The following is a 71,189-nucleotide window of genomic DNA, read 5'->3' on the forward strand; positions in this document are numbered from 1 at the left end:
GTCATCGTAGTTCTGGTACAGTGATGAAGATGCTCGGAGTTAATCCCTATAGAAATGAGGGGAAAGAAGTATGAGAAGATAAGAGAGTGGAGTGAAATAGAGTTTTATGTTAACATATAATACTTGAGTTAGTTGGTTAATGCTTTACTAAAATAGACTTGTTCTGTTGGTACTCATATTGAGAAATTTGAGGTTAATTTCATCATTTTAAGGCATCTGATTCATAAAAATATTTTAAAATTTCCTTTCAAGTATAAAGTATGGGACAAATCCATATGTAAAAGGATTTAAATAAGTGAAAATTTAAATTTGATTGATTTATATTTATTCTTATGAACTAAATGTAATCGACTTAAATAAAAATACAAAAAATTTCTACGAAGCTGGGGGCATTTTTTTGTAATTAAATTAATTTATTCAGAATAACTAACTAAATTTTGTAATTTTAATGAATTTTTATTGAGAATCCTAATTAATTTCAATTAAATACATTAGTTGTCACCTCAAGAGTGTCGGATGATGGTAGATAGAGGTCACATGAATGGAATAAGTAGATGAATTTTACCATTGCAGATTGTAGGGGAGATGAATAAAGAAATGGGCTAGCCGGCAACGGAGTAGGGTTGGAAGATGCATAATTTACCATCTCTGATGGTCATGGAGATGGAGGCGAATACGTGTAAGTGAGCAGTTGAGTAGGCGGTTTCACGCGAGATAGTGTTTCATATCCTCTATAAACTTCATATATAGTTAAAATGTAATAATATCCATTTTGATCATTAAAATTGAAATAGCCATGTAAAATAAATGAATTTAGTGTTCAAAAGTATGTTGTTTCTAATTACAATGACCCAATCCAATGGATCCAATATCCAAAGTGGTTATAATATAGAAGGATGTAATGGTCCCTTCATTTTGTAGCATAAGAGGAAATACAAATTAAATATATCTAATAATCCTATGCATATTATTTTAATCAAGTTATATTAGAATAATTTTGAATTAAGAAACACTATCTTTATCCATCAATAATGAGCATATGTGTATAATATATGATTAAGTGTATTATCTTAATACGTTAAATGCATAAAAAATAAATTATATAAATGGATGTAACTACATAGCTTAAAAATTCAAAGAGAAACAACAAAAATTGACCAATCTGCATGTGGATGAATGTCATTCTCCTCAGCGTTTAAATTCATGGAATATTTATTAATTTTAGCTCTAAATGATTATCATTTTCAATCAAAGATTTAACAAATTTTGTACAGATTGATTTTACAGAAGTTTTATCATTTATAACAATTTTACGGAGATAATTTGATGGAAATTGATCGATATATATGAAGTCAGGAAGTTAATCACATGGTCCCTATCTCATTCAACATTCATTGATAAAATATGTTAATTATTATGCACATGTAATTCTTATGATGAAGTTCGGGTACACGAGATATGGCTAAATTATGATGAGATCATAATACATATATCACTATAATTGAAACATGTGTTCCATTCAAATTATAGCCAAGAAGTCCATCAAAATAATGACACTATCTAGTTCCATTCATATGATGAGTAATGACTAATCGCGTAGTCATTCATGTGTAAACACTTGGGACATATAGTGGGTGCTCTTTTGACAAATACTTCAATCAATTGATTTGTATGAATTGTTGAACGGTGATATACCTGAATTCAATGAAGTGGACTCATGTTATAGTTATGTAAGTGGTCCTAAGACCTGAGTTACCAAAGATATCATGAGGATGGACGATTGTGCTTTGATTATGACCACTCAGTTCCTATTCATTGAATTCCTAATCATCTTAGTTCAGGTATAGCAAGAAGTTCATGAAAAATATATAGTGGTCAAAATGGCATCGGCCTCCTCTGGTGTAAGAGGATACAACTCTAGGAAGATGATGTGATGAAGTCCCTAGCCAAGCTAGAGGAATATTAGAGAAGAGTTTTTTTATGACTTCCTTTCACTTCTGTTTAGTGTAGCTTGAGTCATCATAGGAGCATCAAGGAAATAGAAGACCATACATATATGATAAACAAATGGAATAAGGTTCCATGAGATTGTATATACTCATTTGTATCTTCAATAGCTAGAGATGTATCTTAGCACCCCATGGACTGGAAAGTCAACTTGTCAGTTCGGTTAAATTAATCGCTGAATAATAAGGCTGGCCAATAAAGGTAATTTGGACATTTTACTCATTAAGTAGGATAATACATGGCCCTCGAGGGTTGAACACACATGGTCTTTTGGATGTTATAAGATATACCAAAAACTTAAGGTTTATCTAGAGAGATCTAGTTAAATAAAAATAGGATAAAACACCTAAAAAAATTTCACCCAAGAACAAAATCTTATCTTGTTAGTTCCCCTCCACTCTCCGTGAGACAGAGCGACAAAATGATGATCGTAGATCAATAATAGAGCTCATCAAGATAAATGATAAGATTTGCTGTGCTGAAGATCGCGTGGAAACATCTAGAGGCTGGACATATGAACATCTCAGCATGTCTCACTTGATGAACCATGAAATCATGAATCCAACCCATATGAAGGGAATTCAAGCATTATGTTTTCGGGTCTATAGTGATTCAATAAATGTGTTATGCTGTGCAAGTCATTAAATTTTCATTTCAATCATGAGCCTAGAACCCTATATGAATATGTTATCATTTCGAATAAAAAATCATGTTTTTAAAAGTTTTAAAATTAGGCTTAGGTTTTTAACATGTGCCCCAAGGATATTCCCTTTGAAGTTAATTTAACTGTAAAATTTGGGACTTAAAATATTGAATTTACCATTGATAAGCCAAAAATAGGGGTAAAATTTATGCAATTTTAAACCCTTGTCGTCGTCAATTTTAGCTTATACAATAAAATTTATAAAATCTCACTTAAGATGCACAATGATGAGTAGAGGTATCGTCCAAGGGAGGATAGGAAGGAGTTCAATTCGATGATTTTTTTTTAGTTAGGACCAACTTGATCTTCAATGAAGATTAAATTAACCTAATTAGAAAGGTAATTTAGAGAGGGAGGTAGGAGAGATGAGAAGAGTAGAAGAAATTAGGGAACTCTAAGTTGAATTAATTGATCCAAATGAGATGATCAAGGAATTCACTTTAGAGGGATCAAGAAGAGAGTTTTGATTTGGTTGGTTTGTTTTTATAGATTTGATAATTCAGACTAACTACATTATTAGATAATAAATAAATAAAAAGAAAATTTTAATATCCTAGAATTTAAATTTTTTTAGAGTTCTCTTTGTGAATGCAGTTGAATACCTAGTTAAATCTCTCAATTTCTCCTCTCAATCCTAATCAGGGCTTGTACATGCCGCTCAAGCCAAGCGAGTTAGAATTTCAGACCAGAATCAAGAAGAACAATCAAGAAATTGAACTAATTTCATTCAGAATGCACCAAAATTCAAATACAATGAAGTTAAATGTACCAAACAGGTTGATCCAGGCTGGGGCTCCTCTCTGTCTTGCAGCTGGGATAGAGAACCATCAAGACTGACCCTCTCCTCTCGAAATTCAGGTTTTATGCCTAGGTAAAATGGAAAAATTACCATTTTACCCCTAATTAGTAATTAATTTATATCTATCAATGTAGGATCTCAATGATACAATACAGATAGAAAGAGGGGATCAATTCGAGACAATCCATAAAAAATCACCTCAATCGGACTTCTAGATCAAAAGTTATGAATAAATGAATTTAAACCAATATTAACCATTGGATTTAAACCCATTTAATTTTAAATTACTTTTTAATTTTCGTGCTGATGTGTCGCCTTCTTATTGGGCCGCGACTTTTCAACTTCTCCAAGCGGGCTTCTTCCCGTTGCGCCACGTACCCTCTTGGCGAAAATAAAACCAAAAAACAATTCAAAAGTCGGGAATTGCATCAGTTTTGATACGCACATATGTGTGTGTCTGTAGTTGTCTTCATCGAATGAAAATAGGCCACGTCACCGCCCGTGCGTGCGCTTAGCATGCGTCGCATGGGCGGCAATCTTACCGCATAGTGGCCTCCATCATTGCCCGCCGTCGGATTCTCATCCGATGGCTGTGATGAGGCCACGTCGTCGCCCCCAGATGTCGTCCTGACATTTACATATAAGTCCTTTGGGAAACAAAAATTTTCCACCCGATGCCACCCAAAAATAATTATGTATATACCCCTTGCGTATTCTTTCTCCTCCGATTTTTTCCTAAAACATTAAAAAAATATATAAATGAATTGCAGTAAAACCCTAAAACATTTTAAATCACATCTTTAAGCCTGCAACCCTGACCGAGAGCTGTTTTGAGGGTATCATTGCAACGAAACTATACAAAAAGGCCCTTCAAAGTTCAAAAATAATGTTAATACCCTTTTTTTTCTTATGAATATATCTTTTTTTCTTAGAAAAAATGCATTTCTTCTTCAAATAAATCTCAGAAAAATCCTAAAAAATCCTTAAAACTCCTAGAAAATTCTAGAATATTTTCTGATTCATCCGCGTACTGATAAATCTCGAAATTAAATATTAAACTTGCCATTTTCATTCAAAAATAATTGTTTCAAGCTTAAATAAATCCCTTAAAATTCATAGAATTAACATAAAATTAGGGAAAAATCAGAAATCACTTGAAAAACGTATTTTCATGTAAATCGATGATAACAAACCCATTTTAAAGTCTTTAACTGCATAAAATTGTGCTAATAGCATGAAATAAAGACCAAATTTAGGGTGTTATCAACTATATTAGCTTAAAAGTCAATTCAACTATAAAAATTGGAATTTAAAAATTTGAATTTTCTATTTAACCTTGATATTTCATTCAAAATTTTATGGATAATATAATTTTGTATAAAAAATATAATATTCTTAAAGATCATGCTTAAATTGATCATTGTGATTAAATTTAAACATTGAGAGGAAGATGATATGTTGTTTAATGGATAGATGAGTATAATTCATGACAAATAGAGACTCATAAATGCAATATATAATTAAATATAATTCAAAATAAAAAATACCCACTGGTAGAACTCACAGCTAATAGAAACTATTGATATTAGGTTGGATATTATATGAGAACCTAAGGCCAGAGTGGAGAGTTGGATGAATTTGATTTCTGAAAATTCAAATATAGATAGTAAATATTTATAACATATTTTAATTTTTATATAATTCCTGAAGATTTCTTTGAGCCCTTCTAATATAAAGGTTTTGGTTTTTATTATACAAAAAACTCAAATCAAGATTAGGGTACCCCAAAATTTATGTATTTTTATTTATCTAGTCAAATAAAAATTATTTAAAATAATGTATAAGATATATTTGTATGAGAAGTCATACATGACTAGAAACTTGAAACTTAAATGTTTCAATCCAATCTTATTTGGGAAGAAAAAATTACTCAAATTAATTTAACATCCTTTTAATAGAAAGACATGAATTCAAGGAAAGTACAATAACTCAAAATTTTCTTATGGCTCGGTTTATTGTTGAATTTTACTATGAGACATTCACACACCATCAACTAAAAATCCTTTTCATTAATGGAAAATTATGCCACCTAAAAATGATTCCAATTATATAAATATAAATGATTAAGGAAGATTTTATAAATACATTTGTAGCATCAAGTCAAAAGATCATACAAGTATAAAAAATATGGAGAAGTTAAACTAATCATCTGACTCTATAATAATAATAATATTTGGAGCCTGAATGTATATCACACAGGGCATGAAGTATAGTGCAGAGTGAGTATCAGATTTGTGGATTATTCCTGTGTCATTACATTGTGACTTTATGATCCATTCATAACAAAAAACTTGCGCATAATGAATTTGTTTATAACATAAATAGAATTTAAAACTAAATACAAATAATATTTAATAAAAATAAATATACTTTAAAATTTTACCATTTTTAAAATTTAATTTTATTAGAATAAATTTACTGAAATGAAATAAATACATTTGACATAAAAATCTGAAATTATAGCCCTCAAATTTCAGTATCCATATTTCAAAATTTTTAAAATAAAAGATAGTGATTAACTTCTTTGTAGTTTTCATCAAACTTTTTAAAATTTACAAGATTTAATGGATTTGAATAATGAAGAGAAAAACATGATGCAATACCCTCATTCACATAGGAGCTGCCAGAAGTATGCGCCTTATGAAAAAAGTATCAGATATAATGATGAATGAAATTCAATCCTACAGGGTCAAAGGGATCAAATTCTTTGTAGGTTTCACCAAACTTCATAAAATTCACGATATAGAATGGATTTGAACACTTAATAGAATAACGTGATGCAATACCCTAATTCACATAACAACTGCCAGAAGCATGCACCTCATGAAACAATATATCAAAGAAAATGATTAGTGAAATTGAATCTTAAGGGGCCAAAGGAATCAAAATATTCTACTTAAATACTAAGTAATTTGTGCTTATTTTGATAATCAAAATATTCTACCAAATGAGATTCCTAATGCTACAAACCAGGAGATCCTATACTTAAGGTTGACTGTCTGCCAATAGTTTATTTTCCATAAATATTCCCTTGTTTTTTCACTCATGAATACACTTATCTAATTCCAGCCTAAAATATCTAAATATTTAGAATTGTATGCTTCTTAAATCCCTTAAAAGTGATAAAATACTTAGTGCAATGGATACCAGAATTGGAGGAAAACTTGTGACTTCTAGGGTTAAAATACCTATTAGTCGGCTAATAGTTTTGTGTTATGCAGAATACCTTTGAAGAAGAGGGATTTAAACTGCATACAATTATTTTCAGCTTGATTGGAGCCTTGAAAGATTGGGTGGTTGTCAAAAAAATTAGCAGGATTATTATATCACTGAGCATGGTAGTCATAAAAATAAGTTTCCTGATGTGGAATTGCATCATATTGATCTGAATCACTTGTCATGATAAAAATACAAATTATATTAATTATAATCAGATCTATCCTCCAGATAAATTCATTTATGTGGCTATAATTGTCTTCTTACAAGGAAGTAGTTCCAATTTTTTGCCAGAGCAACACAAATATAAATCAGGACTCAAAAGTTTTTGGCTTGATGTGAAATGGGTTCATACACTTTCTGGGCAGAAAGATTCTTGGCTGGCTCTATAAGTATAAACATAAAGTTCATCATGATGTGTAGATAGTTGATGGACTTCTTGAACCATCATGACTAGAGCTTCCGATAGTTTAATTCAATTTGTAGCCCATTTATGTGAAATGGTGTAAGTCATACCTCTGGAAGAAGAAGAGGACGTCGTGAGCAATGGAATCATTCTTTCCGGCGGCAGAAACGATTCGGGGTCGCTTGGCAATGCAGAAAGAGGTGATCTTTCTAAAAAAAAATCAACATTTCTGCTGAATTGGCGGTAAACTTTTGTTTGCTTTTTGAAATCTCGAAGATCTTGAGGAAGTTGGAAGAGGTCGCCCAGAGGCTGGAGAGCAGGGCGAAGGAGGTGACGAAAGAGGTGCGTGATCTGGAAGATCTTGCGGGGGCTGCTGAGCGTGATCTAATGGGCGCCGTAGGAGCTCTCGGCCGGCTCAACGAGTCTCAATCTGTTGAAAATGCGAGTTTTCAACCCTTCTTTTATATTTTGACTATCGTTTCTGTTTATCATTCGCCTATTTTGATTCTGTTGAGGTCGTTTCCTAACTATACATCGAATTTTTTTTCAATCATTTTTTCTTGACGCAAGGTTTGCGCAATCTATTAGGAAATCTCCAATTCTAGCTTGTAGTGAACCCATCAGACGACTCAGTATTTATCTAATAAAGAAATTTGAAAATGGACCAGTTCTTTGCATGAATTGAAACCCATTTTGATGGATGGTCATGATGCTTCCTAAAGACCGAAGTACTTTCTCATCAAGCGTTTTTATTAGTTTATTTCATGAGTTAGCATCTCAAAACAGAGTCGTCTGCTTTCTCCTCATTCAGTTCATTGAAGAGGAAAAAAACATTCAAGATGAAAGATTTAGTAATATTCACATGGTGAGTACAGTATATTGATAAAAAATGCGTTTTACGTTGATTCTGCCTCCATAGAATACGAAGACTACAAAATCAACAGAACGTTATTTAAATTCAACATCATGCTACTTTTCATGGTCTTAGTTTTGTTCATCATGAATTGAGGGCTCTTTTTCTCTCAAACTTTGTTGCTCTCTTACTGTTCTTGTTATAAAGTTTATTATCTCTCCTATGATTTAGCGTTCCATGTACCTCATTGATTCAAGCGTATCATTTTTCCCTGCAGATAATCAGGGAAGAAATAAATTTCCGTACTTGGGACTCTTCTAAAACTTCAGCTTCTGGAAATATTCCTGCCCAGAACTTTGAAATTGACATATTACCACGGTACAAAGATGCCCTTACTAGTGGCTTGGCTTCCTTCCATGATCATCATAGGAACGCAGAAAAAAAATACACTGGAAAGTCGATTTTCAATGTAATTTTCCTTTTCTCCTTCTCTTTCCATAATGTGCCAGAGAATTTCATTTGCATGTTTTTACATTTACTGTTGTTTCTACTTCAAGATAAAAAATTATTTTTATTTTGGTTTAATGTAACTAATCTCTCTTGTATTTTTAAAAATAATTTCAACCGATATTTTTGAAGTGAAATTATCCCCGTGATCCCTGCTTTAGGAAAATTTGATTTAATGTAACTAATCTCTCTTGTAGCCCTGGGCAGTCCGTGGCCCGCTCCCACACATCATAGGTTCTGAAGAATTCATTCATGACAGCACTTGTGGTTTAGTCGTAGGTGCTTATCTAATTTAATTATGACCTTTTTTACGTACTCTTCTGGAATGGCCGATTCTCATTGCTATCTTTAAAGTTTTTATTTTATTTTTCAGAAGATTCAGCCTTCAAATTGTCGCTTGATCCCAGTGACATGGCAGAGTCCAAGGAATTTTCACCACCAGATGCAGACCCAACTGATATTTTCAGCACAACTCTCTTCGGAATGGAAAAGATGGATCTGTCAAACCATGTATGATTAAGTCTTTCTATGATTGGAACATTATCGTTCCATAATCTTTTAAAGATATCTTTAACAGTAACTTATCATTAACAGGTCTCCTCGTCTGGCCTAAAACTGTTTTTCTTTGTCTGTGTACAGGACAAAACTGAGCCGCTGGTTTCGGCCGCATCAGATTTCAAAGTGATGCTGGAAGCTGCTCTCCGTAGTCCATACAAATTCTGTGAGTTACATCCTGTGACCATCACCCAGAAAAAGGACTACCCTTCATGCTGGTACCTTTGATTGATATAATCCTGGTAGTATCCCCGACAACTGTCGGGGGTTTTTATACAAAGCTTGATTTAGGTTTGTATTGGGAAGGGGGAAAAGGAGAGGTCAAACAGACGAGCCTCCTGAAGACTTAGTGAATGGTTGATGATCGGGGGAAGGTGGATCGTCGAAGAATAGAAGAGCACTGATGGAGAGGGGATAGGATCATATTGGTGGGAACTAGCAGAATATCTGGTGAAGCAATCACTGGAACCAGGGAACCGCTGGACAGTCGAGGGGATGACAATCAACAAAATGGTGATCTTACCTTGATTCTTGACTGCCCTCCTAATGGGAGGGCTACAGGTACTTAAAGAGGAAGGGGCAACCTAACCTAAGACACTGAATCACTAAAATGTTCCAAAGGGGCTAAAGCGCCTGAGATGTCCATGAGGGTATAGGATCATATAAGTTCCCTTTGGAGTTGTTTTCCTTTAAACATGTGTAGCCCTCCCCTAAGAAGGCCAGTCAAGAAAGTTGTGGGGACATCCTATCAGAGGGGGTACAGGTGCCGATCTGGGCCTGTCACTATTGTTGTCTTTTTCTTCTATCATTCTCTCTTTCCTTTTCTGATAGGGCCGAATATCTACTAAGGTCTCGATTAAGTACTCTCAACATTATTTTGATATGTGTATTATTGGAGATGCGTCACAGATGATGAAGAAGGCTCTTCTCATGCCACAGAAACTGACAACAGTGCCTGGGCAGCCCATCCAGTTAAGTCGAATTGTATATTTGGAGAAACTTGATTTTTCTTCATGATTTTCCGTAGAGGTGATAATATGAGTTCTGATTATCATGATTAAGCTGCAAATTGTTTTGCAGGACTTGTCTACTTTGATCTCTGGTGGTCAATTTGACTCAGAAGATACTACGGTGATGAAAGAGGCTGATGCAGATGGGCCAACTTTCTCCAATGATGACCAACTGGGAATTGAGAGGAGGGAAGATCTTTGAAAGAGAATGGATTTGCAAAAGCTTGGCTAGTGCCTTCATCAGTGAAGGCAGTATCCCTCTCACATCCCGTTTATTTGTTTTTTTTCTTGAGGTATATCGTCAAGGAAATTTTACACTGTTTGTTTAACTCGATGAAATAAAGCAAACTCTTCTGAATTGTGGCTTTGTTTTCCCTAGGACGTTTTTTCCAGGGGAAAAAACTTGTGAAAAAATAACTCAGTGGAAGCCAATGTCGATGAGGGGGTTTTATTGGTCCTCATTCTAAGAACAACATGGCACGTGGAGCTATGTAAGAAATAACTTGATCTGCGGATTATGCTTGGATCAACATCTGTGCTCACAGAGTGAATAAAGTTTCTTACATTGACGCAGAAATATTTAGAGATAGTATTTTCCTCCGTTGACATAACATGCTTTGGTTTGGCTGGAGTTCTGGTTGACGAGGCATTGAATCTCTAAAAAAATTTGATACTAGCCTGACCTCTGCTCGATTGTGAGTAAGGTTCATCTTGTTCTTCTTGTTGAGAGAAGGTTGGACCAAGCATCATGATGCATTGAATTTTGTAGACAATCCTTTGGTAAACAATAATTATTTGGTAAACAACATTAGCAAACACAATCCTTGTGGATCAATTGTAACAATGATTGAAGAAAGAGGGGAAAAGTCTTGAACGGAGGTGGATTGAAAGAAAGGGAATAAAACAAGAACTAGGAACCCAGAAGAAGACCGAATCGGTTCTTGCTCCTCTGGCCAGGAGGATCTCCCGCCAGCCTTCTCGCCAAAGCTTTCTGAATTTTCCAAAAACTGCCTCCCAATCTCAACGTGGGTCCTTATTTATTGTTCTTGACTCCCACTCTTTTATTCTGACCTCCACACATGTCTTTATTGGACTGCACCTGTGGTCCATCTTCTCTTATTCGTTCTCCTATATGTCTTTGTAAAGCCCTTATCATCATCTTTCTTCAAAATTTCAACAATAAATTTGTAGAAACACAAAACAGATCACAAGAAAGTTTTGAGTCTTTTGCTTGCTCATATATTAATTTTCTTTGCCATTGGTAGGATTAGAGAACAAATAAAGATTAAAAAATTAGTAAGAGAAAAATAATATCTTTCTAGATATTTTAAAATATAAATTTAAGATATTGCCTAATAAAGCCTCAAGGTGGATACTCTTGTCCTCCAATGATTCTACAAACCCAACCCTTATCGATCCAGTAGTACATGAAATGTACCGAGAGTCTTATTTGTGTCCTTTAGGATATATATGAGGTTTTTGATACTCAAAATAAGGGTGTTCATTATCTCATTGAAACATAGCTAATCAATAATACTTATAATACTGTTACTTGCTGAAATGTAGCTGGCTAGTGATGAGTAAGGATTAGAAATGTAATACTCATCAAATGGTGACTCAGGATGTAAGATGTGATACTTATAAAATACAAGATAGCAAGATGAGGGAAATGATAAATAATTTTTCAGAGGTATTAAGGACAATCAAAGATATAAAAGGTAGAAGATAGTCATGTACAGAGGGAATGGGAAAGAAGACAAGGAGGGTAGAGTAAAGGAATGAGGATAAAATGAGAAAGGTGATACAGAGATATGGATAATTATGTACTTATAAATGGATCAGAATATTCATGCAATTTTAGTGATATGGTAGGATGATGAAGCGAGGTGATATGGAGGGGTTTAGAGCTGATGAATATGCTGTGAAGTTATTTTATTAAAGTGAGAGATGGATCTGACCTAAATAGTGATGATAAGGATGAAAAAATGAAAGACAAGGAGACTAAATCTAGGTACTTATATCACACCACGACCATGGAAGTTTTTAGATGCAGGTGAGCTCACATTCTCTGTTACTTTTCGATACCCAAGACACCAAGAACAGTCATAATGGATCTCTCGACTTATTATCTTTTGAATTCTATAAACATGTAGGAACCAAGTTCAAAGCTTAAATTTATATATCAATGGGCATTCAACTTATATATCAATGGGCATGAACTTATCGAGAATGGAAAGGCCAAGCAGCCCTAAAATTTCAGCTCGACCATCCTATTGAATCATCAGATATAAATGTTCAAATTTCAAGGAATCTTGGACATCATTTCGGTGTAAAAATTCTCTCTCCTCATTAGTAGTGCTGACACATCAGTTTAGTGTTTTGGGTCCTTCATTTTTCCAAATATTCCTTGGCGATGATTGATTCATATTTTCAAATTATTTTGCTCAAAGACTCAGAAAGTGCCACATGTCCTTGAGCAAAAAAAAAAATTAAAGCTTGTTCAAAAGGTTATGTGATGACGCATTACTACACAGCATGTCAACTCATTTTATCCGTTCAGCAAAAGTGATGGCATGTATTCATGTGAATATTTTTCACTTAAAGAGAATTCATTATAGTTAGATCACCACTTGTATCTTGCTGACATGTGTCCTTCCATCTCAGTCTTCAAAATCACGTTTATAGAAACTTAAAAAAATCTTGTTTTATATTTGTCCACTTCTATTGTGCATTAAGAAATTAATGACGTCGTAGTTAATGATATGGCATTACAATTTATGAAGCTACAATGTCAGAATCTTCAAATGGTCGTGAATCGATTAAATCAAACAAACCCTTTAATCATTCCCATAAAATATAATAAAATTAATTAAAACATAAAAGATATGATAATTCAGAAAATTTAATATCGCTTTGAATTTATTGTCAGGAAATTCTAAATATATATTCTAACTTGAAAAATTATTTTCTTGGCGATTATGAAGTTGAAAAATTCTATACTACCAAAAAATCTATGCTAACCAGAATGTCATTATGAAAACATATTAAATCATTTTAAGCTTGAATAACACACACATATATAAATATTTTTATGCAAAATATAAAAAAATTCATGATATTAATTTAATATTTAGCTTGTTATTATATTCATTGTTGTGTCATGGGCAACGTACCCCTATGAGCTTAGAATCTGGGTTTGCTTGCATGAGTTGATCACTAGATATAATTATTTTAAAATTATCATTAATCAGGATTCATGAGTAACCTGGTCGTCAGAAAATAAATACACTTTGTTTCTTCCTCGTGGTGGATTTTTTGAACAAATCTTACTCCCAATATTATATGATTGTCGGAAATGACAAAGCACTTGGTTCATGTAGAAATATCTTTGTCAATTGTCTATCATTTCGTATGATCTTTCATCCAAGATATTTTTTGGATCTCACCATTTAAAAAATGTAAAAGAGCATGTCAAATCAGCATTATTTTTTCACTATTTGATTTAGTTGGAATCTAGAAATGGGCATATAAAAAGTTGGGAAACATGTGTCTGTATATGAATTCATTAGTCTGTTTGATCATAATTAGTGTTATGTGATCCAATCATGATACAGTATAGTCTAATAATGATTGAGATCCAGCCCTTCATGATTCAATAGGATCATCTTTCATCATCGAAGCCAAGTAATTCATTGATCAAGGAAGTTGATCTGAGAAATCACTCAATTGATCAGATGAGCTGGATCATGATCATACCAATGAGCCAATTTGATCCCCAAAGAAATGATATTGAGGATAGTCAATCTGATGGGACCTTAAACCCTAAACAGAAGTATGAAAATACTTTTTGGCTCTATATAAATCCTACTTACATATGAAATGCCCTGCGTTTGAGAACAAATACCCAATGCCAGCTTTTGAGAATAAAGTTTGGTAGATAGGCCATCCATTAAAAGTTATCAGCCCCCACTATAATTTACAGTGTGCCCGAAGTGGGTAATTTATATTTTAGCCCAACAAACACAGGCTGAACCAGCTATAGATTATTGGGCTGCATCCATCTCTTTTTATATCTATGCACCCTTCTATCTATCCAGTTTTATATCTTTTTTTCTTGCCCTCTGAATAAGATAAGGGTAAAATAATTCAAACATGTACATACAGGGTTTGACATTTTGAACTGCAGTAGGCCATACCTGACCAAACCAAGACTGCAAATTCACAAATTTAGGGTGAACTCCAAAGGAAAAGGGCTAGGTATGGGCTTATTTTGTTCTCATTCAGCTATGCCTAACACCTTAGGACTTTTGGGGGTATATCCTTTATTTACTGGCTTTTACATTCTCACACATCGATGCCTAAATTTATTCTTTTAAGTGTATTTTTTGGTGGTCAAAACAAAATTTCTATAGCTTGATTGAGAGAATATATATAGGAGGATCAAAATACATTACGGAGAAAAGTTTGTTCTCAAGGTTATTTCAGGTTTCATGAAATTAAAAATTTGGGAAGGTTTACTTTGTCACAGTTTCTAATCAAATCTATGAGATTGAGAACTGTTCAGGATTTTCTGTTATTATCTTGTGAGATAGCCCTTGATTTTCATCAATCACTCTTACTCTACAAGCCATTCTTTTTGGTGCATACCTTCCATAATTAACAAAGGAAACAAATTTTTAGATGTACTTTTGTTTTCTGTTCACACACCTTTGCTTATACCAGCCCCTAGTGAAACTAAAATCAATCAGTGCTGAGGCTAATATACTTTCTGGATATCAATTATTATTTTCATAATACTGCATATTTATCAGGCGACCGAGACATATTCTTGATGTCCTTCAAGGAACTGTGAAGGCAGTGTGAAGCAAACAAGCACATAACGGATCCAAATTTGAAGACATTTGGATTGAAAGGTTTCTAGCCTTTTATTGTTTGATTATGAAAGCTGAACTTAATCATGATAGTATAGGGATATTTGGGAGTCTTAATATATTTGAATAGTAAAATTTTGTGAAATCTACTTACATCTAGAATCCATCTATTTTTGAGCCACTCGTATTTGGAAAGTTGCACAAATTTTGAGCTAAAATTTTCAGCCTTTGTTGCTTAGTAGTGAAGAATTTAATGAAATCACCGTAGCTCAGTGCAATCAGTGTGATAATCATGTTCAACGCGATTTTCTCTACCTGAAATTAGATAAAAATAATGACTTATCCCAAGGCCTTTGATATGCTAAAGTCCATGTCATTTTTAAATTTTGACTTTGATAATCAACCTGATTGAACCTGCCCAAGACCCATGCAGACTGATTTGACAGAACTTTTGGGAAGGTTTAGGTCTTTGATAAAAATCGGGGCAGCAATGGGACCGTCCGGTCCTCTGTACAGATGGACATCTCAGTCTCACTAGTGGTACAAGAATCACTGGAAGAGGCAAGCCACCAATCACAGGACATCGGGCAGACGGATACGCTGTGCCCCGGTGATGTGTAGAGAGCTGGCCTGCACAAAAACAACAACACCACATTTGCTACTGTTGAAGCATTCCCAAAGAGCAAAGACCACCGTCCCCACAACCCTCTTCTTAGCGCCCACGTCTCTCAAGTGGCACAGCTTCTCCATCCTGCACATGATGATTACATCAACCGTCACCACTCAACAATCATAAAAGACTAGTGAAAACACCATTCACAAGACATATAGGTAAAGAGTGTTGGACACAACATCTCTGGTATTGTCTTCTAGTTCACGTCCAAATATGCTTCCGCGAGTGTTTATTCTCTGCAAAGAGCCGTACCTTCTGACGACAAAGTCCTCGGCCAGGAGCTTCCCCTTGTTCTCCCCCTTAGTGCAGTCTGTGACCAGCCCACTCTCATAGAGAGCCACCATGATATCAGCACCGTCGCCGTCGACCTTGCTCCCCAGCTGCCCCGTTAATGCTACGCGCAACGTCTCTGGTGATGGCCTCTGAAAGTTTGCCTGTGAACCAACAACGAGTGAAGAGAGAGAGAAGAAAGAGTTAAGGGGAATGAGATAGAGATTGAAAGAGAGAGAAATAAAAGAGTAGAAAGAGAGATATAGACATAGATAAATAGAGATAAGAAGTGAGAGATAGAGATATATAGACAGAGGTAAAGAGAGATCAAGAGTGAGAGAGATAGAGATATATAGAGATAGGTAAAGAAAGATAAAGAGTGGGAGAGATAGAGATATATAGAGAGAGGTAAAGAAAGATCGAGAGTGAGAGAGATAGAGATATATAGGGAGAGGTAAAGAAAGATCGAGAGTGAGAGAGATAGAGATATATAGGGAGAGGTAAAGAAAGAGCAAGAGTGAGAGAGATAGAGATAGATAGAGAGGTAAAGAGAGATAAAGAGTGGGAGATATGGGGATAGATAGAGGTAAAGAGAGATAAAGAGTGAGAGATATAGAGATAGATCGAGAGAGGTAACGAGAGATAAAGAGTGACAGAGATAGAGACACACACACACAGACATAGAGAGAGACACAAAGACAGAGAGAGAGAGAGGTAAAGAGAGATAAAGAGTGAGATATATAGAGATAGATAGAGAGAGGTAAAGAGAGATAAAGAGTGAGAGAGATAGAGAGAGAGAGAGAGAAAGTTAAGGAGAGAGATAGAGAGAGACACAGAGAGAGATAGAGAGACACACACACAAAGACATAGAGAGACACAAAGACACATAGAGAGAGGTAACGAGAGATAAAGAGAGATAAAGAGTAAGAGATATAGAGAGAGAGAGAGTTAAGAAGAGAGATAGAGAGAGACACAGAGACAGATAGAGAGAGAGACACACGCACAAAGACAGAGAGAGACACAATGACACAGAGAGAGAGGTAAAGAGAGATAAAGAGTGAGAGAGATAGAGAGAGAGAGAGTTAAGGAGAGAGATAGAGAGAGACGCACACACAAAGACAGAGAGAGAGAGACACACACACACAAAGACAGAGAGAGAGACACACACACACAAAGACAGAGAGAGAGACAGACACACAAAGACAGAGAGAGAGACACACACACACAAAGACAGAGAGAGAGAGAGAGAGAGAGAGAGAGAGAGAGAGAGAGAGAGAGAGAGAGAGAGAGAGAGAGAGAGAGAGAGTTTACGCGGAGAGAGGGGGAGGGGAAGCGGGGGGCAGCGAGGAGGGCGGCGAGAAGGGCAGGCCGGTCGGCGGCGGAGGCGTGGGCGCGGCCGAGGACGACGGCGTGGGGCGTGTAGAGGCGGTCGAGTTGGAGGGACTCGGCGTAGGCCTTGTGCCGCACGGACCAGGCGGTGCAGGCGAAGGGGTCCTTCCACCCGAGATAGTCCCAGTAGTCCACGTGAAACGACAGCGGGACGACGGGGGGCAGCCCCTCCTGCCCCCCCCGCACCAGATCCGACAGCTCAAGCGCCGCCGCCGGCGAGGCGCCGCAGCCCTGCGACGAGAAGAGCTCCACCACCACCGGGCCCAGACCCGCGTCCGCTGGCTCGGCCGACGAGGCCCGGCCCAGGCCGAAGCAGGCCAGGAACCGGGGCGCCATGGGCGCAGAAGAGAGGAGAGAGAGCTTGAGAAAGAGAGAGATGGGGACGAAGAGGGAGATAGGGAGAGAGATAGAGAGAGATAGAAAGAGGAAGAAGATGACGAAAGGAGAAGGATTTGTCGCGGGTGGAGGAGAGAGGACGGAGGCGGAGGTCACGGTTCTCCGGTGGGTTCGCCTTCTTCCTTTAGGCTTCGCGTCTACGTCCATCGATCTTGCTTCCTTTAGACTTCGCCTTCTCCTCGCTCTATCTCTCTCTATCTTTCGTTCTCTCTCTCTCTCTCCCTCTCTCCCTCTCTCCCTCTCTCCCTCTCTCTCTTTCCTTTTCTATCTTGTTCACTCTCTCGCTCCATCTTTCTCTCTCTCTCTCTCTCCCTCTCTCTTTCTCTCTCTTTCCTTTTCTATCTTGTTCACTCTCTCGCTCCATCTTTCTCTCTCTCTCTCTCTCTCCCTCTCTCTTTCTCTCTCTTTCCTTTTCTATCTTGTTCACTCTCTCGCTCCATCTTTCTCTCTCTCTCTCTCTATTATCCTCTCTTCTTCGCTCTCTCTCTCTCTCTAGCTTTCTTTCTCCCTCTCCCTAATCTCTTTCTTTTTCTCTCCTGTCTACTTTCTCGCTCTTTCTTTCTCTTTCTTTCTTTCTTTCTCTCTCTCTCTCTCTTTCCCTCTTGTTCTCTCTCTCTCTCTCTCTCTCTCTCTCTCTCTCTCTCTCTCTCTCTCTCTCTCTCTCTCTCTCTCTCTCTCTCTCTCTCTCTCTCTCTCTCTCTCTCTTTCTCTCTTGTTCTCTCTCTCTTTTTCTCTTGTTCTCTTTCTCTCTTGTTCTCTCTCTCTCTCTCGTTTTAATTGATCAAAAAAATAAATATGTAAAATAAATGAAGTGAGTGTAAGAGCTAGAGTGAGACATAGAGAGCCTAAAAGAGATAGAAAGAGAGGGAGAACTGTGGAGGGAGCTCTACTTGAAAAAGGGTGATGCAGGAATGACTAGGACTAACAAGGGTAGTGAAGACTAAAGGTCACCTATGGAAAGATAAACAGACCACAAATCAACATGATTGATTTCAAATACTTAAAGAAAGAGTAAATAATGATGGAGCAGCCCCTTTCCTCTATTGAGGGAGGAAGGACTTTCTTACAACCATCACGGTGAAACAAAGCTCCGAATCTAAAATCCCAAATGGCTGACTACAAGAAAATGCGAACAAATTTCACTAACCTGTTCTTTTAACTGTGACGGCGGCAGAAAAACACATGAGAGAGCGCTAAATAAAAATTCTAAGGATCACCAAAGAGGGAAGAGTGAACCTTTAGCACTGGCGTAGCGTGATAGGCCAATGCGGGAAGTTGAGGAGACTTTCGATGGGGGGAGCGGATGACGTGCGAGTCGACAAGGCCGAACGTTGATCCAATTGCACAGCACGTTGGATGGGGTTCAAGGGGGAAGTCATCCCCTTGCGGAGTTCGGGGCACCGCCCCTAAACCTAAATGGGAAATGTGGAGAGCGTTTGGCGGGAGCCACGCGGTGGACACACGGCTGGGCAATAACGCACGGTGACCATGCAGGCGGGCTGCAGTGCGTAGTGGCTGCGTAGGCGAGCAACCACATGCAATGGCCACGTGGGTGAGCGTTGCGCACGAGGGCTGCCCGTGTGGGCAACGACGCATGGTGGCTACTCAGGCAGTCAACGGCACACAGAGGCCATGCGAGAGGCTAGGCGGCGGCGTGGGCGATGCTTGGATGCATGGATGACACGTGAGGCATGGGACGTGCTCAACAATGAGACAACACATGAGATGGGCTGCCCCTTCTTAGTGGTGGTGGCGGCAGAAAGGAAGCAGTGGTCAATTCTTGAGAAGAAAGATTCAATTCCAAAAATCACCAATGATTCATTGCAGCAATGGCCTATTGTTAGGCCCCTAACTAGGCGACATTCCTTGTCCAGAGGCCTACGTGCTTATTGGGAGGGCATGTTCGTGTGTAGACTCACGACATTTAAGGACTGAGTCATCTATGGGTAGAGATGCCCAAACCTGATATTTCAGGCCATCGCCCCCCCACGTGGTGATACACTACGGATGGTGCGCCTGCCCGTTCGCACCTAAGGCGCAACGGATCAGGTGAGGTCTGCGCGTGCTGAGCGCACGGACCGACAAGCATGAGCGGGCGCGCGCCAAGTGCTGCGTGCCAGAGCCAAGCGCCACACTCGGGCGCCAATGCTACGCGCGAGCGCCAAGCGCAGCACGGGAGTGGAAAGCACTTCGTGCGGGTGTGGGACGTGCAAGCTGCGCAGCGTGCCGCAGGTGCAACACGCGAAGTTGTGCGAGGTGTTGCACAGCGGCCGCACGGGCAGTGCGCACATTCCATTTTTGGGACCCGGGGCTGGGAGACATCTCGCCATGAGACTAAGACATGTGGCGCACTGAGAGCACCAAGGCAGCGTGGGGGCGGGTAGTGCTCGGTGCGCAGCGCCCAACTTGAGACACAGAATGCGGTGGCGCCGCGCAGACCGCGCGCGTCGGTGTCAATGCAGATGTTGGTGTTGTGTGTGATCGCCAAGGCTGGGGTGGCATGTGTGATCGTCACTCCTGCGGGCGCGCAGTGCCCAACCTGGGGGCACATGTGTAGCGGCGGGTCAGGCGCGCGCGCGTGGAGCGACGGCCTTGAGGCGGAGTGGCGACACTACCCTGGTGATAACACCCTAAATTCGGTCTTTATTTCATGATATTAGCACAATTTTATGCATTTAAAGAGCTTAATATGGGGCTGTTATCATATATTTACATAAATTTAATGTTCCCTAGTGATTTCTGATTTTTCCCTAATTTTCTCTTAATTTTATGAGTTTTATGGGATTTATTTGTGCTTCAAATAATTATTTTAAAATTAAAATTGCAGGTTTAAAATTTAGTTTCGAGTTTAATTATTATGGGGATGAAATACTGAATCTTTGAGAATTTTCTGGAATTTTCTAGAATTTATTTAAGATTTAATTGGATTTTTTGAGATTTATTTAAGTGAGAAATGAATTTTTAAAGAGGAAAAGGATATATTTATTCTAAGAAAATGATTTTTAAAGCATTTTTACTTTTCCAGGGCCTTTTTGTAATTACGAGTTGCAATTATATCCTTAAAACAGCTCTCGATAGTGGCATAGACACAATTATGTAAAATTGGCAGGGATTTAACTACAAAATGTCATTGTAATTGTGCCATTTTAGGACAATGTAGGAGGAGAGAGAGGGCGGAACAACATATTCACCATTACTTTTGGGCGACGTTAGGCTGCAATTTCAAACTTTATGAAGGGCTTCTATGCAAATTTAGAAGAGTTTTTTGGGAGTAGACGTGACTCAGCCGTCAGATGAGAATCCGACGCCGTTTGATGATGGGGGGCCATTGGGAGGTAAGTTCACCGCCCGTGCGGCGCATACAACGCAAGCGCACGGGCGGTGATATGGCATTTGTTGATTCGCCCATGCTACACAAGATGCACACTTCAGTAGATAGCAAAACGTACCACGCTCATTTTCTACACCTCTTCTCTTTGTTTTTATTTTTCGCCAGGGGGTACGTGGCGCTCGGAGATCAAACCCAAAAAACAAAATTCAAAATGGGCCTTCCAATCAGCGATCGACACATCATGGTGTGTTAAAGAAAATTTAAATTAAATAAATGAAAATTGATCCAATGGCTATGATTGGTCAATTTGCATTTATTAATCACTTTTGATCCTGAAGTCCGATTGAGATGATTTTTTTATGGATTTTCTCGTCTTGATCCCCTCTTTCTATCTTATGGTTGGATCATTCAGATCAAGCCTACATTGATAGATAATAATTAATTACTAAATGGGGGTAAAATGGTAATTTGTACCATTTAACCTAAGTATAAAAGTCAAATTTCAAGAGGAGGGGGGTCATTCTAGACGGTGCTCTATCACAGTGCAAGACAGAGAGGAGCTCCAGCTTGGATCAACCTATCTGATACCTTTTTCTTCTCTATATTTGAACTTTTAATGTATTTGGGATGATGTTTTAGTTAAATTTCTTTTTTGTTCTTCTTGATCATGGTCTGAACTTCTAAATCTAGGCTTGAGCGAAATGTACAAGCCATTACTGAGATTGAGAGATTTACCTAGCTATTCCAAGTGCACATTAAAAAACTGTAAAGAAACTTCAATTTCTAGGACATTAAATTTCCCTTTTTGTTATCTAATAGTGTAGTTATTTCTGAATTATCAAACCTACAAAACCAACCAAACCAATTCAAAATTTTCCTCTCAACCTCTCTAATTGACCCCTTTGACCCTTCTCTTTGGATCAAAGAAACCAATTTAGAGCTCCCTATTTCATTTATTCATCCCATCTCTTCTACCCGCCTTTTCAAATTTCTCATCTAATTAGGGTGATTTGATCTTCATTGAAGATAAAGTTAACTCTAATTACTATCAAATTATTCAAGTGTATCCTCAATTGAATTAACTTACTAGCTTCCCTTGGACGATACTCTTTACTTATCACTATACATCTTAAGTTAGGGTTTTATAAATTTTATTGTATAAGCTAAAATTAACAACGACAAGGGGTTTAAAAATTGCAAAATTCACCCTTATTTTTGGCTTATCACCTGGCGTAAGGCGCCTCGTCTCGTTCGTTGTATCACCCTTCGTCTTCCAGCATGTAATTGTCCCAACTAAGATGTAATCTTTTATGATATGAATGCAATGACACTATTCCCCGACGGGGCTGCATCCCCACCATCTCCTCTAACCCCTTCTATGCGATCTTAATCAATTACCAAGACTTCCGTCACAAGAGATCAAGGCATCTCAGTGTCTTTCTCTAAGCACTGAGGCCGGCACACACAAGATTCGAGCAAGAGACCTAGCTTGTGATTTGGCCGTGTGACACCTATTTATAGGCCTGAGAGGAGAGAAAAGTAACTAGAAATATCGAATAAAGTTCAGAAATTGAATCTTAATAATAAATGAAATTTAGATCCCAGGTCCGAAATAGATGATGATGACGTGTCATGACACGGGTCATCTCCTCCTACGGTGGTGGTGTCAGGTCAGATGATAGGGCATGGTCACGTGCACCATCATCGGGATGGGTAAAAGTTTTTTTCATTCCCAAACGTGTGAAGAACACAAACATACATGAAGACAAGTGAGAAAAATCCCATCTGAACGGGTTCACAAACTGTTTTTGAACAACCGAAGTGTTTACGAATGGTTGGCACTCCCGAGGTCTATTTTACAGTACAATAACAATACTCTCTTTCTCTCTCCCCGGCCTCCTCTCACGTGTCCCCGTCCCCACTTACCCTGCTCTCTCTCTCTCTCTCTCTCTCTCTCTCTCCCTCTCCCTCTCTGATTCTCTCTCTTTTGCCCGCACATTGGCAATTTATCCGCTCTCCCCTCCCATCCCCTCTATTCTCTCTCCCCAATAAATACAGGCTTACAGATTTTTCAAAAGGCATACAATATGCAAACCTTTTGTAAACAAACACGGGCGAACAATGATTTTGACCTTTTTTTGTCGACAACCAGAGTTCGCTCAAGGATGAATGACGAGTTTTCTATCCCTAGCTTGAAGAGTCAGCCATATCATACGCATTAGAAACCAATAGGAAATAACTTTAACTTAGGCTAGTAATAATGGATCAAGTACTCCTATACTCTTGTTATGGGATTAATGAGGTAAGTTCGAATATAGACAGTCAGGATTGTTGTCAAGCGGTCTAATCCCGATCTAGGACAATGGCTCAAATCTAACGTGTGCTGGTCTCAATGCTTGGAGCACTGAGCAGCCTCGATCTCTTGTAGCGGAAGTCTTTGCAAAAGCTTAAGCTCGCATAGAAGGGCCTAGAGGAAAGGGTAGGGACGCAACCCCATCGAGGAATATGGTTGTTGCATTAATATCATGAAAGTGTAACATCGCAATCATGAACGTTACTTGGGGGAAGACAAGGGTTGATACTGAAGTAACGAGATGAGGCGCCTTGCACCTTGGTAGGGGCATCAATGCAACTTGAGGCTCACAGCCCCGCGCGCATGGGCGCCAACACTACCACTACACGTGTGCCCCTAGGCCGGGCGCCACGCACCTGTGCTCGTGGTTATCACATACGCCACCCCAGCCTCTAGGCAGTCACACATGCCACAGGCATCCGTGCGGACACCTTTTGCTCGGTTCACTCAGAACGCCACCGTGCTCAACTCCTCAAGCTAGGCGTTGCGCGCCCAGCGCTACTCGCGGGGGGTGCCACACACCTGTGCTGTCTTGACGCTCACTGTGCACCAATAGCCTTGGTCTCCTAGCGAGATGTCTTGTGCCCCGCGCCTCGCACACGCAATGCGCGCTGCCCGCATAGCCACTACGTGGCTCCCCGCACAACTCCGCTCGCTGTGTGATGCTTGGCGCCGTAGCGCATGTTTGGTGCGCATACTCGGCGTTTCGCGCTCGCACGCAACGTTTGGCAAAATGCTTGCATGCTTATCTGTACTCGTGTTCGTGCCTGTCAGCACGCACGCCCAACACGCGCGGACCTCACCTGATCCGTCTTGCCCAAGCGAGGACAGGCATGCGCACTGTCTGGAGTGTATCACCGCTACCAGGGCGATGGCTTGAAAGATCAGGTTGGGCGCCACCACCCTTAGTACATCGTAGCAGTAAATATGACTCAGTCATTACAGATCGTGAGTCCAACGCAAACGCGCCCTCCCAATAAGCACGCAGGCCTCTGGGTGGGGAATGCCTCCTAGTTAGGGGCCTAAGAATTGTAGATAGATTGGCACATGTAGACTGTAAGGAGTACAGTTAGATGGCTTAAAATAAAAGCTATATCGTTCCTCTTATAACTACCTACTGATGTAAAATTTTTGAGATAAAAAACAATGATTCAGATTATCGCCTTGTGCATCTTTTTCACCTTCCTTTCTCTTCAATCTCACGAGAGAGAGAGAGAGAGAGAGAGAGAGAGAGAGAGAGAGAGAGAGAGAGAGAGAATGAAAGAGCCATAGAGAGAGAATGAAAGAGAAAAAGAGAGCCATAGGGAGAGAGAGAGAGAGAACTAGAGTGAATGAGAGAGAGAACGAGAGAGAAAAAGAGAGCCATAGGGAGAGAGAGAAAGAACTAGAGTGAAAGAGAGAGAGAGAGAACGAGAAAGAAAAAGAGAGCCATAGGGAGAGAGAGAGAGGGAACTAGAGTGAATGAGAGAGAGAACGAGCGAGAAAAAGAGAGCCATAGGGAGAGAGAGAAAGAACTAGAGTGAAAGAGAGAGAGAGAGAACGAGAAAGAAAAAGAGAGCCATAGGGAGAGAGAGAGAGAACTAGAGTGAATGAGAGAGAGAACGAGAGAGAAAAAGAGAGCCATAGGGAGAGAGAGAAAGAACTAGAGTGAAAGAGAGAGAGAGAGAACGAGAAAGAAAAAGAGAGCCATAGGGAGAGAGAGAGAGGAAACTAGAGTGAATGAGAGAGAGAACAAGCGAGAAAAAGAGAGCCATAGGGAGAGAGAGAAAGAACTAGAGTGATAGAGAGAGAGAGGGAGAAAGAGAGAGAGAGAGGGAGAGAGAGAGAGAACTAGAGAGAATGAGAGAGAGAACGAGAGAGAAAAAGAGAGCCATAGGGAGAGAGAGAAAGAACTAGAGTGAAAGAGAGAGAGAGAGAACGAGAAAGAAAAAGAGAGCCATAGGGAGAGAGAGAGAGGGAACTAGAGTGAATGAGAGAGAGAGAACGAGCGAGAAAAAGAGAGCCATAGGGAGAGAGAGAAAGAACTAGAGTGAAAGAGAGAGAGAGAGAGAACGAGAAAGAAAAAGAGAGCCATAGGGAGAGAGAGAGAGGGAACTAGAGTGAATGAGAGAGAGAGAACAAGCGAGAAAAAGAGAGCCATAGGGAGAGAGAGCGAGAGTGAATGAGAGAGAGAACAAGAGAGAAAAAGAGAGCCATAGGGAGAGAGAGCAAGAGCAAATGAGAGAGAGAGAGAGAGAGAGAGAAAGTGGGAGAACGAGTGAACCAAAGAGAGGGACTTCTCGTTTTTATTTTTTCAGAATGTTTTTTTCTTTGAAAAGTTCAAATTATTTTTTTGAAGAATTTTTTTTGCTCAAATAGAATCGATAGCATATGTAGATTCAACTCGAGCAAAATCCCTGTTCGATGGAAAGATTCAATCTGATTGGATCGAATTATTCTCTGTCTGATCACATCATTCAATCAAAATTTATCTATATGATTCAAACCCCGACCCCTATAGTAAGAAATCTGGAAGAGATAGACAAAGACAAGAGGTAGAGAGATAGATGGAGAAGGATGACACACTTCACTAATTCAGAAGTGAGATAGATATTCCACTAAAATCGTAGTACTGGTGTATAGGGTTGTACATTTGGGACCGAGGACCAATCAGACTCGAAAAAGCCAGGATTGTAGGTCCTCCATTAGAGGGCAGACCAGTTAGTTGGACATGTTTAGGTACAAGGTTCAAACTGTTGTGTTGTGTGCCTTGGTTCATCCATGAAAAACACGTTTCCATGGATGCTGAAGTGTGTAGATCAATTCACAATTGATCTTTAAAACGAAACATTGAATGTACCTTGTGGAGAAATCGTTCCACCCTTGACTTTGCCGCTCTGAGATCAATCTGAAGGCGTTTATGTGTCCGGCCTCTAGAAGTATCCACGCGATCTCTCGGCGCTTGGATCTCCACGTTTTCTTCTTAAATTCTTCTTGAAAATCTAGAAGATCTCCCTGGGATGAGTGGAGAAGAGAATGGAGAAAGGGAGGGGCAATAAACCAGATTGGATTCAAAATTTAACAGAAATTTAGGCAAGATTTAGGTCTTTGCTAAATATCAGGATCCGACTGGGTTGATCAAACCCTAGTTGTGTGCATTTATTTATATTGATTATAATGGCAATAATAATGGAAAGCATCCTTGATTTAATCCTATCCTTTATAACAATCTACAACAGCTAGCCTGAAATGTGATCTGTGCTGTCTAGGTACTTCCTATCTAGATTAAACCGTATTTCGTGTTTATCTTTAAACTTATATTGAATCCTAGCCTTTATCTTCATAGCAAGTATAGGGAGTACGTGTTGGTTTATCGCAAGTCTAGCCTTTAAAATAAATCACATTGGACGAACAGTTGGCTGACGTGGCATGAGTGCCAAGTAAGACCCCACATAATATTTTTTGTTTCAAAACTTGATTAAGTTTAACTGTTGTCTTAATTTAGTTAACCCATAGATTTATTATCTAAACTAGACTCCACTCATTTTTATCAACTCTAGCTATTTTTCCTCCAAACTAATTAACAGTACTTTTTGCAACTACAAAAAATTAAAACAATTTACACAACGTATTATCTTTTTTCATAATCGGGTAATGGGCTCAATAAAGAAACTTGAAAAATGGTCATTGATGTGCTTATGGGGATAACAGGCCGGGGCTAGAAAATAGATTATAAAAACAGATTCCAAGATTTTTGTAGCAAACGCATTCCGCAGATGAATTCCTTACCCAAATTTAAAGAATCAACTTAGAGTTTGATGACTCTAATGGGTTATATAATCCAACTACCGTGGAAAATCAGGCGCAACTGGCACCTGGGTTATGTGAAAATAAACGAAGAGAGTAAGTGCAAAACTGAGAATCCAGAAGAGAAATGAGAGAGAAAGAAGAGATAAGAAAGATGAGGTGGGGAATGAGAGAGAGCTGAGAGAGATGAAAGAGAGAGAGAGAATAATAATTTAAAGACAGAGAGATGAGAGAATGCGATAAGACAAGCTAGAAAGATAGATAGAGAGAGAGAGAGAGAGAAAGAGACAGAGAGATGAGAAATATGAAATTGCGAATAAGATGTGGAGAGAGACGAGGAGCGTGCGTGTTGAATAGAGTCTGGGATATATAAATATAGAGAGAGATGGATAGACAGAGAGATAGAGTGATACAGTGAGACGTAAACAGAGAGGAGAGAGAGTAGAGAGATGATAAGTAGGAGGTTGACCAGAGTCTGGGGGTATAGAGTGAGAAAGAGAAAGAGAGAGAGAGATACGGGAGAGCAAGAGAGATACAATGGGACATAGACAGAGAGGAGAAAGTACAGAGATAAGTAGGGGTTGAATAGGGTCTGGGAGCTAGAGAGAGATATATATATGAATAGACAGAGATATAAAAAGAGATAGATACAATGAAACGTAGACAGGGGAGAGAGAGATATGGAAACGAGAACCATGTAAGAGAAAGAGAGACAGCGAGAAGAGAGAGAGATGGAAACTAGAACCGTGTGAGAGAAAGAGAGACAGCGAGAGGGGAGAGAGATGGAAACGAGAACCATGAGAGAGAGAGAGAGGAGAGGGAGATGGAAACAAGAACCGTGTGAGAGAAAGAGAGATAGCGAGAGGAGAGAGAGATGCAAACGAGAACCATGTGAGAGACAGCGAGAGAAGAGAGAGATGGAAACGAGAACCATGTGAGAGAAAGAGAGACAGCGAGAGGAGAGAGAGATCGAAACGAGAGCCATGTGAGAGAAAGAGAGACAGCTAGAGGAGAGAGAGATAGAGTAGAGAGGGGGAGACGAACACTAGGCACAGAAACCCTCGGCCGCAAGGAGAAGCGAGGAGAGGTAGCCGCTCCACGTCTTCCGGACATTCCTCTTGATACCCACCACAAATGCCACGCGTCGATCAGCCATTGGCTTCCCGTGGGCTCCTCGGCTCTTGGAATCTTGGAATGTACCTTGGCTGCCACCGCTCAGCCTCATCTTATTCTCATCATCATCATCATTATTATTATTCCTCTTCCTATTATTCCTGTAATTCTCCCCTCTTCCCTCTTATTTCTCCTTCATATAGTATGTGTTTGCAAGAGAGAGAGATAAAGAAGATAGAGAGAGAGAGAGAGAGAGAGAGAGAGAGGATGTTGGAAGGGAAGGCAGTGGTGGGGGAGGTGGACATGCTAGATGACATGCAGCGCCACGCCCTCGGCATCGCCGCCCGCGCCCTTGACTGCTTCGACGTCTCTCAGCCCACCCATGTCGCCCGCTTCATCAAGCAGGTATTCATCTCTCTCTCCCTCTCTCGCACCTATACGGCATCATCTTCAGCACCATTCTAGTATCATCTTCAGGACTATTGGCATATCAGTCTCATCATGATAATCAGAACTCTGTGAATAATGGGGAGGAAGGGTGTCACCATTAATTTAATATCATCATCATCGTCATCATCATCGTAGGCATCACTATACATCATGAACAGCACAAGCCAAATGATAAAGGTGATATCATCATCAGTAGTAGCAGCACCATTAGCATCAGTATCATAATCACCATCAATGGCACATCATTATCATAAGAAATAATGCTTATCATCATCAGCAGCTGCAGGAACCATATGATCATAGACCTATCATCTTTGAAAAATCATGATCATCATGAGCATCATGATGACGGCAGAGGGAATGCATGTCATCATGGTCATAATTATAAAATCATCATCTTCATTGTCATCATCATCATGTTGATTTGGCACCTGGGAAGCAGGAGTTTGACGGGGCATACGGAGGGGGGTGGCAGTGCATCGTGGGCATGGACTTCGGCTGCTTCGTTACCCACCAGACTGGCTGCTTCATCTACTTCGGTATCGGCAGCCTTTCCATCCTGCTCTTCAGGGGCAACCCCAGCACCTCATCTCTCTCTCCTCATGACGAATGACGCCACGCACATGACAGATAAGTAAAATTTTCTTTTTCAGAAAAATGGGAGTGTGGAGTTTGTATACGTTTATTCGTTTATTATTGTATGTATTCCGAGTCCGAAATTCGAGTGGCTCGGGATGGATCGATCAAATGGGTACCTGGCTTACCGCTTCTCATATGTGATGTGATCTTTGTACGGAGGGCCGCGGATATCTCCCTCCATCTCGAGGACGAAGGGATTATATGCAGCTGGAGTCCCTTCCGAAGATGAAGCGGCGCAGCCAGTTGGAGACTACCGCCACCCTTGTTCTCCAGCTCACTTGCTTGCTGAATGTAGGATTGAGGTTGTTGGGGTAAACAGTAGTTCAACAAAGTATATATTTAGAGAGATAGATAGATATATAGATAGATAGATATACAGATAGATAGATGATAGATAGATAGATAGATAGATAGATAGATAGATAACTGGAAAGATAGCTGGATAGATAGATAGATAGATAGATAGATAAATAGAAAGATAGATAGATAGATAAATAGATAGATAGATAACTGGATAGATAGATAGATAGATAGATAGATAGATAGATAGATAGATAGATAGATAGATAGATAGATAGATAAATAGATAGATAGATAGACAACTGGATAGATAGATAGATAGATAGATAGATAACTGGATAGATAGCTTGATAGATAGCTGGATAAATAGATAGATAGATGGATGATTGAGATGAGGGGAGAGAGGATACATGCCTGGCATAGATGGAGTACCAAAGCCACTGAGAACCGTAGCCAATGGAAATCCAGTCCCCCGGGAGCTGAGCTGCTGTTTGCTCTCCTCCTAATGGAGCGAACTGCCCTAAATGCTTGTATCTGTACACATGAAATCATGATTCACCGGGCTTACTCGAAGCCAAGGCTTGTGGACTGAGAATTGATAGAATAGGTTGGACGGAATGGCATTTTGGTCAGTCATCCGTCACAGAGTCTGTTGTTTTGTTCCATTTCCATTCAAGAGGTTGGATGGAACGGATGACATTACAGATGGAGGGCAGAAGTAGACTCAGTGTAAGTCATCCGCAATGGAAAGGATCATGGACCGTCATCTGTCTACCGGCTTTGCTCAAAGAAATGGAGCCAAGCTCCTCTCTCACACACACTTTTTCTCCTTCTTCGTCTCCCGTTCTTTCCCCGTCTCCTTCCCTCTCTTCTTCTTCTTCCTCTTCTATTATCCCTTCCAAAGCTATATCTCCTTCTCTTACTTTTCTCCCCTCCTCTTTTTCCTTCTCCTCACTCTATGTTTCAGAACCCTCTCTCTCTCTCTCTCTCTCTCTCTCTCTCTCTCTCTCTCTCTCCCTCTTAAAATCTCTCTTTACCAGTATATCTCTCTGAAAACCCATTCTCCTTCTCAATCTCTCTGAAATTCTCCCTCCCTCCCTCCCTCTCTCTCTCTTTTATACTCTCTCTCCCTCTCTCTCTCTTATACTCTCTCTTTTTTACTCTCTCTCTCTCTCTCCTCAGACGCTCAACATTTCTCCTCCCTCTTTGTCCCTACCTCTTTTGTTCTTACCCCCTCTCTTTCTTCACTCTTCTACTTCTCTCTCTAATTCTTCTTTTCCCTTCATTCTCTCTCGAGGATGCTAGAGAGTAAGTGTTGTAGTTACCTGAAAGGACGGAAGCGATGCCGGCCAGATCCAGTGATGCGGAGAGGACCTTCAGGGTTTTCTTCCACTTTATCCATGATATTAAAGCACCTGGCCAGATAAGCACCTTGCTGACTGGCAACCTGTCAAGAATCTTTCCACTCAATAATCCATGCATTTTTCTGACGTCGTTGAAGTTGAGCATCAAATAGACCTCACCGATATCCAAAATTTGATTTGTCAACCGATGAAAAAATGTTGCTATCATACTCTAGACCACAAATTTTGATCATGAACCGATAATGTCATTTGATTTTTGGATATTCATAAGACGGATGTAGTTTATCTCGAAATGGATAGAGAGATTCATAAAATTAGAAAATACGATAACTGTTTTCTGATAAAAAAATATGGGGTAAAATTACAATTTCAGTGAGATCAAACATAAGTTTGCATTATGCCCTTGTTCACATATTTTGATCATGTTCCAACAATGTGCTTTGTTGAATATATCGACCGCCCAAAGAGACGAACGATTCTTAACCAACGGAAAATAGGCAACTCGAATGTATAAGATAAGTGTTAGAAGAAGACGTATTGTTGCCATTTCCCTTTCCTGGGATTCCTATCCCACTATAATTTTAAAAACGAACCCTCTGGTGAAAATGAGTTTTGTTTTTTCGCCATAACCATCCTCTCTACCAGCTCTACCTCTCTCAGTTTCTGCATTGTCTGTCCTACCCTACGTAGTGATATCAGACCGTCTTGTCTGATTTTTGATATCAGACCGACAAGGAAAAACGGAAAATGTATATTTTTTCAAAAAAATGTGAATCCTTTTATATGAATCAAGGAGTCGAGTAGCAAGGTATTTTACCTGAGCCGTAGCAGGGAGGTTCTTAACCTGGAAGTCAACATGCTCAAGGGCCTTCTTGAACTGATCAATGTTCAGCTCCAAGGTCTCCCCTCCGACCTTCCCGGCAGATTCATCCAGCAAGTCCACTAGGCTCTTCATCTGCTTGCTCTTCAGGTAGAGCTCAACCTGAGGATACCTCTCGCAGATGTCCCCGAGAACATCTTGGATCTCTTTGACCGTCAGAGTTCCAGACTTGTCCTTGTCTGCAACCCTAAATATGGCCCCGATGTCTTCCTGCAAAACCCCTTTTTCTTCTAAGACATTTGTGTTGAAGTATAACGGCGGAAAGAGAGATAGATAGTGGAAACAAGAGGGAGATAGATAGATAGATAGATATATGGATAGATAGGTAGATATATGGATAGATAGATAGATATATATATATATATATATATATATATATATATATATAAATATATATATATATATATATATATATATATAGAGAGAGAGAGAGAGAGAGAGAGAGAGAGAGAGAGAGAGAAACCTTGATTCAGGTTCTATCAATGAAGAGGATGCAGGAGAGTAAGGATCAATTGGGGATGACCCGGCTGGAGATACAGTGAGACACTGATGATCACAGGTTAAGAGAATAGACAAGGGTCGTGGAGGAAGTAATTGATTGGGACAAGGTAGGGATCGGTCGTGGGATGAACCAAGATCCAGTTAGGCAATCATAGGGAGGAAGGGAATCACAAAAGTTCATAGGAAAAAGGAACAAGGAGAGGTTGAGACAAGCAACAACTTCAGTTCTTTGATCTTGGCTGCTCTCACAAACGGAGAGCTATATCTAATTAAAGGAAACAATCCTATGTTAGAATCGCCTAAACTACTTCTGATAGGATAAAGTGCCGAAATACCCATTGGGATATGGGAGGAACCCATTGGCCCAGGGTTGGGAAGTTGATGGGGATTTTAGACAAACTCAACTATCATTAAGGCGCCTCACCCTAGTATAAATGACAATTAAAAGAAAGACCATGTAGTCTAACACTTTGTTCCCCCAGGATTGAAAGTCTCAGGATGAGTGGTAGAAGATGCCAGGATATCTAAGGTATCATTACTATGGACAAAAAACTTAGCTTTGATGGTCGCCATTATCAAAAAAGGTTCTGACTCAGAGGCCACGATGAACTAAACCTAATTTTATTTTACTGGTGTGCTAGCACATACCATGACTCTCCTTTGACTGATGCTTGCACAATCACCAAGTGCATACACCCCATCACATTCTCGTACCCTTAGCCACTCATCAGTGGCTAGAACACGCCGATTGCCCTGTTCAGAGTGAGAAGGAGGAATCAAATTTTGGCTCTTCAAGAGAGAACGAAATGCTTTTAAAAGTTAACGGTCCAGAACCAGACCTGGCCGACTTCTTTCATTAGGTCAAGTATGACTGGACGAGTTCCAATGCCAGTTGACCAGACGGCCATTCCATACGGCAGGTCAACTTCTCCCACATCTTTCCCCACCATGCAAACAGACTTTTCAGTCACTTTGACCACCTTGTATCCCGTTTTCACCTCAATCCCGTCCCGACTGAATTTTTCCAAGGCAAACTCGCTGATCCTCTTGTCGAACCTGGAGGAGTAAAACACAAAGCACAAGATGAAAAGAACACCGTCAGAGGATATAAGAAGACGAACCGCCATCAATACCCGACATTGATGAATATGCATCCTAACATATGAGGTTCCCTTGTTTCAATACCATGATAATTACTGATGGAATGAACTTGCAAGATTATCAATGCAACAAAAAATGAGAAGCCGCCAGGTGTCATGATTGTCATCGGATTCCAAGGAGTCCAACTAATATCTTTTGGATGGCATTAGACCAGAATTCTGAATTCTCTGTTTTGGCAATTGACTAGAATTCTCAATTCTCTGTTTTGTTCCATTAAATGTAAAACCATTTGCACAAACCTCAAGGCTCAGCACTTACCATGTTATGAAAGAAAAATAAAAATAGTACCCCCTCCAACGACATGAACAAAATGTGAAACCAGAGTAGAGGCCTTCTCCTCCCATCATACATGCGACATGAAGTATATCGTAAGACTCAAACTAAATGTGTGGTTTTAAGGAAATAAAATGTGAAACCAGAGTAGAGGCCTTCTCCTCCCGTCATACATGCGACATGAAGTATATCGTAAGACTCAAACTAACTGGACGAACGGGACAATGTCCGTTCATTTAAAAAGTGTAAATGTGTCCAAATATGTAGAATCAAAGACATTTCAACGAGGAACCCATTAGAAGCTATTAGGAAAATACTCACATCGTCAAGATATGCTCTCCAGCCTCAACGACCAAGATCTTGGCTAGTTCCCTTGCTCTAGGATATATTTTGACCAAATCTTTATTTACGAAGTCATGTAATTCTGCAGCAAACTCAACGCCTGTAGGACCCCCTCCGACGATTACAAATTGAAGTTTCCGTTTCCGATCCTCATCAGTGAGGTTCGGAAGGCTGGCCTCCTCAAAACACTCGATGATGCTTCTACGAATCTTCTGAGCATCCTCTACTTCCTACACGCAGACGGAAAAAAAGCAAATACTCTTCAATGAATGGTAACGATTACCTTGGAAAGCTAGAACTATGCATTATGATGATGAACTGGAATCGTTTAATCATCTACTGTTCGTTCGGGGACAGTGAGTCGACAACATTATGTAGGAAAGTTTGCAACTTGGCGTGCACAACTGCAGGAAACACAGTGACTTTACCTTGAGGAAATGGCAGTGCTCTGGTACACCTGGCGTGTTGAATGTGTTTGCTTTTGCCCCAAGAGCCACGACCAAGTAATCATAGTCAACAACAAATTCCGAGTTGCCATTTATATTTGTCCCCCCAGTAGCTCGGCAGTATATTTTCTTGTTCGAGGGGTCAATCTTAAAACACTCAGCTTCCCAAAATTGGATTCCTCCACCTTTCTGCTCAAAATAAAATGGTTGATTACTCGAATCTGTCAAAGCGTAATGATCATTCAACTCGTAAGGTCCAAAGACTAAACCAGTGGATCAGAAAAAATACAAGGATAAAGATGGAGTAAAAGAAATCGGACTTTTCCTTTCTCGGATATGAAAAGCACAAAATTCAAGGAGATTGAGGAATGCAAATACAATACGCCATTCATCACATCGATTAAAAAAAGAAACAGAAATCTTTCCGCCCACTTAATTTTTTCATACCTTTCTAATGATATTCCGAATGGGTTCGACGATACTTCGCGCATCAACAGTTCCACAGGTGATGCTCGGTAATAAGGGCGTGAAGGCAAAATAATTGCGAGGAGATACGACGTGGACGTCATACATAGAGCTATCCAGATTCTTTAGAAAGGTCGTGCCCGCCCATCCAGTACCAAGAACCACAACCTTCTTCTTTGGCGGAACTTGGCCTTGTCCAACAGGAATACTGGGATCTGCTCTGGAATCGGCGTAAACAACCAAACTTCCGCCACTGCAAACATGAAGATCAAGTAGGGAAGACAATTAAGAAAAAAAATGTTCAGATTTCCAACAGTCAAAAGAAATTTAAAGAGAACTATGAGAATCAATGCGATCATTTGCGATCATCGGGAACCAAGCACAGCAGCGGATTGAAATTTCACAACAGAAGACGATCCAATGATATCATGACACGGTAAATGCTAAACAGAAAACTGCGAAACGCAGACAATTGTGGTCGAAATACTAGTGATTGGACAAATTCAGACAAAAGATCATGAAAATAACGAAAACTGGAGAAGAGAGCAGCGTCGGAACCCCACAGCACAGACTAGTATTCACAGCACAACGTGCATAAACAACAAAACTTCCGGCACTGCAAACATGAAGATCCAGTAGAGAACACAATCAACAAATAAAAGCTCAGATGGCCTAAATCTTACACAAGATAATGACTTGGCATGAGAAATCAATGCGATCATTTGCGGTCTACGTGAATCAAGCACCGTAGTCGACTGAAACTTAACAAGAAAAGACGATCTAATGATATCATGACAAGGCAAATAGAAAACGGAAAACTGCGAAACACAAACAACTGTCGCTGAAATACAGGTCAATAGCTAAATTCAGACAAAGAATCTTGAAAATAACGAAAACTGGAGACGAGAGAGCGTCCGAACACCGCGGCACAGACGACGAGTATTCACACCACAGTTGACGTAAACAACAAAACTTGCGCCACTGCGAAAATGAAGATCCAGCCGAGAATAAAATCGACAAATAAATGCTCAGGTTTCCTAAAACTGACACTTCCGCCACGGCAACCATGAAGATCCAGCGGAGACTACAAACAATAAATCAGACACAAGATAGCGACCGGCATGAGAAATCAATGCAGTTCATTGCGGCATTCAGGAATCAAGCACGGTAATCGATTCAAATTTTTCACAACAAAAGACGACCTAATGATATCATGAAAAGGCAAATTGTGAACAGAAAACAGCGAAACGCAAACAATGTTTGCTGGAATACTAGTGATGGGACAAATTCAGACAAAAAATCATGAAAACAAGGAAATCTGGAGAAGAGATCAGCGAACAAACCCCACGGCACAGACGACGAGTATTCCCGAGAAGGTTGGGCTCCGCCCGATGAGCCGGGACGCGAGGTCGAAGAATTCCCGCTGCCGTGACATTTCCGAAGAGCTTCTACAGAGAGAAACGCTATTCCAGAGCTTCTACAGAAATTCGCAGATCGACCGTGCGCTTTATATACCGCCCGATACGTCCTGAACTCCAATTTTCGTCGTGTTGGGAGGGTATTGCAATTTTCTGGTCTTTTCTTTCTCTAATCAAATCAAATCCTAATTCACATAATTAGATGATTGATTACAGTAGTTAGGGTTCAATGCATCGATAGTTAATTCGGGGAGATCTAATTTAATCCTAAATCATAAAATTCGATCTACTTTAAGCTAATTTAAGCTTCGATACGACAATCAAACCCCATAGAAGATAAGATATGTATCCGTTAGATCTTGATCGGAAGGCTCAGAATGATCCACGTGTCGTCATTACAGACCGTTTTAAAGAATCAATGGCTTCAAATTTCTTGCTGCATCTAACGCGCATCACCGCGCCACGTGTCCTAGAAAATGAAGCAGGGGTATATTCTTGAATCGGAAGGTTACGGGGTTAAAACTAGATTCTAACTCAAGTTTCCTTTTGGTACCACGCGAGCGCCGCCCGCGCGCCGCCGCGTAAGCCACGTGTGCCACGTGGGCCTGTCACGTCAGCAGACGGGGACCACCCTTTTTGGTCTATTTTTAATGCCTGAAATAATTCTAAAAAAAGACTAAAATCAAGGGAAAAATCACTAAGCTTGATTCAATGAAGTTCATAGATTCGTAAATCTAAGAATAGAGGGCATTTTCCGTGAAACTTCTAGCAATAAATTAGAAACTTAATAAGAGTCAAATGAAGTTACATTATTATTTGCCATTTGAAAAATAAAAAATAGAAACCGAAGGAAGGAGAAGGTTAGTTTCTTTAGTAATATTTGAAAATTCAAACTTAGGAAAAATTAAAGAGTTTACTACGATTATCTTTCTTCTTGCCTTCTTCTTTTGAATTATTCGTTTCACTTATGTCCTGCAATAATTTAACTCAATAATGTGATCGGATTTCAAAATGTTTGACCTTGAGAAAGGTTAGGCATACGTAATCCAAAAAATAGCACTTAAAATCATGAAAAAGGGCAACTTGGGTGAAAATGACATGATATGCCAAAAAAATACGAAACTTATTTATCAACATATATGAATTATGTTTTAAATTAATAATAAAGTACACATATATAGATTCCTGTCATCAACAACCTCCACGTGGCATATCTTGTGGCCTCAGTCAAGAAAGCTATCCGTACTGCCTCCACGTGTCAAGCGCGCATTGCAAAACTAGTCGCTTTTTGTTGTCTTTCTCTGAAGTGTTTATAAAAATTTTAAAAAAACGTGCCAAACCCAAACGACATCATTTTTTTTTCTTTTATTTGTTTTTGCTGAGGCGATGGAATCTGATTGTTGATGCGGATGAAAATAAAAAACTCGTGAATCATTGTAGAAATAGTCAAAATAATGATTATTTTAAGGGGGTTACTGTATCATCATCCCTAGCCCTGATAGTTTATGAATGAAATTACAATTTTTTAATTACCTCTGACTTTGCCTTGTCGGTTTGGTGCAATCCTGATCAGATCTGAAGGTCTGATAAATATTATATTTGAAAAAAATTGATCTGATTTTGACATTCTGATGTGATCTTCGATATAACAAGCTTTTTGGATGATCAATATATTTGAATTGGCCTCAAAGTAGCTGATCATGGTAGGTAGACATGGTTCTTTTGTTTTGTTCCTTTGAAGCGAACAAAAAATTCACACAAAAGAACCACACAGGGCCTTGTTCTTTGTTCTGTTCTTTTTTTGTGCAAAAACGAGCACAATTCGCACATTCGAACAAAATTAGAACAAAATTCGCACAAAGCAAACATTAGAACTGCACACGAGTCTGTGCGATGATCTATTCGAACTTGATATTCTCATGTTTGGAAAACCGAACATAACGAACAATTTGCACAAATTCGCACAAAAGGGACGGAACGACCATGTCTAATGGTAGGTCACCTGACCCTACAGCATATTATAACCTTATTGAAAACATATTTGAATTTTACGAATATTACGAACATAACGAACGATTTGCACAAATTCGCACAAAAGGGACCGAACGACCATGTCTAATGGTAGGTCATCTGACCCTACAGCATATTATAACCTTATTGAAAACATATTTGAATTTGAATTTTACGAATAATAGACACTCACAGAAGCGTATTTGGATATGAGCAAACCCAGAAAAGAGGATTACCAAGCACAATGAAATGCCCGCGGATAACAGACATTCCAACAGAGACGACACATCCCAACAAACTTCATAAAGTATGCCAATATGGGCGCCATCAGATACATTAAAGATCATGTTTAAATACATCATATGTAAGGACAGACTACCAAGGCTGCATGATTCTACTTTACTGAACCAACTCATTCAGAAATTATCCTCATGTTTGTATGTATTCCTTGCTCCATGTGGAACTCTACATACTTACAAATATACCAATTTTTCAACGAGAAATTGAAGGAAGAATGGCGGTGTACATCAATCAATCTTGATGCAAAGGCCACCTATCAAAGCAAACCTTGATGCGAAGGCCTCTTCTTCGACGTGAACAGGGCGACGGCGATGCTGGCAAGGTCTATAGGGTTGAGCAGCCTGGAGGGCCTGGATATCCTTAGGGGGGCATTTGGCGCTTCGTCCATCTCTAGATCGTTGCCGGCGGAGCGTTTGGCGATGGGCGTGCTGACGTCAAAGTGGGACTTCTTGGCAAGCAGAGCCTGAACAGCACCCATCCACACAGAGAGAGAAAGAGTAAGTAAAAAAGAAACAGAGAAATTGAGGTAAATGTGTGGAAAGGAGAATACCAAAAGAACTGAGAGAGAGTCAAAGAGGGTAAGAGAGTGTGATGAATGGGTGGGAAGGAGAGAAGACAAGGCAGAGAGAGTTATAAATGAGTCAGAGCAGGAAAACGCCAAGGAAAAGTGATAGAGAGAGAAAGAGAGAGATAAATGGGTGGAGAGGGGAGAGGGAGAATATTTGGGGGAGAATAAGAAAAAAGGAATAGAAGTAGAAAGAGATAAGAGAGATAAATGGGATGGAGAGGAGATAGAGAGAAGATCAGGGGGAGAATAAGAAAAAAGGGATAGAGAGAAAGAGAGTAGGAGAGAGATAAATGGGATGGAGAGGGAAAAGAGACAAGATCAGGGGAAGACCAAGAAAAAAGTGGTAGAGAGAAAATGAAATGGGGTGGAGTAGATACAGATAGAAGATCAGGGGGAGACCAAGGAAAAAGTGATAGAGAGAGAAAGAGAGTAAGAGATAGATAAACGGAAAGGACCAAGAAAAAGGAATAGAGAGGTAGTAAGAGGGAGAAATAAACGGACAGGTGGGGGGGGGGAGAGAAAAGAGCAGTAGAAGAAGACCAAACATCTTACAGCATTACGAAAGGCCTTTGAGACCAGGATGAGCTCCTTGAGATCTTCTCGGTTGACCATGCACAAGATCCGGACCTGCAACATATCATCATCCATAAATTAAATCCGTATTCGAAGAACAAAGTTTAGGGTTGTCAATATTTTCGGGTCGTTCGTTTATTTTTTGGTGAAGAGTTTACCAAGATCTCCTCAGGTAGAGATTCAAGTCGGTTTGATGGCGTGGGCTTAATTCTGCTTGGCAGCGGTTGTTTTTCATCTTTGACATCGTCCTCTGAGAGGGGAACGGCGATGCGTTTCCAGCCAATAGTCCTCGTGTGAGGCTCACATTTTTGTAAAGTGAGCCTCACTCTCTGGGCAACTTCAGAAAGCTCTATTCCCATTCTTGAAGAAGATAATGTCCACAAAGAAACCCCTGTTGATACTGCACGATTCGATTTTCGTTATGAGTGGAAAGTAATTTTATTAATTAGACAGCGTCCCATGATCACAAGCGGTTGGGTAGAAGAAAACAAGAAGAAAAATTGCGGACTATAAGTGCTAAATTAACGCATCAGAATGAAGAATGCCATTTTTTTTACCATTCGAGTACGAGAAAACAGTTTCTCGTGAATAGAGGACATGATTCAGTTACTGATGGTCAGTTCTTGAAAATTGGAAGAGCCGACTGACGTGAATCTCCAATCTTCGATGAAATAACGAGATGAATACTCCTGATGAAGCGACGATGCAGGAAGCTAACGAAGCACTAGTATTTGAGAAGCCTCCTGGCAAAGTTGATCTCTATTTCGCCTCTTCAGCCGAACACTATTTTCTCTAATATTTTGTTAACTATCTAAAAACACAAAATAGCATGCAATCATCATCCCGCAAGATCATTGGAACAGAGATAGAAATGTAGAAACTAGGAGACGCAACCAAAGTCTAGATCCGCCACATAAAAAAACCACGGACCAGACCACTTAAACATGCAAAACTCAGCAAGATGTTAACCATTAATAACGATTTAAAAACTTCGACGCTTCCAAAATGCAAAACGGTAGGCAATAGTAGATCAGACACAAAATTCAACCTAAAAAACTCGAAACAGGACTGCACTCTCAAGATATCCCAATAAGAGCAGAAAATGATCCCGCACCGGATAAAAATCAAGCAGAAAAACGAAATCCAGCCGGTCCAATCAAACCACAGATCTTCGGCAACGCGAGAAATCGAGAACTAAAGAACATATACGAATCAAGAAACAAATCCAAACAAATAAATAAAAAAATGTAAACAAACATCGTCAGATCGCTCACCGACTAGAGCCTTCGATCCGGAGGGACACTTCTTTCTTCGGCGTGCTGGTCGCTTTCACCTGAACGGCCATCTTCGATATATATAGGGTTGGGGACAGACCCCTGCTTTTTGAAAAGAGCAGCCGAAATTCCGAAAATACCCTGGAATGAGGTTGCGTGGAAATTTAGAAAAATGGCTCTAGGCAGTTCCCGCGCTTTCCGGAACGGGCTTATCCACTTAGCTGGCGCCGCGTGGCGGAGGGAGGACACGTGGCGGGAGGAGGTTGGTCGAAGCAGCACGTTGGGAAGTGGGCGGCTGAGCGGGGCGACCGCGGGGTGGGTGGGTGACGTGGGGGTATGATCGGTTGATCGGTTTCTTCGCGGGGGGATCGGTTTACCGCGTCGGCTTGTCAGTCTGTCAGAAAGGGTTGGTTGGGGGCGCCGGTGAAACTGGGCTGCCCACCGACCATTCCCGTTGACCACGAGAGCCCCTCAAGCATTGACTTTGACTTATGAAATCTCTCTCTCTCTCTCTCTGTATCTCTGTATGTCTCTAGCTCTCTCTCTCTCTGTATCTCAGTATGTCTCTAGCTCTCTCGCTCTCTCTCTCCCTCTCTCTCTCTCTGTATTTCTGTCTGTCTCTAGCTCTCTCTCTCTCCCTCTCTCTCTCTATATCTCTGTCTGTCTCCAGCTCTCTCTCTCCCTCTCTCTCTGTGTATCTCTGTCTGTCTCAAGCTCTCTCCCTCTCTCTCTCTCTGTATCTGTCTCTCTAGCTCTCTAGCTCTCTCTCTCTCTCTCTCTCTGTATCTCTATCTGTCTCGAGCTCTCTCTCACTCTATCTTTCTCTGTATCTGTCTGTCTCGAGCTCTCTCTCACTCTGTATCTCTGTCAGTCTGTAGCTCTCTCTCTCTCATTCCCTCTTTCCCTCTCTCTCTATATCTGTCTCACTGTTTATATCTCTCTCGTGGTCTCTCTTTCTCTCTGCTCTCTCGCTCTCTCTGTTCTCTCTTTCGCTCTCTCTCTGTCTCTCTCTGTTTTGCTCTCTCTCTCTCTCTCTCTCGCTCTCTCTGTTCTCTCTCTGTCTCTCTTTTTTTTGCTCTCTGTCTCTCTCTCTCTCTCTCGCTCTCTCTGTTCTCTCTCTGTCTCTCTTTCTTTCTCTCTCTCTCTCTCTTTCTCTCTCTTTCGCTCTCTGTATTCTATCCCTCGTTCTCTCTCTCTCTCTGTTCTATGACTCTCTCTCTCTGTTCTTTCGTTTTGTCTCTCTCTTACTCTCTCCTCTCACTCGGTCTCTCGAAGTCTTAATCTCTGTTTTATCACAGGTCTCTCCCTTTCTCTCTCTCACTCGGTCTTTCTCTGTCTCTCCCGCTCTCTCTCTTTGTCTCTGCCTCGTTCCCTCACTCTATTTACTCTCTACTCGGTCTCTCTCTGTCTCTCCCAATCTCTCTCTCTCTCTTTTTCTCTCTCTCTCTCTTTGTCTCTGACGCATTCCTTCTCTGTCACCCGCCTTCTCTCTCTTTGTCTCTGCCTGGTTCTCTCTCTCTCTCTCTTTTTCTCTCTCTCTCTCTCTCTTTGTCTCTGACGCATTCCTTCTCTGTCACCCCCCTTCTCTCTCTTTGTCTCTGCCTGGTTCTCTCTCTCTCTCTCTCTCTCTCTCTCTCTCTGTCTCTGCCTGGTTCCTTCCCTCTCTCTCTCTCTCTCTCTCTCTCTCTCTCTTTGTCTCTCTCCCTCCCTCCCTTCTTATCTCTCCCCTTCTCGTTCTCCTTCCCTCTCTCCCCCACTCTGTTCTCCCTGTTTCTGTTTGTCTTTCGTGTCCGCTCTGTCCCTCTATGTTCCTCGTTCTCTCTCTCCCGCGTTGTTCCTCTTTCTCTCTGTGTCTTTCTCTCCCGCCCTGTTCCCCCTTTCTCTCTTTCTGTCTTTCTCCTCCACTCAGTTCCTCTCTCTCTCTCTCCCCCCCTCCCTTTCCATCTGCCTTTCTCGATATTCTCCTCACTCTCTCTCTCGACCTCTCTCCCTCCCTACCTTCTCTCTCTCCCACTTTCCCTGACTCTCTCCCTCCCTCCCTCCTCTCTCTCTGTCTGTCTCTCTCCCTCTTCTCCATCTCGCCCTCCCTCCCTCCTCTCTCTCTGTCTGTCTCTCTCCCTCTTCTCCATCTCGCCCTCCCTCCCTTTCTCTCTGTATGTCTCTCTCTCCCTCTCTCTTTGTGTCTTTCTCCCCCCCTCTCTCACCCTCCCTCTATGTCTTTCTCTCTCTTTGTGTGTGTGTCTCTCTCTCCCTTCTTCCCTTACCCTCACTTTGTTTCAATCTATCCCTCACCCTCCTTTTCTGTCGCTCCCCTTCCTACCTCTCTCTTTGTGTATTTCTCTTCCCCGTCTCTCTCTCTTTCTCGCTCTCTCTCTCCCTTCCTCCCTCCCTCTCTCTTTGTATTTTTCTCTCGCGTTCTCTCTCTCTCTCTCTTACGGTTCGTGTCTCTCTCGCCGTTCCTCTCTCTCTCTGTCTTTGTGTCTTTCTCTCCCCTTCTCTCTCTCTTTTTGTGTCTCTCTCTCCCTTCCTTCCTCTCTCTCTCTCTCTCCCCTTTTCTCTTTGTGTCTCTCTTCATTCCTCCCTCTCTCTCCCTTTGCATCTTTCTCTACCCCTCTCTCTCCCTCCCTCTCTCGCTCCTTTTCTCTTTGTGTCTCTCTTCATTCCTCCCTCTCTCTCCCTCCCTCTTCCGCTGAGAAGAATCTGAGAAAGAGAGAGAAGAACTAATATTTTCTGTGTATTTTATCCTTTGATAAACATGAGTTTAACAGTCGGGCAAACCGTCGGCGACCATTAACATGTAGAAACAGTTATGTCATTTGGAACCGTTCTATCTTCAGTGGCTGCTTTCGAGATCATTGTCGAAACGAGATTGATCTTGGGGAGAATATATCGGAGATGATGCTTGGATAATGGATTGATGAGCAGGTCACCTAGTTGATCTTGGGATGATGTGAACTGTATTCTAAGATGGCAGGCCGCAATTTGTTCACGATTAAAGTGGAAGTCAATATCCATGTGCTCAGTTCTTGCATGGAAGACTAAGTTGGCTGCGAGGTAGGTAGCTCTGATGTTGTCATACCAGAGCATGGGTGAATCTTGGGCTAGAAGATTAAGCTCATGAAAGGAGCGATCGTAGCTAAAGGAGTTCGCAGTGGTGTCTCTGATGGCCTTGTATACAGCTTCAGTGTTCTACCTTGAGACAGTGCTTTTTTTCTTTGAGCTCCAATCAATAAGGGTATTTCCAAGGAAGATTAAGTAGCTGGTGGTGGAGCCTCTATCGGTTGTAGAACCTGCCCTGTCTCATAATCTATATATAAATAGATAGATTAGATGAGGATGAAAAGAAGATATCATGGAGGATACATCCTTTGAGGTAGCAAAGGAGATGCTTGGCGCGAGCCCGGTCTAAGAATTGTGGGTTGTCCATGAATTGGAAAGCCCAATTGACTGTGAAGGCAATGTCTGGTCATGTTAGTGTGAGATATTACAGTGCACCAACGTTTCTTCTAAAGGTGGATGCATCCCCAGGCGGTGATTCACTGGTGGTTCTGTGTGACAAAGGAGAGTCAGTGGAAAGTGGTTTGCATTTATCCATGTGGTGCTTCTTAAGAGTGGAAAGAATATTTCGAGATTGTGAGAGATGCATGCCAGACTTATGCGGTGTGAGCTCGAGGCGCAGAAAGTGATGGGTGGGGCCGAAATGGGGAAAGCTGATTGTAGAGACGATAACACCACGGAGATCTCGTTTGATGGGGGGAGAATGAGGAGGATGTCATTGACGTTAATCAAAAGGTAAACAGGGAGTGGAAGAAGGTGATAGTAGAGAGAGGGGTCTGTTTTGGAATCGTTGAAGTCTAAGGAGAGGAGGAAGGTGGTAAGCTCGTGAAACCAGGCACGTATGTTTGTTTGAGGCCATGGGGGATTTGTTTAAGCGACAAACATGAGAGGGAAAGGTGGGCCGGGAGAAGCCTGGAGGTTGCTCTAGATAAATTACCTCATCCAAGTCCTCGTGTAGAAAGGCGTTACTCACATCAATTTGGCAAAGCTCCTAGCTACATCAGATACCAACCATAAGTAGAAGGCGGATTATTGTGTTTTTTATCACATGATGACGGCTTTTTGAAAGTAGTCGTTGGCTGCTAGGCAAGCTTTGTAGCGTTCTATGGAGACGTATGAATGATATTTCGTGTGGAAGATCCATTTACATCCTACAATGTTACGGTCCGATGGACGGGGAACTAGAGACCTCGTGTTGTCGTGGAGTAGCGCTTGGTATTTGATAACACCCTAATTTCGGTCTTTATTTCATGTTATTAGCATGATTTATGCATTTAAAAGGCTTAAATTTGGGTTGTTATCATATATTTACACAAAAATAATGCTTCCAAGTAATTTCTGATTTTTCCCTAATTTTATGTTAATTATATGAATTTTTAAGGATTTATTGAAGCTCGAAATAATTATTTTTGGATGAAAATGGCACATTAAAAAGTTTTTTTCGACATTTATCAACATGGGAATTAATCAGGGAATTTTCTAGAATTTTCTAGAATTTTTTACGAATTTTTAGGAATTTTCTGGGATTTATTTCAAGAAGAAATGCATTTATTCTATGAAAAAAGGGCATATTTATAAGAGAAAAAAATGTATTTATGCAATTTCTAGACTTTTCGGGGCCTTTTTGCAACGTTTTGTTGCAAAAAGACCCTGAAAACAGCTCTCGGTCGCCACGGCAGGCGTAAAGATCCTATTTAAAATCATTCAGGGGGTTATTGCATTTGTTAATATATATTGTTAATGTTTTAGGAGAAATCGGAGGAGAGAGAGTGCGCAGGGCATATACGCAATTACTTTTGGGCGGCGTCCAAAAGCAATTCCAGGCTTTTAAGGACTTTTCTGCAAAAGGAGGATTCAAAATCGCCAGCCAATGAGAGAGCGACACGTCATTGCGTGTTTAAAAACGAAACTAATAAATAAATCAATTTTAAATCCAATGGATTAAATTGGTTTAAAATTGATTTATTAATAACGTTTGATCCTGAAGTCCGATTGAGATGATTTTTTATGGATTTGTTCGTCTTGATCCCCTCTTTCTATCTGTACGGTTAGATCATTCAGATCTAGCCTACATTGATAGATAAATATTAAGTACTAAACGGGGTAAAATGGTGATTTTACCCTATAACCTAAGTATAAAAGCTAAATTTCGAGAGGGGAGCTCATTCTGGATGGTGCTCTATCACAGCTGCAAGACAGGAGGAGCTCTAGCTTGGATCAAGTTATCTGGTACTTTTTTTCCTTTATTGTATTTGAACTTTTATGCATTTTGAATGAATTAGGTTAAGTTGTTTGTTTCTTCATCTCTATTCTGATCTGAACTTCTAAATTGCTTGGCTTGAGCGGCATGTACAAGCCCTGATTAGGATTGAGAGGAGAAATTGAGGGATTTACCTTGGCATTCAATTGCATTCCAAAAGAAAACTCTAAAAAATTTAGTTTTAATTATTAGGAGATTAAGATTTCCCTTTTTATTTCTGATTTAGCAAATTCTCAAAACCAACCAAAACTTAAATCAAAAATTTCTTCCAACCTCTCTAATTGAATTCTTTGATCCATCCAATTGGATCAATTAATTCAATCTAGAGCCCACATTTCTTCTTTTCATCTCATCTCTTCTACCCCCCTCTCTAAATTCTCACTTAATTAGGGTGACTTGATCCTCATTGAAGATCAAATTCACTCTAATTAGGATCTAAAACACCAAAAATAAAATCAAATTGAAATTCCTACTTGCCTCCCTTGGACGACACTCATACTTATCACTATACATATTAAGTAGAGTTTTATAAATTTTATTGCATAAGCCAAAAATTCACAACGACAAGGGCTAAAAATTTTGCGTAATTTTTACCCCTATTTTTGGCTTATCAATTGGCGCCGCTGCCGGGGAAGCAACGCTAAGGAATTTAATTGGTTTTGATTCTTATCAATTGAGTGCCTATGAAGTATTTTGAAATCTTAAATGAGTTATTTGGTTTAGTGATTTCTCTCTTTGATTTTTAATAACTCTAAATTTCTGATAATTTTTTAACTTCAATAGAGAATATCATATTTTAATTTTCTTGAACATCTATATGCAATGAGCGTTTGATTTTGGGAATAATTATCCTTTTAGTGCCTTTTTGTCATCCTATTTATCTAATCCTTGATTAGTGAATCTAGATTTACGTAAATGAAAAATATGCAGCCAAAGGTTAGAATGACAGTGAAAGAGCTTGCGATGCAAGCTGCAAGGGAGGGAAAAATAGAGACAGATAGTACCCAGACATCTTCACCTCCTATGAGCGTATTTGGACACTCTAGTAATCAAACACGGCGAACAATAGGGGACCATTACAAGGCACCTTCATTTGAGGAATATTTAACACTCAGAGAAAGATCATACAAAAGCCTTCATGGAGATGAGTTGAGGTAGATGTTGCAAATAGAGAATTAAAGAGGACGGAAGAGGAAAATAACAAAATAGTAGATGAGAATGTTCGATCTTTCCACGACTGTAGTACTCCTCCTATATCTTTAGAGGGAGCATCTTATGATCATGAATTTATTAGAAGAACAACTGATGATGCTACAATAGATTTATCTATGGAAATTGGAAGTAAAGTTCCCTCACAACCAATAGATTCTAAGGGTGATAGCTCTCCTAGGAGTTCTAGTGTGCCTAAGCTTCATACACAAGCTCCTATAGATCCCACGATCATATCAGTGCTATCACTAATGAAGGATCAAATGGTGAACTTACATGAAAGATTAGAGAAGATGGAGAACTCTAGAATATTAGAGCCTAGTAGGGAAGTGTGTAGGGAGGAGGAGCCTTTATTCCAACTTCCCCCAACTCAATCCGAGATTCTAGACTTGGAGGTACCTAAAGTTAGTCGAGAGTCGAGGAGGATTACAGAGCCAAAGGACTCTAGAATAGTGTGTGATATTGGAGGAAGTAGATTCCACAATGTGCTTATAGATCTAGGCTCAAACCATAGTATCATCCCTTCAACTGTCCTAGAGAGACACCCTATAGGTAAGGTGACGCCATCTTCCCAACTCATATGCTTTGATGATGGTATTCATATCACTCCTAGTGGCCAAATCACCAATGCATGTGTTGATATTAATGGATGTCGATTTAAATCTGATTTTTTCATCTTAGAGGGAACGACAAAGAAAGCACCTATTGTTTTAGGGAGATCTTTCTTAAGATTAGCAAGAGCGGTGATAAACGTAGAGTTTAAGGAAGTTATCCTTAGAGAAAATGATAAGAGAATTACCCTTAAGCTAGCTGACCCTTCAAGAGTAGAAGTGGACACTTTAGGGCAGAGGATAAGAAATCTCTAAGGAAAATATTGACGAGGACAATCATGCCTCAACAACTACTTCTATCCTTGAAAACAAAGGTTCCACGTCACCATCTACTACTTCAGTTATCCAAACTCATTGTAAACCCTCATGTTTGCATTCCCAAATACGACTCGTGGCCTTGACAATAATTAATCACTACTTACAGAACAGTATCAAGGTATTACAAGAGGAAAAGTGCAAAATGAGAAGGAGCACAGAGGAGTGTAGTTTGGATAATAAAAACTTGCATAAAGATATTGCTGATATTCCCTCAACCTCCATGCCAAATAGGAAGAACAAAAGAACAACAAATAATAGAATAAAGACAAATGCTGGCATGAAGAGGATGTTTGTAGACAAGAGGAATCATCAAGGGCAATAAAATACATGAGAAAAGGAAATGGACTCCTAGGCAATCAACCGTTACAAGGTCGACGGTCATTCCGATCCCAAATCTACGGCACCAAGTATGGATTCCTAAATCCATCTTAGAACCCTTTAAGAAATTATCACGTAAGGCGTTATGGATCCCTAAATCCATACTAGTACCGTTTGTTTGAATCCCTTGGAATTTTATCTTTATCCTTACTTTATTTTCTTGTTAGTTTTATTTTCTTGTCCATTTTGCTCGCTTTGTTTTTTGTTTTGTTTCAGGAATGGGGCCTCGTATCCACAGCTCTCACGGGAAGATTGTCAAATGCAGCATGACGTATTCAAGATTTTACATCTATCATCTAAACAACAAGCCTCAAGTCCATCCCCACTGTTTGCAATTCTCTCCCTCAATTTTCCTTTTCGTTATTTTAATCGTTATGCATTGAGGACCATGCGTGTTTTAGTGGGGGGGAGCTAGTTCATTTTATATGGAAAACGTTGACTCATGTGATTAATTTCAAAGAATACTACGTGAATTGAACCTGCTTTTAACGATATTTAACATGCACATACATGAATTAATTTTCTTTCATCCAGTGGTTTGGAAACATGTGTAGAGAAGTTAAGCTCCTAGAGCGGATCAGGAACATGTTGAGGTGCAACACAAGTGATTTTGAGCAATGTGGGTTCAATGTCAAATTGGGGAGGTCGTCTAGTGGTTGATTAGATGATGGAAAGTCTAAGGGTAGAAGCTCTATACTTCAAAGGAGAGTGATGAGTGAATTGAGATCCCCCATTCCAATCAGCTCAAAATAGCCGATCCCACTTATGTATTTCGTCCCACCATTAGCCTACTTTCATTCCAAAATAGTGGGCAGTCATTCTCCAAGTCCTATGCACAGAATCCACCATCTCCATCCACCTCATTGTTCCACACACTTCACGCCATATCCATCATAACCTGACTCCACCACCTTGCTCCCACTACCGAAGATATACCTATCTCCCAAGTACATCTATCTCCCTTTCCACGGTATCACTCCGATACTACCTCTTCAACTCTTTTTCTGTCCATAATTCACTCTACATTATCTAAATCTTATTCTTCTATCTCTTCTTCCTAGACCAGTGTGATTGTTATAACACTCATGCTAGTTGTGACAAGATGTTTGGAAAACCATTTAAGTCATGGAAAGTGTTTCATTTGTTGTTATCCTCTTTGTTTGATATACAAAAAAAAAGAAGAAGCAAAAAAAAAAGGAGTTTGAAAAAAAAAAGAAAAAAAAAGACAAGAGGAATGAGAAGAAGACAAAGAGAAAGGAGGGGTTTGACTTGCACCATTTCTGGTTTTGACTTTCAATTCAGGGCAAGATGGTCTTTATTCTCTATATCATCACATTGGTCTCATCTCTTCTATCTCCCTCACTTCCTCTAAAAATCTTGGGAGTAGGTTATCCAAGGTAGCACCGCACCCGTTGGACCATAAATCTCTCATTGTACATGCTCACCCTAATTCTTTCACAAAGTCTCATTCTCCCCCATCACAACTCTATCATATATTCTTCTCGTTGTGTTCAATATTCTGTGCTCAACAGGAGGAGGAAATGGCTTCTTCTATTCTTAGGAAAGAGAAAAGGCTAATGGAGAGGCAAGTACTAGGTGGCCGTCACCTCGGGAGAGTGATCTTGCTCGCTAGAGATGTGAGGCCAGCTGCACATGAGTGGAGAGAGTTTACCTGAGGAGTATAGCGTTATACCTAGAAACAAGTACACTCCCTTCTCATCCACTTAGGGATCCAAGCCAAGGAGAAAGAAACCCCACATTCCTGAAAAGGTCGGAGCTCAAAATGTCATTTAGTGTTTTAGTTCGGCTTGTGCTTGATACACTTAACACTTCCCACACTTGTTGTCTGACTTACAGGATGAAAGAGATGATAATTCAGCAAAGTACTTAGATGTTGCTAAGGGACTAGCAATGTCTAAGTAGGGGGGTATATGTATATCTTCGATAAGCCAAAAATAGGGGTGAAAATTACGCAAAATTTTTAGCCCTTGTCGTTGTGAATTTTTGGTCTAAGTAGGGGGATAACACCCTAATTTCGGTCTTTATTTCATGTTATTAGCATGATTTATGCATTTAAAAGGCTTAAATTTGGGTTGTTATCATATATTTACACAAAAATAATGCTTCCAAGTAATTTCTGATTTTTCCCTAATTTTCTGTTAATTATATGAATTTTTAAGGATTTATTGAAGCTCGAAATAATTATTTTTGGATGAAAATGGCACATTAAAAAGTTTTTTTCGACATTTATCAACATGGGAATTAATCAGGGAATTTTCTAGAATTTTCTAGAATTTTTTACGAATTTTTAGGAATTTTCTGGGATTTATTTCAAGAAGAAATGCATTTATTCTATGAAAAAAGGGCATATTTATAAGAGAAAAAAATGTATTTATGCAATTTCTAGACTTTTCGGGGCCTTTTTGCAACGTTTCGTTGCAAAAAGACCCTGAAAACAGCTCTCGGTCGCCACGGCAGGCGTAAAGATCCTATTTAAAATCATTCAGGGTTTTATTGCAATTTTTAATATATATTTTTAATGTTTTAGGAGAAATCGGAGGAGAGAGAGTGCGCTAGGGGCATATACGCAATTACTTTTGGGCGGCGTCCAAAAGCAATTCCAGGCTTTTAAGGACTTTTCTGCAAAAAGGAGGATTCAAAATCGCCAGCCAATGAGAGAGCGACACGTCATTGCGTGTTTAAAACGAAACTAATAAATAAATCAATTTTAAATCCAATGGATTAAATTGGTTTTAAAATTGATTTATTAATAACGTTTGATCCTGAAGTCCGATTGAGATGATTTTTATGGATTTGTTCGTCTTGATCCTCTTTCTATCTATGCGTTAGATCATTCAGATCTAGCCTACATTGATAGATAAATATTAAGTACTAAACGGGGTAAAATGGTGATTTTTACCCTATAACCTAAGTATAAAAGCTAAATTTCGAGAGGGGAGCTCATTCTGGATGGTGCTCTATCACAGCTGCAAGACAGGGAGGAGCTCTAGCTTGGATCAAGTTATCTGGTACTTTTTTTCCTTTATTGTATTTGAACTTTTATGCATTTTGAATGAATTAGGTTAAGTTGTTTGTTTCTTCATCTCTATTCTGATCTGAACTTCTAAATTGCTTGGCTTGAGCGGCATGTACAAGCCCTGATTAGGATTGAGAGGAGAAATTGAGGGATTTACCTTGGCATTCAATTGCATTCCAAAAGAAAACTCTAAAAAATTTAGTTTTAATTCTTAGGAGATTAAGATTTCCCTTTTTATTTCTGATTTAGCAAATTCTCAAAACCAGCAAACTTAAATCAAAAATTTCTTCCAACCTCTCTAATTGAATTCTTTGATCCATCCAATTGGATCAATTAATTCAATCTAGAGCCCACATTTCTTCTTTTCATCTCATCTCTTCTACCCCCCTCTCTAAATTCTCACTTAATTAGGGTGACTTGATCCTCATTGAAGATCAAATTCACTCTAATTAGGATCTAAAACACCAAAAATAAAATCAAATTGAAATTCCTACTTGCCTCCCTTGGACGACACTCATACTTATCACTATACATATTAAGTAGAGTTTTATAAATTTTATTGCATAAGCCAAAAATTCACAACGACAAGGGCTAAAAATTTTGCGTAATTTTTACCCCTATTTTTGGCTTATCAGTATTCATATTGGATAGCTTGCAACCAATGGGGGTGGTTAGCAATAGAGGAATAGGAAGTTGGTTGAGGTGAGGAGAAAAGTGAGGCGATGAGGCATTCGGGTAGAGAGTAGTGTCATGAGGTGGAGGGAGGTTGATTAGTGGAGGTATAGATTGTTGGGTTCTAGAGGCCTAGATCTGGATGAACAAATCAAAACGATACGCAGCAGAAGACATTTGTGAAAACGTACGAAATTATTAAAACATTAAATGAAGTACATTTTCACAATTTGCTCCCATGATTTCTTGGATCCCAGAGTGAGACAAGTCGAGCTGCTCAAGTGTGCAGCCTCTAGATGTATCCACACGATCCACGACATGTCAAATCTCCTCCTTCTCATTGACAAGCCCCGTTCGACCTCCACCATCGTCATTATGTCGTTTGATCGTATTGGGCATGATGAGAGGTTGTAGGGAGAGTGGAGAAGAAGGGCAAGGCCCCTAAAAAATTATGGCATGGGTGAATTTCATTGAGGGCCTTTCCCTATTTATACTAAGAGGGTATTTTTTAAAAAACCCCCAAAACTTAAGGATGTACTATGATGTCCAAAAGACCATTTGAGTGTGACCCTCTAGGCCCTTGTATCAGTCTAGTTAATGACTATAGAGACCCAATAACCTATATTGGCATTCTAAATTAATTAACTATATCATCATATAAATTAATTAATGTCGTATCGATTTAACCCAATCGATAAGTTTAGTCTCCAACACGTGGGGTGCCAAGCTACACCTCGTGCTCTAGAAGATTCAAAAGAGTGTGTATTGACTCATTTCATGGAACATGTTCATCATTGGTTTACATGTATGTTTAAGCCCTCATTAACGTGTGTATAGGCTCCTTGGACGACTTAGGTTATGGTCAACTGTCAAACCCTAATCGATCATCCGAGTTTGTACTGATGCATTCAGTAATTATTGGATAACTCTTCTCTAGTATTTCACTGCCTTGTCCAAGGACCTCATCGCATCGTCTTCCTTGAGCTGTCACCTCTTATACCAAGGGTGGGCGATCTTATCTTGACCACTCAATCGTCTGCGTGAACTTCTCGATGTACCCAAACCAGGACTCTTTGGAATCCCATGATTAGGGACACATACGTCATAGTCAAAGTACAATCCTCTATCCACAATATGTGTTTGGTGTCTTAGGTCTAAGGACCACTTACCCAATCGTGACATGAATCGACCTGATTGACAGTTTGGTATAATACCATTCAGGAATTCGTACGATCAATTCAGTGAACTCTTTCCACTAAGAGCACCTACTATCTATTCTTAGTGTCATCACACTGATGGCGATAGGACCAACCATACTCATCATATGAGTGATGCTAGATAGTGCTATTCTATGTGAATACTTTGATGTCCTCCTCGAGTATCCTTCGAAGATGAATGTTTAAAACACATGCTTAAAAACAAGTGATCTTTATATTAAGATCTCGTCATAATTCACTACTCCAAATCATGTATTCATGGACTTCATTACAAGCATCACGTGTGCACTATAATGAATATATTATGTTAATGAACTTGGAACGAGATGTAGAATGTCTGAATGGCTTGCTAGCCGCATACATTTCAATCATACATGTCAACAAGAGACCGAGTTTTGGATTTTTACGGGGTGATATCCATGGTTTGACAAATTGTAGGTAATAGAAGCATGGAGGGAGTGGAAGTGAGAGACGAGGTAGGTGGAGAGAGAAGGGATGATGGAACAGGTGAAGGTGGTGTTTCTGGTTTAGATGAGGGTGGAGGACACTGTGAGGGAGTGGGAGTGGGGAAAATCATAGTGGTGCAGGTATCTGGGTTGTAGACGTCATTGGTGGAGATAGAATAAAGGGGGTGGCAATAGGAAAGACAGTCTCTCCCCTCTCTCTCTCTCTCTCTCTCTCTCTCTCTTTATGTCACTCTCACCTTTCCCCCTCCCTCTCTCTTTGTGCCTTTCTATCCCCCCTCTCTTTCTGGGTCTCTCTCTCCCTTGCTTTCTCCTTGTAGTTCATGTCCACTCTCTCTTCCCTCTCTCTCTCTCTCTCTCTCTCTCCCTCCTTCCCTCCCTTCCTCTCTCTTTGTGTCTTTCTGTCCTCCTCACTCTTTTTTTGTGTCTCTCCCTCCCGTGATCCCTCCCTTATATTCATGTCTTTCTCTTCCTCCCTTCTTCCCTCTCTCTTTAGGTATTCCTCTCCCACTCTCACTTTTTTGTATCTCTCCCTCACTTCCTCTCTCCCTCCCTCCCTTCATCCCTCCGTCTCTCTTTAGATCTTCCTCTCCCCCTCCCTCTCTCTCTCTCTTTGTGTAGCTCTCACCCTTCTCCCGCCCTCTCTTTTTGTCTTTCCCATCCCCTCCCTCTCTTTCTCTCTCTTCCTTCCTCCCCTTAAAAAATTATGTTACACATTGCATGATTATGAATCCAAATATATTCCTTATAGGCGCTTAAAGAATAGAAATGTTATTTTCATATAGTTTTCCTACTCATATTTGGTGAATATAGATTCCAAGCGGTATTTCTCTAATAATATCACATACAACATCTGTTTGCGCGCGCAACATAATGACCCCTAATCACTGAATACAGAGCCTAAATTTAGTATGTAAAATGTGTATGTATTTTTTCTTCTAGACTAATACAATTATTTTTCTAATAACCCTTAATCACTGTATACTATGTATAGCGCAAGCATGGGGTCGAACCACAGGGAGGCGTTAAGCAATAATTTTTATCCTATTCAAATGAACTATTCCAATAATGATTTAATTTTCCATTTAACAGGCCTTAATCCTGTGTAATTTTATTTTGAAATTAATCAAAATTTAACAAAAGCTTAATTTTTATATTAATATTTTTGGTCAAGACAATAAAGATAGGATAATTTTGGTTCTGATGTCAATTTAATTCCGATTACCCAATAATTAAATCAAGATAATTAGGAAGATATTTGGGAATTAATTAGAAAGAAAGGGATGTTTTGATAAAATTTTGATATAAGTTTTTTATATATTGAATTGAATTTTCAAACAATCAATTTCTAAATCTAGAGAGAGAAAGCAGATGAATTAACCTAGAGAGATAAACTAGAAACATTTGGGGGGAAATGAATTAAAGGTGAAATTTGACTCTAATCTAGAGATCTAAGATGCCAAATTGGATGAAAATAAATGTAGAACTAAGGATTAAAAGTCAGATGTTGAATCAAAATCAAAATGCAATGTTAATTTCCATTCAAATCAACTTCAAGGGCGTTACATTTTGCCCATGCCTTGGAGTTCTAGAATCGTTCAAGAAGAAGTTCAAAAAGCAAACTAGAAACTTACAAGTTTCAATGATGAACCAAGATCTGTCAACTTCCAAAGCATCACCGGTGTTTTTTCTGGCCAGATCCCTGGGAAGAGCTTTCAAAGTCCACTTTCTCTTCTTCATGACCTCCATTCAAAGATCCAAACATAAAGATTGTAGAGGGTGAAAAGACAAACCTACCCTCAAAATTTGGGCACAATCTAACGATTAGATCTACAGATATCGCAGATTTACTGCGCTTAATCCTGGCCATTGGATTGTTTTATTTCTCTTCCACGCATTTAAAAAAAGGACTTTTTTATTGGCTAACACTTTTTGCTTGTTTTCCCCATCATCGGATGTTGTTCTGACACATCATTGAGCGCTTCCATTGGCTGCAAATCATTGTGGAATGATGCTGCATTTGAATAGATGAGAATGCACCCCATCGCAGCGTTCTGCTTTCATTTTAATAAAAAAATAGTTATGCTTAATGAATTTTTTAATGCACGCATAGTCGATTGCTGCGTGCATTAGATGCACACGGCAAATTGATTCTGAGTGTGTGTAATACGAGGAACTATCATAAATGCACATGGAGATCGATTCTTCAATGTAATGAGGTTAAATACCATGTAAAAATTCTAAAAAGAAATAAGAAGCAATCATAAAATGAGAGTGCAAGTCAAAATCAGAAATTGGTTGTCCAATACCTGATATCGGTTGGACAAACACGACTCCCCTCCTCTCTCTCTCTTGTGTCTCTCTCCCTTCTTCCCTCCCTCTCTCTTTGGGTATTTCTCTCCCCCCTCTCTTGCTCTATCCCTCTCTCTCTTTTTGGGTCGGTGTCTAACTTCCTCTATCCCTCTTTCTTTGTGTGTTTCTCTTCCCCTCTCTGCCTTTTTGTGTCTCCCTCTCCCTTCCTTCGTCCCTTATCTTTGTGTCTTCCTATTCCCTTCGCTCTTTTTCTTTTTGTGTGTCTCTCCCTTTTCCCCTCATTTTCTGTTGTGTCTTTCTCTTCCCATCTCTCTCCATCTCTCTCTCTCCCGCTTTTGTGTGTATCTCTTCCTTCTGTAAAGTTCTCTAAGGGGAAGTAGTAGTAGTAGTAGTAGTAGTAGTAGTAGTAGCTAAACTTTTGGCTTGGTTATGCATCATTGCTAGTCCCTTAGCAATGATGCATAACCAAGCCAAAAATTTAATTTATGATGATGGTTGACTTTAAGATCTATTTCTCTTTCAAGTGGGTTAGTTCCCTTTGAAAGTGAGGGTTAGGTTAGGGAAATTCTCACCACTTATCATTCTCTCTTTTCAATTGAGCTCCTCAAGAGTTGAGTCCTCTACGAGCTTCTTTGTACACTTCATAAAATTCCAATCCCGCTCTTTCTTTTGGTACTATCCAATACCCATTGAACTCACCATTTAGCTGAGTATGCATACTGTCGTCCACTCTATTCGAGAATATGTGGATAATTAAGCTTGATGCCTCTCCAATTTTTTATTTTCTATACTTTTCATATTTCCCCTTGTGGTTTTGATTTGCCTTGGGGGGTTAGAAATACGAGGCACATAGATCTCACATTTCTCTGGCCCTTGCTCCATATCCTGCTTCTTTCTTCTTTGTCCATTGTTTCACCCTTATTTTTCATAGGTGTTTGAGATTAATCACTTGTAGGATGAAGATATGCGGTTAGGAGCATAGGCTTGGGACGAGAGATTTACAACACGTCTCAAAGCTATAAGGTGAGAATAAATGACTGGAGAATAGGCTCAGAAGTTCAGATTGGTCATGTTCATTCACTACGTAATACAGGGAATCGCACACTGACTCACCGTATACTCTCGAGTGAGACACCAAGGAATGTTGATCATGATCATGTGATAGATTCCTAGCTTCACCTCTCTTCCTCCTCAGGTGGTTCACCACACTATTCGAGAGATGAAAGATCCCTTGGTCATTCTTCATCTAAGAAATTATCAACTTGGATGTTTAAGTGGGTTATATGTATATGCACTCGCAAGAGCATCTAATGTAGCACACGGTATTAATAAAATTCACTGCCCCCATTGATAACTCATGCTCGTTGATGATATGCATGAAATAACTAATGGTAGGGGTAGAGAGAACCAATTGACTTTAGCTCCTTGGCTTCCAACGGCTTGGCATCCTCATGGTCAGCTTGGTCAACAGCACGTGACGGCTTCTACGGGTCCACCTCCTTGGCATTTTATTGGAAGCAAATCTAACTAGAAAGCTAAAATTAACTTGAACATGAAACTAATCTAGGTAGTAAACTGGGTTGTCTCCCAGAAAGCACTGAATTTATAGTCTTGAGTCAGACTTATAGAATTTCATAAAAGAAATTATATCCCCATGTGGATGTATTTGCATTTTAAGGTTGACTTTACAATTCCCTTGACTTCTGTCATGTATGATTTCAGTAGGGGTGGGACGTCAAGGCGTCTTTGACCCTTTGAATGATTTTCAATGAATTCAAAAGTCTCCCTTCTAAAATGATTTTCACTGCACTTTAAAATTTCAAGTCAACTTTTAGAAGTTTGATCCTCAAGTGGTTCCTCTAAATATGGCTTCTCATTGCCCTCAGAATCAGGAGAGTCTAAACATGTGTTCTGTCCTATGCATTTATGATCCTCGACTGTACGCTCCCTTTCATCTATCATGATCACGGAGGTTTTGTCCTTAACCTCACAGTATGGAGGCTCAATCCCCAAATTGCATCCTAAATTTTCCTCTGGTAGATTTTCTAATGTAACGCAATAGGACTCTAAATGTCTGCCATCTCCTCCAAATGTATGATCATCTAACTCATATGTATCATCTTTATCATTGGTGATAATCATGGGATATACATCATTATCCTTAAGGAGAGGATGCTTCATCTCCATATCGACGCTTACATTCTCCCCCGAGAGTTCTTCCAATGTATGATTAGGAATATGTTCAAGTTCATTCCCAACAATGTGATGAGATTCACTAGTATGCTGAGGTTCTAATTTATCTAATCTTTTCATCAAATCTTAATTTCTATTGCTGATTAGTTCTAGTTGTTCCATCGTCTTCATCATCATATCTTTCATGGATTGCTCGGTGAGGGATGAATGGGGTTCATTCATGGCATATGAGTCTTCTTCTCTATGGAGAGGGTGATATAGTTCATGATTTCTCTCCTGTTTGAAGGGAGAGAGACTATGTTCGTGCTGTGGCTCATGGTACCCACAATTGTCATATTCACTTTGCTCAAGTGGATGGAGGTGATTGAACTGCCTTTCATCTTGCTTTTCTGTACCCCATTTATCATGAGAGAACTCCTCATAGTCATCCTCATAAGTGATCTCCTAGATTCTATTGGCTAACTCCTTGTGCTCTCCAAATATGATGTCATCAAGTTTTAAGATCAATTGTCACAATTACAGATCTCATGGGGTTCGCATACCCTATGTATAAGTGGTAAGGTATTGGTCATGGCCTACATAACTTAAGCATTCCCCTCATTGGAACATGTAGATTGTTCACGCCACCTCTTTTTAGTATGGGCCACGACTCACTAAGATATGCGTGCAAATCATCAAGGGACACCAATAGTTGTTCTTTTCTATAGGCATCGCTAATCAACAACTTCCATGATCGGTTTGCGTCTAGTGCATAGAAATCAGGTTCCCTTGCCGTCGTGGACTTGTTTGGATCCCAATAATCATATGTGTGATCATGTTTAGGGTATCCGTCATGCTCACAAGGTATGCCATGAGACTTTAGGGGATAGGAGCAGTCGTCCCCATGTGAATAACTGCGGCTCGTGGTATGGGATGAGCCCTCTCTAGAATGCAAGTATACTTTCGGGACGCGGACGGGACGATTTTTTTGTCCCGGGATGAAAAATCGTCCCGTCCGAGGTCTCCGGACGACTTATGGGACAAAAATTTGTCTGCTGGCCACTGGACGAGATGGTTTTTGTCCCGTGAGACGAAAAAATTGTCCGTCCGGGGCCCCCGGACGAGGGATGAACGAATCTGGGCATACAACCGCCGGATTCACATCCGACAGTTGAGATGTTGCCACGTGGCATCTGGGGAGGCGAGGAAGGGGAGGAACGGGGAGAGGGCAGCGGAGGAGAGGGGGAGGCCATGGCAGAGGAGGCGGCGGAGGAGGAGGAGGGCGCGGCGGAGAAGAGGGGGAGGCCATGGCGGAGGAGGCGGCAGAGGAGGAGGAGGGCGCGGCGGTGGTGGCCGGCGGAGGAGCAGGCGGCGATGGCGGCGTTGAAGGAGATAGCGTCGGGGGAGGGGAGGCGGAGGAAGACGGAGAGGGCGGAGGGGAGATGGCTGCTGCGGGCATAGGCGGCGATGAGGTATTTGAAGAGGAAGAGGGAGGCGGGGGAGGAGGGGGGAATGGGAGTTTGAGCGCCGCCGCGGAGGTCGGGGCTCCGCCGAAAGAGCGTTTTTCGTCCAGGACGAAAAAAATTCGTCCCAGGAGGACTGGACGGTACGAAAAATCCTCCCGAGATAATTGGACGGGACGGATTTTTTGTCGGTGGACAAAAATCCGTCCCATCCTTCGTCCATGAGATTATGTCGGACGTAGATTAAGACGAAGTCCGTCCCGTCCCGTCCTTTGTCCCCGTCTGGGACGATCCGGAAGTATAAATACAAGTTTGGATTATAACTTGGAGGACAGTCATGAAGTGCTAGGTGATGACTATGATCCTCCTCGTAATGATAATGAGATGTTGGGCAGTCGGGAGTATGGTCATATTGTTGGATATCTTGATATGTGTAGTGTGAGTGTGATATCCTATAATCATTTGCTGAATCATATCTTGCCCACGGTGAGGATGGGTATTCATGATCTGAATGAGCATGATTCCAATTATCATTTTCCTCCATGTTTAATCATGAGAAGGTAGGTAAATAGGGATTTTCATAAATATATATTTCAAGAGGGTACAATGTAAAATCGATAAATATACATGTAGAGAATGCAAACATATATGCAAATTCAAAATTAAAGAAATTAGAAAATAAATCTTCACCTGAATTGTAAGTGTTTTCTACACCTGCAACAAGGTTAGCAATAATGCAAACAAGTATAGATATATTTCAATTAAAATAAACCTAATTAGGGAGAAAAGATGTCACCTTAGATTTCTCCTAATTAGTTCATATAAGATGAAATTTACTTTCCTGTAATGTTAGGCTCAAGAAACATAGAAAATACTAATAGTAATAGAGAAAATCAAACAACTCAAAAATCAAATCAACCTAAGGGGCGCTAATCCCTGACAACGGCACCAATTTGATTGATGCAAATTGCGTAATTATTTTTAATCGTCGTTGTAATTTTAATTTGTCTACAATCAACTAAATGTATAAAAGTAGAAACTTACTTAAATGTATAGTTGGAGTAAGGTCGTCTCCACAGGGACTGGCCTTTAGGTTTACATTTGATAATTGAGGTATTAGTAATTAAAATATAGCAATAATACTAAAGATAACAAGTATAAGATGACTTAAGTAATAATATTAATTTGATAAGATAGGTATAGAAGGGAGAATATTAGATATATGGATGTATCTTCTATTGCTACTAAGAAGAAGAAAGAGTTAAGATTTTAAGTATTATATTTAGGAATAAGAACAACGTAGCTAGTGAAGAAATATAGAGTGCTTAACAAAAGTAATTAGTAATAAGAGGATAGAAGAAAGAAGAGGAGTTATATAGATGAGTAGATATATACTAAGAGAGAGAACAGAGGGAATAGAGAGGTATTTATATGTATTAAGAAGATAGATAGGAAGAGAATAAGTAATTATCTAACTATAATATGCTAAGTAAGAATTTAGGTAAGTATAGAGAGATATTAGGAAGCGGTAAGGATAATAATAGTAGTTTAGAAGTATTTATATAACTATAGAATAGGTTAAAATTATAGAGTACTACTTATATAAGTAAGATTTTTATCACAGAATTAATATAGGTAGTTTTAGAGGTTTTTATATGATTTATATAGTTTTTATAGAATTTTCTATTATCAATTTAATGAAATATAGGTTGATTTAGTTGAACACCCGAGAGGTGTTCGACCAAATGCTCGTAAGAGGGTAGAAAAGGAGATATTTATATAGTATTTACTTGATAGTAAGTTTTTTGTATGTTTTATATAGATTTTATAAAGAGAAGAGGGTGTTTTTGTTGAATGCCCATGAGGTGTTTGTCAGAGTGCTCGATAGATTTCGAGCTGTGAGTAAGAGAAGATAAAAGGGTTGATTCTGTTGAACGCCCGTTAGGTGTTTGACAGAATGCTCAAAAGAAGACGTGATAATTTTTAATGTTTTTATAAGGTTGATTGGGGTATAACATAGTTAAATCGAAGAATATTGATCGAACATACTAGGTGTTCGATGAAATGCCACAATGAAATCTGTGAAACAAAATCGATCCAAATTGCACTATATGATGAAGTTTTCAGTTAAATGCTTCCGCTAATATCAAAACGGATCTATGAGGGATCTATCTACAAAGATTAGATCTCACCGAATGCCCTGATTTGGAGAATAGGGATAGCTGCGCCGATCGCCATCATGGAGCTTACGTTTAATCGTTCACCTGCTATCCTCCTCCATCCGGGTGTGACTCGATGATGATCTGACCTCCGAGATCTTCTTGAGAGTCCTTTGAGCCTTTAGAGGCATGTCACGGCACTTCGCTAGCTACTGGGTCACCTGCAAGAGTCCCCGGCCGTCCCTTCTTTTCTTGCAGCCGGAGATGTCGAATTGGGGGCTCTCAGTCCCCTTTTAATGGCTTGGGAGGGGTCTCTCAGGCCATCCGATGGAAGGGCCTAAGAGACCTCTAATTCGGAGAATAGGGATAGTGGCACCGATTGCCATCGTGGAGCTTCCGTTTAGTCGTTCCCCTGCTCTCCTCCTCCGTCCGGGTGTGACTCGATGATGATCTCACCGAACACCCTGGTTTGGAGAATAGGGATAGCGACACCGATCGCCATCGTGGAGCTTCCGTTTAGTCGTTCACGTGCTCTCCTCCTCCGTCCAGGTGTGACTCAATGATGATCTGACCTCCGAGATCTTCTTGTGAGTCCTTTGAGCCTTTAGAGGCATGTCACGGCACCTTGCCAGCTATTGGGTCACCTGCGAGAGTCCCCCGCCGTCCCTTCTTTTCTTGCGGCCGGAGATGTTGAATTCGGGGCTCTTAGTCTCCTTTTAATGTCTTGGGAGGAATCTCTTAGGCCGTGTGATGGAGGCGCCTAAGAGACCCCTGATTCGGAGAATAGGGATAGCAGCACCGATCGCCATCGTGGAGCTTCCGTTTAGTCGTTCACCTGCTCTCCTCCTCTGTTCGGGTGCGACTCGATGATGATCTCACCGAACACCCTGATTTGGAGAATAGGGATAGCGGCACCGATCGCCATCGTGGAGCTTCCGTTTAGTCCTTCACCTGCTCTCCTCCTCCGTTCGGGTGCGGCTCGATGATGAAATTGCACTATATGATTTTTTATAAGTCCTGAAATAAAAAGAAGACAATTAAGTTGGCGGAATAGATCTCTACCGTCCGATCTCCATTAAGAGAATCGGACGACTCAGATCATATCTGCCTCTTTAAATAAGGTCGAAAAGGCACAAGCTTCGGGCCGGCTCTGCTCGAAGCCCGGTCTTTTTTTTTCTTCTTGTTTCCTTGAGATCACGGCCCGTTGGGCCCCGATCATATTCTCACTCTGTGGCCTGGCCCAATGCGACTAAAAGAAACATGGGATTTACATCCCATGTCGAAAGATTCTCAAAAAGAAAGCACTACCTCTCATACGTGATTTCCTTGGGCCTATGCTCAGCTTCATTTGAGCTAGACTTAGGCTCCTTGGGCTGGACTTTGCTGGCGGCTGTGGCGACTTGAGTGCTCTGCGCTCGCTGGCCTGGTTGCTAGCTGAGGTTCGGCGCCTTGGGCTGCGCCTTAGCCGGCCCAATGTTTCTTTTTTCTCTTTCATTACCCCTCTCTTTTTTTATTAATTTTTTCTCTAGTTGTTTCTTCAAATTCAATGCAGGCTTCACCCCTGAAATTTAATAAACAACATACTAAATAGAACATGAGAAGATTAAAAAGGTATTAACTGTATAGTTCAACCAAAAAAAATTTAAATTATATAACATGCATAAAATGACATTAAAATGCATCATTTTTGTCATTTGCTCTATTTAGTGCATGAAATGCAATAGTCCATAAAATTGGGTGAAATACACATGAAATGATCCCAAAATTCCCTTAATATATATATAATTACATGACTCATTTTGGATTTATCAGTCAACTGTGGCCACGACAGTTGTTGCAACCGCCGCCACGACCTGCTGCGACCTGTCGTAGCTAGTGGCCGTGACTAGGCGCTGATGCCGCACCACCGCAATCTCTGTTGCAACCGCCACCACGTCGTCGCCACCGCTACCGTGCCACCATGACCGCCGCTGCGCCGCCTCCGCTGCTAGCTGACGTCGTTGTCATGTCCTCGCCTCACCATTGACTGTCGCACCGTGCCCTACTGCAGTGCCTACCACTGCCCATCGCTACCCGCCGACCACTACCGCGTCACAACCGCTGCCCACCAACACTGCCGCCAGCCACGCTGCAGCCAGTCGACGCAAGTCTCCCTTCTCCTCGACTCCGATCCACCCCTTCTCCAGCTCCTGCACCCCTTGCCAGTTCAGCTCGCCATTCCTCTCCGGCACCTCTCCACCACACCCGCACTGGTTGCCGCCATTGACCAAGAATTTGCACAACGAGACCGTGCGGACGAGGTACTTTGCTTCCATGTCGCTCGTTATATTACCTTTTGTAGTATACTTTCGATCGATTCTACCACGCTCAGGCTCGATAGGTCAGAGAGGAAAATTGAGAGTTAACTATGATCATTTGAGCGTGTTTACTGGTATGGAAAAGCCCTCCGTTACGTGCGGGCCCCTATGAACTGATCCGTTCGGCACCGTAGTCGCCTTCATCCCCTCTGACGAGGCTCAAGAGGCCACCGTCGTCATCACCTGGCAACCACCATTTGCATCATAATTACATTTTACCCGTTAGGATCAAATTATGTCTCAAAATTTATATTCTTTTAGAATCTATAGTCAGAAAATTTCCAAAAAATACACAAAAAATTTAGAAAATTCAGGAATTCATTATAAAAATAGATATTTTAATTTTAAACTTGATAACATACAGATATAAGTAATTTAATGCATATAAACATGTAAATATGATCATATAAGGTACTAAAAATACATGTTATCAGACCACCTAACTTGATTGAATATGTTTTTGATATTTCAAATTCTGTCATCTCACTTTTCAAACTAGTAAACAAGTTTTGCGCACATTTTTTGTGCGCCAGAAATACCCTTGAAGGCTTAGCATAAATATGCATTCAATTGACCCCAGTGAGAGTTCATACTCACATGTAACAAGATGAAATTGACGGATGTCTGATATTCGAGTGATTTTATATAATTAATGATACTTAAAGAGTATTTATATTACTTTATTATCTTAAAATATTGGAAAAGGGAAAAATATTTGGATTTATAGTTTTTTTGGTGGATATGGTTTCTCTAAACTTAATATTGGCTTTATACTTATTTTTACAAAGAATGTTTTGATTTTATCTTAGTGCCCCCAAATATGATGTGTATATTTTGGCTGAATATAAGATTAAAAATCTTACTGTTTACAAGTAGTTGATGATAGAGTTATCAGCTTAAGATCATAATTAGGGGTGATGAGGAACACTTTTTAATTAGCTGGTGTGATCTTATTCAAACACTGGCGCATTAGATAATGACATTAATTTGATCTTTTTCTAGTCCTTATTAGCCATCTCTCCTTTGGCCCATGAAAATAAAGTTTACAATCCATTTATTTGCATTTGATAAAAATAAATGGAGAATCAAGGGATTCCAATTGGCCATATTTACTATACATTTTAAATCAAGGGATTCCAATTGGCGACATGACATTATATTTCATGTCAAATGGAGAATCCCTTGATTTAAAATACATCTTCTCCTTTTTTTCCTCCATTAATCCTCCTTAATTATTCATGTTGAATCAAATATTGTGGATCATATTATTGTTTTATTACATAATTTCAATCACTTGAGAATCCATGAGGCACGTCTAAAGGTAAAAAAATTATGGGAATTAACATATCTTTAAAAGTTAGTGAGAGTCCCATCACCTCAATTTTGACGAACGATGATTTTCAAAAATCATCTTATAACTTTCCCCTTTGAGGTCCACATGCATCACAGCGCATGACAACTTGCTTAGATTTTGAGTCTTACTGTTTATTTTACATGTCCTCTACACAAACACATAATCCCAAGTGGGTGGAGATCATATTAAAATACTGTATTAATGAAGATTTTTAAAGCACTTAAATTATAAATAAGCATTGAAAATGTCATAAATATTATTTAAACATTTGACAACTAATTGTGTTTTTAATGATCTTTTAAATAAAAGAAAAAAAAAATATGCTTATGATTCAACAATGTACATAAGTATAAATCTAATTAGTTAACCTTAATGAGAAAATATGTTAAATATAATGTTTTTAGAATATAAATGGCATTATACAAAAGTTTGAACACAAAGTTTAAACATAAATATGAGAAAATTATTAACATTATTGAGGTTTTAGAATTTCATGTTGGCTATAATTAGATATAAGAATTTATGTAATAATTTGGCGGTGTAAATTCATGTGGATTTGATTAACCTCACACTTTTATAAGTTTATTGGCATCTATACTAGACTTGATGGGTGATCAAGCCTTTATGGACATGAGCATATAGGAATTTAAGAAATATAAAATGAAACCACAACAGACCTTTGACACATGATGATCAAATCACCCTTTCACATATAAAATTCATGATTTCTCAATTGCTCAGGTGAGTTATGTTCAGCTGTTCAACTGTTCGTTGATAACATCAAATTCATGTTTGGGAAACAACACATATGAAAGTAAATGTTAGATTTTTTACCTTGATATTATCTCATGTTTGTAAATAATATTCAATTTTAAATGGCTTTTACGTCTCTAGTTATTTATCACATATTAGTTTTGCGTTCATGGTTCACTTCCTCAAATTTCAGGTCAACGACCTAGAACACATTACACTAAAATACTGGAGGACTTGGTGAATGAGTAAGTAGCTGTACAAGTGATCTATGTGGAGATTCAAAAAAGTCTTGAATGATCTATGTGGAGATTCAAAAAAGTCTTGAATGCTTAAGTAGTCAGGGATTATAGTTATGTGTAAAAAGTTTTCACACAAATAATGCAACAAAGATCGTCCAAGGAGGTGATCATCGAACGGTAGTTCAAGTGTCTTTTGGTGAGACCTTAAAATTTTCCACCCTGAAGAACATGAAGCATTAAAGGGTTATGGTACCACAAAATGCTATTTACAAAAGGTCCTAGATGATGATTATGACTCTTCGGGGATTAGCAATCGTTGCGGGGTTGAACAATACATTACAGAAAAACCGTCATTGGTCACCTTGTTTGTTGAAATGATTTTTTTGTGGCACTTGGTGAAATCCAACTTGTAAAGGGAACACGGAAACATGCATTTCCATGACAAAAAGTGAGGCGGACCTTCCTAATGCGTCCATCATCAAGCTGTGAAGCTATTTGATATGATGAGGGTGGAGATCAAGATGATTTTACATGATGTTGATTGAGTATCAGTCACAGTTAATGAGTGGATTACATAGAATGGTTGTGGCCTGTTAAACCTAAATTTTCAATGGATTGATGCTCATTGGCAGTATCATGATTGTGTCATCTTGGTTCAAGAGCTATGTGGGAAGCACGATGGATAATCTATGGTTTCAATCCTCCTAGCGGTAGTTGAGGATTTTGAATAGGACACAAAGGTGAATGCTGAATGATGTTCTCATCAATCAGATTAAAGTCAGTGGAATGAAAATTTAGCTCTAATGTATTCATTGGAGGTTTTCACAAGTGACAACATACAATACATCAAGTAACAATAGAATGATGTTCATATTTGGATGAAAACTGCACTGCCAAAATGTCAGTTTCATTGTCAAATGACACATTATGTCTATTGAAAAAGTATCATACCTAATCCTTCAGTCTGCACTTACGAGTTTTGATAGCCCTTTGAGACACCCATAATGGAGGCGGGAATAAATGTGAAAAATACGACCAAATTGCATGATAATGACTTTGAGGTGGAGGATGGGCGAGACAAGCATGACTCATCATGTCGGCATAGTAGTTCTCTAGGCGAGGCAATGATCAAGGTCGTGACATTGATTCAGGCCATTTTTTGGACTAGAAGGAGACAAGTGTATTATGAAGACCTTTATATACCATACAAACTAAAACCAAACTAACCTATTTTGAAGTTCGAATTATAAGCATGTATTAGTTGGAGATGACCTCATAATAAAATGAATGAGTTTCAGCTTGTATGAATCCATTCTAAGTGAAATTACCCTATAGATCAAACTCTGAATTTTAGACTAGACATTTTACCCTGATCTATTATTCTGAAGTTCCTAGTAAAAATAGACTTATTTAAATGTGAAATGATCTATTATTAATATATAAATTATAACATACATGTTTCGGTAGATTAATACGGAGGTAATAATTAAACAAATGCATGCTTTGTGTCTGAGTCAAAATGATCCCTTAAGTGAAATTAATGCAGAAGGAACAAGCATGTATAAGTTTATTTGGAGAGAAATGATTCCTTACAATGCCCTAGTTTAAGATGCAATTCATAAATCAGAAATCCTCAAATGATTTATTTTGAACGCTGCGTGGTTCAAAATTATAAACGTTCAAAAAATTAACGATCCTGCTTTAGATATCTATTAATGCTTAGCTTATTTTTAAGGATTTCATGGAAATCCAACAGTGATGCAATGTATTGTAAGAAATATTGATAATCGGTAGCTACATTTTAAAAATGTTGCAAGAAAGATCGATAATCAGTAGCTATATTTAACTCTTGTTGTTATTAAATAAGGTGTATTATGATTATTTGTTGCCCAATAAAATTGATGTGGATCAATATTCTTATTTCACATTTTATCGTGTTGCATATATGAATCTAGGGGGAAATATTAGTTAAATTTCCACCTCAGAACAATGAAATCTCACACAATTCTTGAAACATAATAATGCTGAATTCTATTGCTACTGAGTTCAAAAATTATATGTTAATGTGTGATAAAAGTATTTCAAGTAATAGAAAGATTGAAATGATGAAATCTCAATATTTATCTTACACCAAATTCTCCATTATCTGGATTCAAAGTTCATCACATGGATAAAAAACTAATGAATAATTATTATCCCTTCATACTCAATATATCATGCAACAGGCTTCCTGTTGAAGGTTGTTATTTAACATTCCAAGGGTTGTTCGATAATCATGCTGATAAACACACCTAATCCATCAGATATGGCCATGAAGACATCACTTGTCAACCTAAAAAATGAGTCCCTAGACCATCACTGAAACATATTGATAAGCCGAAAATAGAGGTAAAAACTATGCAATTTTTAGCCCTTGTCGTTGTGGATTTTGGCTTATGCAATAAAATTTATAAGAACTCCACTTAAGACGTATAGTGATAAGTACGAGTGTCGTCCAAGGGAAGCTAGTAAGGAATTCGATTTGGTGATTGTATTGGTCATTTCACTCTGATTAAACTGAATTTGATCTTCAATGAGGATCAAGTCACCCTAATTAGATGAGAATTTAGAAAGGGGGGTAGAAGAGTTGAGATGAATAGAAGAAATATGGAGCTCTAAATTGGCTTCTTTGATCCTAATAAAAGGATCTAAGAGGTCAATTAGAGAGGTTAAAAGGGAATTTTTAATTTGAGTTTGGTTTGTTTTTGTAACTTTGATAATTCAGAACTGAAATGGGGGTAATTTAATCTCCTAAGAATTAAAATTAATTTTTTTAGAGTTTTTCTTTGGAATGCAGTTGAATGCTTAGTTGAATCCCTCAAATTCTCCTCTCAATCCTAATCAGGGCTTGTACATGCCGCTCAAGCCAAGCGATTTAGAATTTCAGATCAAAACCAAGAAGAAGAAACAAGAAATTGAACTAATCTCATTCAAAATGCACAAATCCAAATACAATCAAGGAAAAAGTACCAGATAACTTGATCTAGGGTGGGACTCCTCTCTGTCTTGCAGCTGTGATAGAGAACCATCAAGAATGAGCTCCCCCTCTCGAAATTTAGCGTTTATACTTAGGTTATATGGTAAAAATCACCATTTTACCCCCATTTAGTACTTAATATTTATCTATCAATGTAGGCTGTATCTGAATGATCCAAAAAGATAGAAAGAGCGGATCAAGATGAACAAATCCATAAAAAAATCATCTCAATCGGACTTCAGGATCAAAATTTATTAATAAATCAATTTTAAACCAATTTAATCCATTGGATTTAAAATTGATTTATTTATTCATTTCGTTTTTAAACACGCAATGACGTGTCGCTCTCTCATTGGCTGGCGCATTTTGAATCCTCCTTTTTGCAGAAAAGTCCTTAAAAATCCTGGAATTGCTTTTGGACGCCGCCCAAAAGTAATTGAGTATATGCCCCTAGCGCACTCTCTCTCCTCCGATTTCTCCTAAAAACATTAAAAATATATATTAAAAATTGCAACGAAAGTTCACAAAAAGGCCCTTGAAAGTTTGAAAATAATAAAAATACTTCTTTTTCTATTATAAATATACTTTTTTTCCTTGAAGTAAATACATTTCCTCTTCAAATAAATCTCATAAAAATCCTAAAAATTCGTAAAAAATTCTAGAAAATTCACTGATTCATTCCCATGCTGATAAATGTCAAAATAAAATATTAAATATGCCATTTTCATTCAAAAATAATTATTTCGAGCTTCAATAAATCCTTTAAAATTCATAGAATTAACAGAAAATTAGGGAAAAATCAGAAATCACTAGAAAACACTATTTTCAAGTAAATATATGATAACAACCCCGTTTTAAGCTCTTTAAATGCATAAAAT

The 71,189-nt window shown here is 39.5% G+C and overlaps 5 protein-coding genes across 5 annotated transcripts; 2 read left to right on the top strand and 3 right to left on the bottom strand.

The window, feature by feature from the left end:
* Nucleotides 1–7,216: 7,216 nt before the first annotated feature.
* Nucleotides 7,217–10,474, top strand: LOC144716454 (uncharacterized). The gene is made up of 8 exons (XM_078591560.1): nt 7,217–7,391; nt 7,468–7,632; nt 8,322–8,513; nt 8,749–8,830; nt 8,925–9,061; nt 9,191–9,272; nt 10,016–10,077; nt 10,187–10,474. Exons 1-8 carry the CDS (start codon nt 7,332–7,334, stop codon nt 10,316–10,318), a joined length of 912 nt encoding a protein of 303 aa, XP_078447686.1. The 5' UTR covers nt 7,217–7,331; the 3' UTR covers nt 10,319–10,474.
* Nucleotides 10,475–15,436: 4,962 nt separating this feature from the next.
* On the bottom strand, nt 15,437–17,962 carry LOC144716455 (membrane lipoprotein lipid attachment site-like protein, putative (DUF1223)). Its single transcript, XM_078591561.1, has 3 exons — nt 17,242–17,962; nt 15,913–16,094; nt 15,437–15,738 (listed from the first exon to the last, which is right to left on the bottom strand). Exons 1-3 carry the CDS (start codon nt 17,860–17,862, stop codon nt 15,561–15,563), a joined length of 981 nt encoding a protein of 326 aa, XP_078447687.1. The 5' UTR covers nt 17,863–17,962; the 3' UTR covers nt 15,437–15,560.
* Nucleotides 17,963–28,426: 10,464 nt separating this feature from the next.
* LOC144716457 (Dynein light chain type 1 family protein) lies at nt 28,427–29,467 on the top strand. Its single transcript, XM_078591563.1, has 2 exons — nt 28,427–28,703; nt 29,191–29,467. Exons 1-2 carry the CDS (start codon nt 28,503–28,505, stop codon nt 29,359–29,361), a joined length of 372 nt encoding a protein of 123 aa, XP_078447689.1. The 5' UTR covers nt 28,427–28,502; the 3' UTR covers nt 29,362–29,467.
* Nucleotides 29,373–36,619, bottom strand: LOC144716456 (external alternative NAD(P)H-ubiquinone oxidoreductase B2, mitochondrial-like). The gene is made up of 10 exons (XM_078591562.1): nt 36,463–36,619; nt 35,102–35,372; nt 34,637–34,843; nt 34,188–34,438; nt 33,272–33,488; nt 33,081–33,185; nt 31,869–32,141; nt 31,013–31,134; nt 30,102–30,221; nt 29,373–29,672 (listed from the first exon to the last, which is right to left on the bottom strand). Exons 1-10 carry the CDS (start codon nt 36,552–36,554, stop codon nt 29,585–29,587), a joined length of 1,746 nt encoding a protein of 581 aa, XP_078447688.1. The 5' UTR covers nt 36,555–36,619; the 3' UTR covers nt 29,373–29,584.
* Nucleotides 36,620–38,833: 2,214 nt separating this feature from the next.
* Nucleotides 38,834–41,311, bottom strand: LOC144716458 (F-box protein At4g05010-like). The gene is made up of 4 exons (XM_078591564.1): nt 41,263–41,311; nt 40,147–40,388; nt 39,968–40,042; nt 38,834–39,310 (listed from the first exon to the last, which is right to left on the bottom strand). The coding sequence occupies exons 2-4, from the start codon at nt 40,345–40,347 to the stop codon at nt 39,104–39,106; spliced, it is 483 nt and encodes a 160-aa protein (XP_078447690.1). The 5' UTR covers nt 40,348–40,388; nt 41,263–41,311; the 3' UTR covers nt 38,834–39,103.
* Nucleotides 41,312–71,189: the final 29,878 nt, after the last annotated feature.

This window comes from Wolffia australiana, chromosome 2 (assembly GCF_029677425.1).
Source record: "Wolffia australiana isolate 7733 chromosome 2, ASM2967742v1".
In the NCBI taxonomy this organism is placed as follows: Eukaryota; Viridiplantae; Streptophyta; class Magnoliopsida; order Alismatales; family Araceae; genus Wolffia; species Wolffia australiana.

Excerpts from the sequence above, each read along its gene's own strand:
- LOC144716458 (XM_078591564.1), bottom strand. The coding sequence starts at position 40,347 with ATGGGAATAGAGCTTTCTGAAGTTGCCCAGAGAGTGAGGCTCACTTTA. Across the intron at positions 40,043-40,146 it reads CTCTACCTGAGGAGATCTTG|GTCCGGATCTTGTGCATGGT; the intron begins GTAAACTCTTCA and ends GATATGTTGCAG. Across the intron at positions 39,311-39,967 it reads CAAAGGCCTTTCGTAATGCT|GCTCTGCTTGCCAAGAAGTC; the intron begins GTAAGATGTTTG and ends GGTGCTGTTCAG.
- LOC144716456 (XM_078591562.1), bottom strand. The coding sequence starts at position 36,554 with ATGTCACGGCAGCGGGAATTCTTCGACCTCGCGTCCCGGCTCATCGGG. Across the intron at positions 35,373-36,462 it reads CTCGTCGTCTGTGCCGTGGG|TGGCGGAAGTTTGGTTGTTT; the intron begins GTTTGTTCGCTG and ends TCATGTTTGCAG. Across the intron at positions 30,222-31,012 it reads CATCGCTTCCGTCCTTTCAG|ATACAAGCATTTAGGGCAGT; the intron begins GTAACTACAACA and ends TCATGTGTACAG.
- LOC144716454 (XM_078591560.1), top strand. The coding sequence starts at position 7,332 with ATGGAATCATTCTTTCCGGCGGCAGAAACGATTCGGGGTCGCTTGGCA. Across the intron at positions 7,633-8,321 it reads AGTCTCAATCTGTTGAAAAT|ATAATCAGGGAAGAAATAAA; the intron begins GCGAGTTTTCAA and ends TTTTCCCTGCAG. Across the intron at positions 8,831-8,924 it reads CACTTGTGGTTTAGTCGTAG|AAGATTCAGCCTTCAAATTG; the intron begins GTGCTTATCTAA and ends TTTATTTTTCAG.
- LOC144716457 (XM_078591563.1), top strand. The coding sequence starts at position 28,503 with ATGTGTTTGCAAGAGAGAGAGATAAAGAAGATAGAGAGAGAGAGAGAG. Across the intron at positions 28,704-29,190 it reads TCGCCCGCTTCATCAAGCAG|GAGTTTGACGGGGCATACGG; the intron begins GTATTCATCTCT and ends CCTGGGAAGCAG.
- LOC144716455 (XM_078591561.1), bottom strand. The coding sequence starts at position 17,862 with ATGGACGTAGACGCGAAGCCTAAAGGAAGAAGGCGAACCCACCGGAGA. Across the intron at positions 16,095-17,241 it reads TCCCCTCCCCCTCTCTCCGC|GCAAACTTTCAGAGGCCATC; the intron begins GTAAACTCTCTC and ends GTTGGTTCACAG. Across the intron at positions 15,739-15,912 it reads GAGGACTTTGTCGTCAGAAG|GATGGAGAAGCTGTGCCACT; the intron begins GTACGGCTCTTT and ends CATCATGTGCAG.